This window comes from Corapipo altera, unplaced genomic scaffold (genome assembly GCF_003945725.1).
Source record: "Corapipo altera isolate COAL_440 unplaced genomic scaffold, ASM394572v1 23, whole genome shotgun sequence".
NCBI classification, from domain to species: domain Eukaryota; kingdom Metazoa; phylum Chordata; class Aves; order Passeriformes; family Pipridae; genus Corapipo; species Corapipo altera.
Window position 1 is genome coordinate 5,433,337 of NW_020884878.1, and position 71,197 is coordinate 5,504,533.

The 71,197-nt window shown below is 46.0% G+C and overlaps 1 protein-coding gene across 4 annotated transcripts; it reads right to left on the reverse strand.

Moving 5' to 3' along the window:
- Positions 1–531: 531 nt before the first annotated feature.
- EXOC3L4 (exocyst complex component 3 like 4) lies at positions 532–24,608 on the reverse strand. 4 transcript variants are annotated; one of them, XM_027638216.1, is made up of 12 exons: positions 24,201–24,608; positions 22,275–22,668; positions 18,213–18,864; positions 15,164–15,281; positions 14,016–14,141; positions 12,667–12,767; positions 10,597–10,695; positions 8,300–8,414; positions 6,030–6,152; positions 5,164–5,316; positions 3,428–3,549; positions 532–1,366 (listed from the first exon to the last, which is right to left on the reverse strand). In XM_027638216.1, the coding sequence occupies exons 2-12, from the start codon at positions 22,609–22,611 to the stop codon at positions 1,204–1,206; spliced, it is 2,109 nt and encodes a 702-aa protein (XP_027494017.1). In that variant the 5' UTR covers positions 22,612–22,668; positions 24,201–24,608; the 3' UTR covers positions 532–1,203. The 4 variants fall into 4 exon arrangements, with proteins under 4 accessions (XP_027494017.1, XP_027494020.1, XP_027494019.1 ...); XM_027638217.1 differs by having other exon boundaries at positions 1,322–1,366; positions 3,348–3,549; XM_027638219.1 differs by lacking the exon at positions 14,016–14,141.
- Positions 24,609–71,197: the final 46,589 nt, after the last annotated feature.

Here is a 71,197-nt window from a genome sequence, read left to right on the forward strand (position 1 = left end):
TGTCCACATTTATCAGATTAATTGATAGATCATAAACACATCTCTGTAAAGTCTCAGATTTATTGGTGTGGAGGGCAACCTAAGGATAAATTGAATTAAATAAAATCAGATTTGTACATCTCTAGGCTGCTGGATGTCTCTTTTAGTCTCCCCTGCAGATGCTGGATGTGATGCTTTGGATCCCTCGTGGTGTTAAACCAATGGTGTTCCATGCCCATCAATGGGGTGATGCTGGGTTACACCAGATGAGGATCAGATCTGTAGCACTATGTCTGTCCACCTCACATTTGGTTTCATACTGCAGTCAGATTGTACCAGATTTATTAAAATACGTTTAAACATACAAGAAAATGGACTAGAGGCATGATGACCCTTTTCCTCAGGTCAAGGAGAACTTGGAGCTTCACTCCACATGGCACATCTGATCCAGACATGCCTGTCCACACAGAGAGGCTATGATGGCATGAACAGATCGTCGGTCCAACAGGAGTTTCCCAAGCCCATGAGTGAGAAAAATCTGCTGAAATGCCTGAATGAGAAAAATCTGCTGAAATGCCTGAAGGGCCTCCAGGGCCATTCAGGAGGGCAGAGTAGTTCATGTGCTACATGTCCCACCCGTGGGCTTTGGTTACCCAAAGTTTTCCTCCTCAGGCAGGTAGTGATTTTTGGCATCAGGTCACAACGTCACCACCTTGCATCATGCTAGCTTAGCCAGCTGGTTCACAGTGGAGGAAATAAGACTTGAGTGCAACCACATCCCTGCCCAAACTGTACCCCTCGATTGCTCATGGGTGCTAATTACAAAGGAGGCTCTTGCTCTGCTGATGTATAATTATGCAAAACACAGTCCGAGCCTTAATATAGCTCTGAGTGAACTGCTTTTGGTTGTCTATGAAGAGAAATTTAATTTTGGACCAAACAACAGAGCAGCCTCCCAGCAATAGGATCTGTATGGAACACGAGGCAGACACAGTGTCTGAACTGGAGCTGCTTCCCAGGGGCTCTTGCAGGAGGTTGGTGTCTCAGTGCCTCTGTTGCCTTTGGGTTCTGAACTCAGGGTAGCAAGTTCAGAAAACTGCTTCTTTCTCCATGGCAATAAAATATTTGGGTTTGCAGAGGAGCAAGGGAGGGTAGCAGATTTTGGATCATGTGTAGAGGCAGCGTAGGAGGCGGGAGGATGCTGACTGCTGTTCTGGTTCTGTTTTAGAAGCAGCATATGACCATCGGAACATCAATTTCAGCAAAGAGCGTGTTGCCCTCTCCTCCACTGGAGCTTTCCAGCACATGGCAGACTTGACGAAGAATTGCCGCTCTCCTGTTGCGCCCCAGCCCCCGGCGCGCGAGGATGGCCAGGATGTGGTCCTTCCTGAAAAACCAAACATGACCTCGCTCAGACCTGGCAGGCAAAAGCAGCCCAAAAGGTAACAACCAACAACCATGCAGGAGATGGAACAAGGACATAGCAAAGTGCCAGGGACCGTCCCCTCACCACGCTGGAGGAGCCACCAGGAGTTGGGTCTCCAGCCTCTGGAGGTATCAAGCCAGAGAACATCAGCTCCTGCCACACTGTGCTGATGGGACGCCCTCCTGCTGGCTGGTGCTTCAGGGAATTTCCTCCTCTGTCTCCACACACACGTGATGCCTATTTCAAGTTTTCCTGAGAGGCTGCAGACCTTTTGTTTAATGGTTATTTTGAATTGAGTAATGGAAGTGCTAATATTTAGGAAGTTGACAGGCACCAATTAGATTAGAGCTGGGAAGCCAACTTGGAAACATACCCTGTTCCAGTAATCTCAGTATATACAAACTCCTCAACGTCTCTGAGAGCTCAGGGGAAGAATTAAGAGACCTGAACAGGAAGCAATGCAGGTCCAGCAGGTTCCACCCCGTTTTCCAAACTTGATTGTTAAAAATAGTATTACTCAATAATGGAAAGTCAATAATTAGATAAATCAAGAGGACGAGCCTTAAAACCTGGCTTGGGTCTGAGCCTAATGATGAAAAAGTACCACAAATTACAGCCTTGTAAATGGCTTTTCTGAGTGGAAAATTGTTTTCAAATAACCATCATTGATGACTAGGCATAATTTACCTCCCCCATCCTTCCCAGAACAGGCACTGCCTCCTTCGTCAGCTTAATCTGGCCACTGAGATTAAACCTTTTTTTTTTTTTTTAAGTAGGTGTGTTCACCTAGGAAATTACTCAGGAACAATTTTTTCATGTCCATGTCTTGAATTTCCCCACACAGATAAGCCTGAAGCATATCTGACCCAGTAAAGTTAAATCTAGTTACGAAAAATTTTGAGCTGCAGCTATGGGGAAAGGAAAACAGATTTAATGTGATTTTTTTTTCTCAGTATTTGAGGGTCCACTTCAGTGTTCTGAGCAATTAGTTAAATTTATGGTTTGTTTTGACTGTATAAATGTCATCCATCAGAAACTGTGTAACCCTGTACAAAAACCTTTGGGTTTTTTTCCTGAAATTACTCTGATGAAATGGAGTTTTCTGCAGTCTGTACTACTGATATTCATTCTCAGTTGTTGGTAGAAGAGCTGTAAAAGAGGAGGTAACTTCTGATTGCAACTGTTTAGCCATGCACAGAGCCAGTCACTTTGTTTACTTTCGCAGTAGTTTTAAATTTTTCAGATGCAGCTTTGGAACAGCAAACGGAAAGTATAAAAGAAAGAATATGTAATGTATTCCAAAATTTAATGGTTGTGTTGAGGTCATTTCAGAAACCACAGCTGATCTCCATCAATGGCTGCCTCACTTTGAGGTCTGAGCCTTGGAAGAGGAGACAAAGTATTTGCTTCAAATCTGGAGCCTACAAATCGGCAAACTGGGCTGATACTGGTGATGCACTGAAATCAAACCAGAGCTTTACTGTGAAACAAGGTTCATTTGGAGCAAAAAAATAGAATTCAGTGATAGGATGCATGGGAATGGTTGAAAGCTGTGTCAGGGGAGTTCTAGACTTGACATTAGGAAGCATTTCTTTACTAAGAGGAATGTCCAACAATGGAACAGGCTTCCTAGAGAAGTGTTTGATGTCCCAAGCCTGTCAGTGTTTAAGAGGCATTTGGGCAATGCCCTTAATAGCTTGCATTAACTTTTGGTCAGTCTCAAAGTGGTCAGGCAGCTGGACTAGATGACTGTAGTAGGTCCCTTCCTAATAGACTGAAATAGTCTGTTCTATTCTATTCCATTCCATTCTAAAATGAAAAGGCCTTGAAGTTAATTTGTGTGCATCGTAAGATCTAGCAGACAGGGGGAAAAAAAGAGGAAGTATACAGACATAAAGAGAGAAAAAGAAGATGGGATTCCCACTGTTGCTGGCACCCTGACCTCTAAAATATGGCTACCAACAACAAGATGAAGAGCTCGGGATGGAGCCCAACAGTTCTGGCATCTGTTGTTTTGTGTACCTGATATCTGGATAATTCTGACACAGCTTCTTGACATACACCTTGATCTTGTCCTTTTTCTTCTCTTTAATGATCTTGGCAATGTAGTGTATGGCGGGAACAAGCCAGTGGGAGTCAGAGCCCTGTGGATGAAGAGGCGCATAGGGATGTCAAGGGGGAGAGCAGCACCTGCTAAATGCCTTTTCCCCTACAATGCAGAGCTGGGTGTGAGGCAGGACTGCTGCAGGCAGGACAGGCTGCCTCCAGCAGGCAACAAGGTGCCAACAAGGAGTTCCCCTGACACTGGACTCTGCCCTTCCTGGTGCTCATGAGCATCCCAGGAGTCAGACCCTGGTCAGGCACTGTGGCTGTGGTCTAGCACACAGGCATATGCCAGACTTTACCTCCTGCTGCCTAATAATTTCATGTGCCTTATTTTTGAGAGGGGATTTAGTGCCCTGGATGCCTGCCTTTCTGCAAAATCCAATTAATTCAACTTTGGCTTCCCTGAAAATCACAGACTGATGTTGCTGTGAGAGACTGAAATGTTAAAGTTAATGACTCAAATAATCAGCCATTTTCAAAAGTGGCAGGGTACTGCTTTGCCGAGGCCAGGTTTGCACCCAGTTTTTGGGTGTGTGGTGGGAAAACCTCTGATCTGTGTAAGAACAGCCCAGGTGCAGAGCGCGTGAGCACCCACCACTGGAGGGTGACGGTGACAAACTAACCTTCTTTTAAGCAACAAGGTGGTTTTTGAACCAGATAAGGAAAAAGCCAACAGGAAGCAGATCCTGCGAGGTGGAATAATGTTTTTTTTATCATGCCAATTTCCTTCTTTACACAGCTGGTTCATGTATAAAACTCCCCCTTCATGGGGAGGTATTGGGACGTTCACATGTATCTCTTCTGATAAGGCATAACTGGCTTGACTACACAGCTGTGAGAAAGAGCAGTCGTGTTTTAGAAGGGGTCATGAACCATCAAAGACCCCGAAGCTCCTCCAGACTCATTTCTGGGTTCTTCCAATAGAAGACTGCATATTATCCACAGCGTTATATCAGACAGTGAGAAACTCCTGCCCCCTGCAATCCCCTGCTGGGAGGTACCTGGGCATTCCCACCTGAATCCATTAAACCCATTGCAGCCTTCTCCCACCTCAAATGGATCAAGACTGTGACCATCACTTCGACCAACAGGCATCTAAACTGTGACAATCAAGCCTCGTCACTGGATCCATGGGTGGTGATATCTTTCCTCTCCACTATCTACTCTAATGCTTTCTTTCTCTTTCTTCCTTTCCTTTATATATTTTCTTAAGCGATATTTTTATACCTTTATCTTGTTATATTACTATAGACAATAACCAAAATGGCTACATCCCTCATTTCCATTGCAATCAAATTGTTCTAAAATAAACCTGCCATATATGTATATATATTTATAAACACTGGTGATTCAGTGTTGTTTCACTCTAATCTACCCCAAGGGATCTGTTAACAAGAACCTCAGTTACATCACCTTCATGGATGGGTTGTAACATTGGCCTAGCCACAAAACACGCAAAGCTGCCACTGCAGAGAGGCTGGTGGGCTGGAAGCCCACACCATTAACCTGCAGTAACAACCTCACTTGCTCTCTTTTAAGGACTTCTATACTTCTTGAGGCTTGGCCTCCTCAGAAGCCTGCTGCCTTTGTCTCTGGGAAGCCAAGTGGAAATATTGTACCTCTGGGAATGGGCCAGGAGAGAACTCACATACCTGATCAATGAGAGTATTATGAAAGATTCTGGCTTCCTGGTCCATCTTTTTGCTCACTTCTTGCCGTGTCTCCCTGTTCATTCTCCATCTGTGTTTGATGACCTGTGTGATATATTCCTTTACCACATATTTATGAACTTCACGTAGAAGCTCCTGGATAAAAAAAACAAACATCATGGTTTTTCTGTGGTTCCCATACAAGGCCAAGGCAGTGAAAGAGTGCAGGGAAAGTTCTTAGGTCTTTAGCAGCACCTGAGGACATAGAGGAGGGACGTGAAGGCAACACACCATCAGCACATGCTGCCCAGGTCGGCCCTTATGAAAGGAATCAGTGGCTGCTTACCGTCCCTTGCTCTGGCACAGAGCAGTGGCTGCACCCAAGGGAATGCCACGGAAATACTCCTCATCCTGAAACAGCCCACAATTTTGTGTTGGTAGTTTGGGTTCTCAGTAGCAAAGGGGGATATTTTGGATTGTTTTAAAAGCCAGTTTTAATGGTGCTTGCAGATTTTAAATATAGAGCAGCTGTCACCTATCTCTTTATTTCACAACTGCGTAGATGTGAAAGGAGCACGTAAGCCTGCAACTCATGGAATTGCAATGTTCAGAGGCAGTTATCATCAAAGCTTTCTGTTCCTCTTTAAACAAAATCAGTTTTTGTATTTGAACTACAGGAAGGAAAGTTGTTCTTTAATTCACATGTGGAAGTACGGTAATATCTGAACTCCTTTGCATCTGCAGTTCCCACAGTTATAAAGAGCAACCACCACTGCAGAGGAGTCTGCAGGTCTGACCACAGCCTGAAAATGACATTGTGACCCCCCTCCCCAGCATCGCTGTGCCCAGGTGTGGGATCAGTGGCCTACCTGACCCGTGGGCTTCCTCATGTGCTGCAGGTGCTCGGAGAACTGTGAGACTGCTGACGCCAGTGAGTCCGGCCTTCCTGTATCCAAAATCCAGTCCTTGGTCAGGATTTTCTTAAGGAATGGCTGAAAAAAGACCAGCTCACTGATGGGACTGGTAACATTCAGACTAGCTGATGCCCTAGCCGAAGGCACTCAGCTGTACACTTACTGGCTTGAGACAAAAATCACAGAGCACTGATGGCACACTCCCTTTGTGTGAAGGCACACCCAGAGCACAGAGCAGGGTGAGTTTCTCTCTCCACCCCAGCGAATTCAGAAGCCTGTCTCCCCTTTCTGGGTAGGCATGCCAGTGCAGAGAGGAGAAGCATCACTCCCTGAGCAAATGTTTTGGCATTAAAGGCTTACTTGAGATACCTCATTTCTTTTCTCTGTGCCACCTTCTGATCCACCAGCTCTATTTCTTTGGGTAGATGAATTTGTATCCCTACTGCATAGGTGAAGAAATAGATGTGAATGTTAATCACAGAAAACTCAGGTATGACTAGAACAAGCTGTGGTGTGCAGTTGTGTATGTTAGTGTTACTTGGTTTTGCACCAGCTGTGGAAATGACAGGTCACTTGGGAGTGAATCTGTTGGAAATTAGCCCAGTAATCCATCACCCCTACAGCCTTGTCCACAAGGAAATCAAGTTCCTTATGTTCACAGCCCTTCCAGGAGGCTATCTGTACTCCTGCAGACCTACATGAAGTCTCACTGGGTTTTCCTTCTGCTCATTGGTCTAATGTGATGGGAGGGGAATAGCAGCTGGGAGCATCTCCAGCTTGATACCTCGTGATCAGTGATGACATGGGAGTTATGGCACTGTCTCACATCAGTCCTGGGTTCAAGGTACTCTGACCAAGTGTTCTCAGTGGGTTATTGTCCTTGCTGGGTCCCTAGACTTAATGTGACTTCACACAGAAACACAGCAATATCTGCTAAAGACTTCAGGAAGAAACTCCCCTGAGGGCCAAATGCAAAATATCCCTTCTCTGGCACATCCCCTTTGTACTTTTCTCCTCTTAGCTCTCGGGATCTCTGGCTTTAGACTCCTGGCAATCTCCTTCCCAATTATTTCCCCCTCCTTGTGCTCTCCTGCTATGCTCCCAGCATGCTGAATCATAGAATCATAGAATCAGCCGGGTTGGAAAAGACCTACAAGAGCATCAAGTCCAACTCTTGATCCAACACTGCCGTGGCTACCAGACCATGGCACAAAGTGCCAAAAGAGCTGTTTAGAAATGCTTTGCCTCAGCCTCTCTCAGTTCTCACATTTCGGGTCTCTTGCTCAATGCCTTGGCTTGACTCCTTTCCTTGCCTGTCACTTAGGCTCCAAGACAAGATCTACAGTCACTGGAAAGTCCCCTTGGCCAGGCAGGCTTGGCTTAGGTTGCATCAGTTCCCATGACTGCCTTGGTTTTTGAAAGTTATGTTTGGGGATTTAGAAAGAGAATGAGGTTGAGTGAAAAAGGATGTGACCAAAGGCTTGATTTGCCTCATCTCTTGTATTATACCAGATAGAGCTAGTGGACCCCAGCTGGCTGAGACCAGAAAGTCCCACCTACAGCACCTGGGCAGCACAAACTTCATTGTAGCACATTGCATTGCATTGCATTGCATTTTAGGCCTCAACACAAGTTAAGCTGATATCAGAGCTTTATCAGCTGATACCAGAGCTTTAGCATCCTCATGCTGGAAAAATCAACCTTTCTTCACCATGGGAACAGCCTGGAAAAATCACCTCTACCAGAATTAATTCTGTCCTATCTGAAGAGGCTGCTTACAGACCATGGTGGCAGATCAATGAATCAGTAAGAATAAATCAAAGTCCTGAGAAATCCAAACTTTTTAGTAGAAGAAAAAATGTCTCATTGGTGGTGTTCAGCTGACTTCCTCTGTGCCTCATTATGGGTAAGGTTTTTCCCTACTGCTTTGCCTGAGATACTGGAAGCCACTAAATATCCTTTTCTTTTGATCATTGTAAACAGCTTGACAAAGGTATCCTTGCTCAAAGCAAAAAACTCCCAGGATGCCGGAAGTGTTGCTTTGAATTAAGGAGGATTTCTACAGGAGTGTTAGGCTTGATGCATTTTGGAGGGACCATAATGTCATGCGCTGCAAAATGAGATCTAGTTGGTGAGACAAGGGAAGGACAATGGCTCTCAGCTTCTGCAGTGGTCCTGCACATACCCCTTACACTGAGGAAATAACACGGCCGAGGTCCTCTTACCTGTGCTTTTGTTTTTAATTTCGTTAGAAAAATATTTGTGAAGTTACTTGTCAGAGCTGCCAAAATCTTCTGCAGTTCCACAGTGTTGACTTTAAACTGTGTTTCTAACCCTGACCTAGAGAGAGAGAGAGAGAGAGAGAGATTGAGAGAGAGAGAGGGAGAACACCAGTGAGTTGATGTTAAAATGTAAACTATTACAGTGTCCTAAGCATTTTATCTGGATTGGCATGTTGGATATTATATTTAAATAAACTTTTGTTTGTAGTACTTCCTCTTGGAAACACTTCATGGGTCAAAGTAATGGCTCCTTTTGCACAATCCTGTGCACTGAAAATGAGTCACAGCTGTGACTGTGCTTAAAAACCCCACAGATTTCCTCATCAGGTGGGATGGTGCAGCCATGTGGAGCAGTTGCATAGGCTGGTTGCTCTTTCACTTGAGCAACACCTCTGCTAGAAGGTCTGCAAGTACCTGGGAGAGCACTGAGGGGCCGTAGGTGAAGAAAGAAGTAAATAATGAAGACAGAGAAGGGAAAGTTGCTGATCCTGTGTCCCCCAGAGCCCATCTGAGTCACTCCACGCAATGTCTATCATCAGCAGCTAGGATGGGGACTATGGGTATGGAAACCTGTGGAATTTCCAAAGGACAGTGCATACTTCTGCAAGGTTTCACCCCATGAGGAAGAAAACCCAACTTCTGAGAGGTTAAGGGAATCCCCTGTGTGTGTGTGAGCTTTGGGGGCATTGTGAGCTCCTGTCTTTCTTCTCACTTTCCATTCCCATCCCACTGTAACACCCTTTGGGGGTGTGGGGGGTGGGGGAACTGAGGAAGCAAGGCAACACCAGTAGTGCCCGAGCTTCCATGGATGTGCCATATCCGCTGCTGTGACCACGGAGAGCGGTAGGTTCCTGCCTCTGCCCAGACTTTATACGTCTGAGGTTGCCCAGGCAGGACTATAGAGCAGTCAACAGCATCCCTGTCATGCCAGGCTGGAGCTCAGGGCTGCAACTCCCGTTGAATTCTGGGTCCAGCATGTAAAAAATCATGCCGTTAGGTCACCTAGCTCTGCCCAGCACTCATCACCCCAGGCTGATGAATAGACAGCTTGACTCAGGAATAAACCCAGCAGAGCCAATCCGCCACCCAAACGCTGCCGGCTCCCCGCCTGGAGCTGTCGTCTCCTTTCACCCCCTCGCCAGTCTCCAGCAGGGAAGGGAAGAGCAATTTTCCGCAGGGTCAGGAGGAGGCAGTGAAAGCCAGCTCCTCGGCGAGGTTAGCATTGCTGGAGAGACCGTGCCATCTAGAGACTTCCCTACGGTAGTGCTCATTGCGGCTGGAGCCGTCGGCTCCTGCGAGACACCGAACGCGAAATCCTCTCCATCCCCTCAGTAATATTTGGCATATAGCATCCTCACAGGAGGCAGTGCCAGGCAGCAGTGCAGCAACATGAGCTGGAGATCACAACCCAAGCTTTTTGGTGACCAGAGCCCACACATTATTCCTGTGCTGTTTTGCTGGGTTGGCCTCTGAAGCACCATATCTGCATGGCAGAGATGACTCCAGATGCTGAAGAGCCCCTGGGCCTTGGTGGGTAATGTCCCTGCATGGCTGCAGACCATCCCCCTGGGGCAAGTGTATGAACAGCACCAGTATTCCGTGGAACTGGCACTGGGAGGGGCTGTGGCAGCTGTGTGAGAGGCTGCAGAGTGGGATGTGCAAAGTCATCATGTGCCACAGCACTGGGCTGAGGGACCAGACCCTGGGACATGTGCTCACTGGCACCATCCTACTTATGGGGAGAGGGATAGTCAGATCTCTGACAGTCAGCACTGATGATACCTGTTCATCAGAGGCACTTTTTGACACATGGCTTGAAATAGCTAATTCATGCAAAGCCCTGGAATTTCCAGCTGCCAGATGCAATGGCAGGGGTTTATTTTCAGGTTCAGTGCTTTCATAGAGTTTCCTCCAGCCCAGTGCCAAAGGCAGGCTTGAGACTGTGTTTCTGGGTTTATACTGCTAACCTCCAGAAGAAAACGTGGAAAACCCCCTCCTCTGAGACTGAAAATGAGTTTAAAACTTCCATGCAAGCACTGCATCTGTTCATGTTTCTGTCTCTTCATGCTTGTGACTTTTATCTGCATCCCTTGGTGAAAATCCTCCTGTGAGGTTAGAAGGGCAGGAGACTGAGCACCCAGCGGGGCACCCCAAGGAGACCTTGATCTTTCCTTTACAGATGCTGTTACCCTCCCAGACCCCAAAAATATGGCATCTCAGCTCAGGGGGAGCGGGCTTACATTAGGTCGTGGAAGCTGTTGATGTAGGCAACAACACAGGGTGCAAAGATGGGGCTGTCCTGGGCAGTGCTCCAGGCCTTCTCAAACTCCTTCTCAAACCTGTAAGAAAAGACACTCAGGTAACACTTAATGGTGGGGGGACTGAGGATAGCTTATCTTCTGTGTATGTGGTGATGTCAGGAGACACCCATGGCTGGCCCAACCTGTCCCCTCTGTATGCAGACGTGTTTTTTCCAGCTGTCACAACATGTGTGTGCATTGGAGGAAAATAGATGGCAGATAATTACAGGTTTAGGATGCGCTCGCCTGAGCAGGCATGGAGCACTTTTGGAGAGATGCCAGGGATGTGGGCAGGCCAACTCTTACTTTTCCTCATGCTGAGGATTTAATTGCAGCTGTGGTACTCAGGCTTGTAAGTCTGGACCTTCATCTTACTGGCTTTTGGGACAATATATTGTGTGCCTTCTTAAGCACAACACAGGCGAAGGATTTACCTGAGGGCTGATTTTAAAACAGAAGGTGAATAGGAACAGGGCAGCACATCCGACTTTTCTTCCCCCTAACCTCAGTGTCAAGTAGGGTTTTTTTTGTGTAGCACAGGTTCTATGGGTTTCACAGGTGTTTTACAGACAAGTCTGTGCTGATGACAGGAAGCTGTGTGCTCAGGAAGGCTTTGTTTGATGGTCCCATTCTTTGTCAGGGTAAAGGGATCTGCTTAGGCTGGCCTCAGGCACTTATATCTCAGGTTTGTTTCCATAAAAGCTTAAATTTCAGTGGTCCTTTAATCTGAGAGCTGTTGTTGCCCTGGTTTGGATTGTACAGCATTTAAAAAAAAGAATAAAAAACCCAATAAAAAATAAAAGGAAAAAATAAAAGAAAAAATAATTAAAAAAGAGAACAAAGAAAGGGGAAAAGAAGAACAAAGAAAAAAGAAATAAAAGAGAAAAATAAGAAAAATGAGGGAAAGAAAAGGCCAGAACATCACTGCCTTGTTTCTCCTCAAAAACTTAGGCAGACTTCAAAGCCAAATAGCTGGTTTGAACTACCCTGCTCACTCAGGGCATGGGAGAGAAACATAGATCACTGGGCTACTAGAGATGAGGGTTTAGAAGGGAAAGTGCTGTTTTTAGTGCAGTTTGGACTCCTGCCATGCCCCAGGTTCATGATGGGAGAAAGCAGTGCTCAGGCTCCCCACCCATGCTCCTGCATTAGCAAACTCCACACTTGGTGCCTGCCGGAGGTGGGAAACTTCAAAGGTTAATGCAAAATTATTTTTAGCCTTGCTCATAGTTGATTCATGTCAAACAGCCTTTCTCCTCTGCAGATTGCAGCTCCAGCAAACATCCATGGACATCCCAAATACAGCCCTGACAGAGGGATCAGACAATGTGTCACTGTGCTGGGACCCTCTGCAAGCCTAAAACCTTCCCTGGAGCATTTCCAAAGCATGTTGCAGCGGGTAAGATCTGAGGCCATAACGTGGAGACTACCAAACAAAAAAACATTATTTCAGCAATCTCCCTTGGGAACTGGGTGAATTTCAAAGAGACTCAGAAGGCAACCCAGCTGTATGTTTTGCCCAGGTGTAGCAGAGAGGGTCTCACCATCCATTTTTATGCCCAAAGATATGGGAGGTCAGAGAAAACCCTCTCAGCAGGACTCACCCTAGGACACCCAGATGATGTTTTGGGCAAGCAGGCTTTGGGTCTGAGGGGTCCATAATTGCTGCTTGCTCATGGCTGAAGCTGTGAGTGACCAGCATCCAATGCACAAAGGTCCTGGATGGATGTGATCACAGTGGTACCATCCCTTCCCAGACAGCAGCTCCTTCCTGGAGCTCTGGCATTAGATTCTGGGACTTGCAAGAGTCCTCTCTGGGTGTGTTTATGACCCCCTCCAGGCAGTTCTGCAGCTTGCTTGTTATTCGGCTCACTGTAATCTTTAATTCTCCCAAGAGCAGACCTATACCTGCTTGATGCCAGCATGTGGTCCAGTGCACAGACCTTTTCCCTGTGTTTTTACCAGTGTGAGACTCATTTGAAAAGAAAGTATTGTCAGGAGTGGTAAGACCTTGGTATGAATTCAAGCAGCTCTGTCATGCACAGCTCAAGCATTTTTGTTTCCAGGCTTCTGCTAATAGTTCCAGATAACTTCATGTGCTCCCCGATGATCTAGAAAAGGGCACAAAAAAGCTCCAGTGAATGGGACAGATATGGGAGAAGCATCCTTCCCAAGGATCTCATGCAGCTTTGGTTAGTAAGGATGGTTCGCCTAGCAAAGGGGCAAACAGCCAACTTGTTGCCAGGAGATTTTCATTATTCTCTGGCAGTTTTAAAAATTATAATGCAGAATGGGCCAAGAAGCACTGATTGATTTGTGATATAGTCATTCATCCCTAATGGCTTCATGTCCTTTTGCTGTCTGAGTGTGAGTTAGAGGCGGTGTTGGCCAGAGCTCCGACCTCACCCAGTGTCATCCTCTTCTTTTGGAGGGTTTGTGGGAGGGATCAGTCAGCAACCCAAAGCCCAAGGGAAGCTGAGCGGTTCCCATGCATGACCCCACGAAAAGGATGACTATAAGCCCCATCCCTGGAGGCCCACACAAGTCCCATTCTCAGGAGTGACAACAGGGTAGCACAGAGGGTCAGGCACCACCCTGAAACCTTGTTTGCACTGGGACTCCTCCTGGATTCCCATTCCCACAGTCCTGGCTGCACCTCCAGAGTGAAGCATGCTGCAGTCCCATTCTGGTGCTTCCCAAGGCCTCCTATCCATCTGCTAATCCAATTCAGACCTCCCTTCCCCATGATCACATAATGTGTAATATTTCTCTAAGGAAAAATAGTCATGGTAGCAGGCAAAACTCTTTGATTTTCTTTTTTTCTCCCTCTCTTTTTTGTTAGTATTATTTAATTGAAGTGACTCAACCAATTGAGTGAGGAGAATGAATCCAAACCCCTCCTGGATTTATTACTCTGTAGCCCCTAAACCTAGTAGGAGCTTTTGTTTTTTGTACTGTTTAAATTGGAGTGGCTGTTACTGCCTACAGCCTTTCCACAGCTTCCACAGCCCCGGGACAAAGTTGTTCTTTAAGCCAAGAGGTTTTTTTCTAACAAACCTTTTCTTTCCATCTTTTTTTCTCTTTCTCTTTCTTCTTTCTAATCAAAGAGGCTTAGGGACTTTAAAATCAGTTGCCTATTATGTTGCTGACACAATTGACAGCAGGTTTAATTTGCAGCTAGAAGGCAAGCGGGAGAGCCAGAAGTTGTAATAAATGTCATTTTCTGCTCTAATGTATTCTGCCAGTGCATGACTTACATAAATTAAGGCAGGAGGCGGTACCTCCACCCCAGAAGGTAGCGATCCAGTTTCCCTGGAGCCACAGAGCCCCCCCCAACATCACCCCAGCTAATTAAATACCGTTTGAATATCAAAGGAGAGAGAGGCGTGGTAGAGGTTTTCCTTCGCTTCTGAATGAACTTCCTTCTCCCACTTCTCTGTGACCTCTAGTCTCAGGATGTTTCCAAAATAACTTTTGATATTCTCCTAAATGTTAAACGTAGGAAGGAAACATGCAGCTCAGGATAAGGAAGCAAACATGAATACAGAGGCTCACTGCATTTTGCTCCATTGTCATGTGTGTAAGGTTCACGTGCACAGCATGGAAAGGTAAGCAGAGTCACAGGTGTTGCTCCAGTCCTGTCAGTCTAAACAGGATCTCAGGAGAAATCAGGAGCTGTGCTGTGTGTGGGCAAGGTACTCTCATATCAAAGGAGAGTCATTCTCCTGGCAGGAAATAGTATGTCAGCTGTTTGCTTGATTACAAAGTCCTCCAGCACATGGAATGCACCAGGTCAGGATTAAAGATCAAATCAGTCCTCTCCAGAGGTACAGCCATTCAAGTAAGCAGCAGCACTGTTCAGTCCTGGCTGATAAATCAATCTTGTTGCCGGTGAAACAGTGATCTTTCACTAGCATGGTGGAGCAATACTGATTTCATTCAGCTGGACACCTTGAGCTCACCTTGATCAGTGCCCTGTTTCAGAAATGGTTTGCAAGAAAATGACTGAGCCCAGCAAAAAGCCAGGAAAGCTTGTAGTCTTACAAAGGGTGCCAGCAAGGACTGCAGAAAAACAACTGCAGAAGGAGCTTCCTCAGAGGACATGAACCATGGGGGTGTCTTCTGGTGGGGATGCCAAAAGTTGTCTGCCTGTAGCAAACCTCAGATGTGTTGGAGGAGATCCCACACAGTGACAGTAGCAGCTAAAATGCCTTTACACCTGGCTTTGGAGTGCATTCAATCTGATAAAGCCCAGCTACAACCTTTCATTAAGCTTCTGCCACACTGTGTGGGTCTGGTACAGTCCCTTTGGCTCAGCTTGGGTCCCTGAGTTGGTGTTCAAGACCTTCTTGTTTTTTATTAAAGGCCATTCTGTGTGGTGCTGGCAGGACTCAGCAGCTGGTGGGGCTAGAAACCACAACACGGTCATCCAAGACCTGTACCAGGGAGGCTGGGGCTCCTGTACCTTCCCTGAGGGGGCATGTGGGGAATAGGTCAAAGCTCTTACCTTTGCAGAAGCAATGTAGTTGTTTTTCAGTTTATCCCAGTCAGCTGGTGTTAACAGTGGGGACAGGTTTTCTGTCTTAACCTCTGGTTTCAGATCAGGGTGACCCAGAAAGAGTTCACTGGAAAGATTCAAATGAACAAATTATATTGCCTCAGAGTGTGAATAAACTGATGGAATATTCATGCCGCATGAACTACGTAATTATTAAGCCATGAGAAATATACTTAAAGCTTAAATTGTGATGCCTGTTTTCAAGATTTAACAAGAAAATCTTTCCTTGCTATTCACAATCCTAATTATTCAAACCCAAAATGATGTAAGGTTCCAGCCCACCTCAGAAATCATGAGACTTCTGAGTTGTTTGGACACGAAAAGTGCTGTGAGAATTTACTTTTTAAAATAAACAACCTGAAGCTGATTCATTCGACTATGAGCCTGCAAAATACCTTTCAGGGTAATTCCTGTAGTAGCTTGTTGCTTTGTCACTAGCCTATCCCCCTGGCTCCTCTCCCGTGTCACATCACGGCTCATTATCAGCCTGCTATTCCTCTCAGTGCATTATCCGGAGCAAGGGAAGGTGGAAGGCGGCAGAGCAGGACCTGTTCCATGCAGGGCAGCCCCTGGAAGGCACTCTCATGCCTGGGATACGAGCCATGTTCCCCTGCAGATGGAAGTGGTGGGTGGATGTGCAGCTACAGAGTCTGACTCCGAAGTGTGCTCAGCTGACACACGACTTTACCATTACCACTCACTTTCCTCTGGACTGACATGTACTCAGACCAGCTGATTAGCCTGGAAGCAGGGAAAGGGAGGGAGTGCCTGTGTTTCTCTCTCTAGGGCAAGAAACGTCATTAGCCTGTACAATTGAATGTGCTGCTCTTGCAATCTGCCACGGACCGTGGAGGCATTGCATCTTGCAGGGTGATGAAGGTGGAAAATGGAAAGAAGAAAATATTTATGCACTTGATGAAGGTAGGGCCTAAGTTTCAAGCAGTCACCTGATTACCAGGGAACACAGCTGTGATGTCCTACACACAGCCTGCTCATTTGCTCAGCCAAAAAGGGTTCCCATTGCCAAACCAGCACTGTGCCCACAGTCAGGTTCAGATCCAAGTGAGGATTGTACTGTACAAGGTCAGCCTGGTGCAGAGTGACTGCTCAGCAGAAAATAAGCTCAGCTCACTGATAGTTTCCTGGAGTCAATGGTTCCACAGTCACGGTTTAGATTTCCCAGAGAGGTACATCTGCACATGTGGAGCATTGCACAGCCCACTGCTACCAGAGTCTGTTGCTCATTCAAAAGGACATCACAGATCTAAATACAGACTCTCCACCACAACTGAAAGGACTGTCTCAAGTGTATACTTGAGGAGCTTAGTCCCCACTCTTTTTTTTTTTTTTTCATTAATTTGAATTGTAACACCAATAATGAGTTTCAGTCAGATAATTTCTTCTTTTTTGGAATGGGTTCCAAGGAGCAATGAAATTAAATGAAATTAAATTAAATTAAAACAGCCCAAACCATCAAGGTGATTGCAAACAGTGCCCCAAACAGCTGTAACCTCTTAATAATCTTTTTCACAGCTTAGTTAGAGAAATATGGGGGAGGCATTTTTCTTTCATGCAGAACCCGGATGCTGAAGTTTGTTTCTTTCCTCTCTCTCCTGCAATGCTGGGGTGCAGTACAGTTCCCAGGGGCTGAGGACATGCAGGAATTTCCCACCAGATGAGATCAGTAGGGCCTGATGATGCTGAGGGGGTTACACATCATCATGGTCACCATACTGTAAATAGAGTTTTAGGAGTAACTGGACAAGTTCACGGAAGAAATATGTTGAGGGTTGCTCAAAACAAAGACTACCGGCAGTGCAAGTGTTTCTTACCCAAAAGCTACTTCAGACTAGGGGTGCTCTGGGAAACCATGTACTGCTGCTTGCCCTGCTCCACCACTGCCTCCCTCCCTGATCATTTTTGCCCAGTGTTTGACTTAATGCTGATACTCCTGTCTTCACTCCCTCTTTGTTGTTTTTTGAGGTTTATTTTGATGGCTGTCAATTGTTTTGCATTTGTCCCTTCCTTGGGCATCTGGTTCAAGCCATTCTTGGAGTACAGCTACTGGGACAGACAGAATTTTGCTTTGACATGACTGTTCTCACATGCTTATTTCCAGACCTGTCTCCTGTGAATGTTGCTTCTCATCTTCCCACCTCGCTGTGTATCTCTGTTGAGTTTTAGTCTGGGAGCTCTTTGGGGCTGGGGTGATGGGCTGTGGTCTAGGGCAGGAAATAACTGAGGACACTGACACTTGATGCATGGACCTTCTGTGAGTGCCTATCTAAGATGTCTTCATTGGCTGTACAAGCAACACACTTTTTATGGCTTTTACAAAAAATTCCTGCCTGTACCCCCATATACCCAGGGTTCCCTGAGAATAGTGTTTACTATGTCCCTACTGCTCCTAGAATATTTTAGTCACTCCTGAATTGCAAGGAGCCTGAAGGGGTTCTAGAAACCTCTCATTCAACTAGCATACATCTGAGACAGAGCCTTTGTTTTTAAGTGGATAAAAATTCCACTTGATGATGTCTTGGCACCTCCTCAAGAGAACTCTGACCCCATGCATGGGGGTTAATGTGGCCCATTGCCAAATGCATCACAGCTTTAATTAAACAGGAAAAAGACCTCCCCCACAGGTCCCTCCCTGTGCCTGGAAAAGTCACTGAGCAGCTGCTGGATCTTGCAAAATATCTGCAGAAAGGAGCAGGTTTATCTGCGCTGCGAGGAGGAGCTTCCTGCCCTGTGGGAACAGCAAGTGGGACAGGGAGGGGAAAAAGGGGGTGAGGTAGATCTTTAAAAACCAGTAAGTGCTTTATCCACAAAACTTTGTCCCCACCTATTAACAGACTTGCTGTCTGGCTCTACCGCAGAAGTCACTGTGTCTCTCCTGATCACTTGGAAAACTAAGAACAGCTCAGTGCTTTTGGAGTACCCCACCGCCCTGCCGCTCTCCAGAGGAGACAGAGGAAATGTGACAAGCACAGCACCTTACCTGTGGTAGGTGTTGGCCACCCACTTGAGCAAGATGTAGAGCTCATTGAAATCCAGCAGTCTCTGGCAGAGGTGTTGCAAATGTGAGGCAATGGCCTTATGAAAAGCCTCCACATATGTGTCACACACCTGGTACTCCTCGGGATAGCACTTTTTTACTGATAACTTGATTTTCAGTAAATCTTCCCTCAGGAGTTTCTGGAGGAAATTTAAGTGGAGATCAAGCCAAGAACTATCTTCTTCCTTTGATACCATGGGTGCCTTCAGGACTCTTTTTTTAGCACTCTCGTTGATTGCTTCCCTCCACATGTCCCTCCACTTTCTGGGCCTGCCAAGCAAGTCTGACCCAGGATGAACAACTTTGTCTGTGTTGCAATGAGCTGCTTCTTCATGGGCAATTAAAGTCACCATGGAAGTCAGCATGGTTTCCTCTATAGTGGAAGCTTCTAGCGTTCCCTCCACTGTGGACTGGATAGCATTTGCGATGGAGTTATAAAGGAAATTCACATCCTTGGATTTCCGTAAAAGCTCCTGTGGGTTATCTTTGTATTTCCCAGCATTCCGTTCAGAGATAGTCTCATCTTCCAATAACTTGATACTTGCAAATGCTTCCAGGAGTTGTCTTTTCTGAATAAGTTCATTGATTTCCATTACTGCAGAAAGAGAGGGGAAGGGGTTGGGACAAAGCAGGTGTTAAGTTCTTGACAGGTAGGTAACAGGACAAAATGCCCCACAGGGAGGCTTGCAGGGAGCTGCTCTGAGTAACCAGGTCCCAGCAGTGCCCCTGAGACTGACCCCCTCGACCTCTCCAGCTCCTGTTTGACACAGGAGAGGAAAACAGTGAGAATGCAATCACTGCAAATCGAGTACATCTCTAAGGTGCCGGTTACAGAGGTAGGAAATATCCAAAAAGCTGATGATAGCCCTGCAGGAAAACCTCAAGCAATGGCTAATGAGGCTGCAGAGGGGGATACTGGGGGCTCAGGTAGCATAAAACCACCTCTGTCTGCCTCTCTCCTTGTGTGGAGATGAAGTGTGACTGGTATCAGGAAGAGTTCAGAATATACCATACCAGCAGGATTTCCTTTAGCATATCTATCCTTGTTTCCTGTATACCAGTGTGCTCAGCACTGCTCCTGACACATTTTTTGGAACATTTCTTGTTTAAATGTAACCTTGGGCAAACCCCAGGCTTCTCTCCTTTTTTGATTTTGTGCATTATCAAGGTTTCCTAAAATATATCCAACTAGTGTCACAGCTAAACTAGCTTCTGCATTTTTGAGGCTGAACAAAACGCAGAGATGGTTTCTGGTGATTCCATAATGAGATGTCTCTTCTTGAGATGTAGGGACTGAGACAGCAAGCCAGAGACTGGCCCATCTGGGACTGGCCACCCTTTGCAGCCTGTGTCAGTCACGGAAACTGGCTTCTTGACACAGGTAATATGCCTCTTACCCGGTCCAGACATTTAGGTGTTCTGTGAATGCCTGTGGTCTTCAGCCTCCTCTCAGTCAAAAAGAGGGACTTCTGGAGGACCAGAAGACACCCCTTCTTAGCTCTGCAGTTATTGCAACCTGTAATAATCTTTTGGCTGGGGAGTGAGGAGATTCTCTGGGATGGTGGTCCTGGTGTCCCGGAATAAAGACCGAAACACCAAGTATGCCATGTATGTGAAATTCACCCTCCTGGGGTGGTTCAGGGTTGGATGACTTGGCTGTTCACCTCCTGTATATAAACTTACAGTCAGATGCCAAGTACTGCCTTGCACCAGTCACATTTGTTTCCCAGGCGGCAAGCACTGAGTGGTTTGGGGAGGTGTGTGCACTGGAGGGGCATCCAAACCTGTAGGTTTGGGGTGCTCCTGGTGCTCAGGTCTCACATGGGTTTTCCCCACTTCCTTTGCTTTTGGCACCCACTGCCAGTACTGGCTGGTGTTGGTTGAGGCTGGGCAAAAGTCACCAAATACTGATATCCCCAAAGTGAGGGGTGGGGGTAGCAGTAGCTGAGGTCTACTGAGTTTCACATTTACTTTACAAAGCCTTGCTCATGCAAGAACCACTGCCTATTTGCCAGTAAGACAGGAAGTATTTGCCATGTGTTGAGGAGATCCAGATGCACTGTTAGCTTTTGAGAGACCTTGGGAAGCTCTCACCATCTCCAGCACTGTAACAGATGCTCTGAACAGGAGATCCCACTGTGATACTGGGCAAATATTAAAGAGAAGGGAAAGGGTCCTATTTAGGCATGTGTGGCCACTACTTCTGGGACATACACATATTAAATGATAAGGAAAAATTGGAGAGTACTCAAAGAAGATATGAAGGACTGGTTCATAGCCTGTAATTTGTGCCCTTAGGCTTGTCTGCACACGGGTTTTATACTGTATGTACTAAATTGTCTGTGTACCATAAGAGTATCTGTATAAATACAGAAATATGCCACATATCCCAACTATTGATACATCATAGAACACATAAATCTTTGAGTGCCTATATGGTGCTACAGTTGCTTCTACACCAGGAAGGGAGGGAGATTGTACCAATTAACTTAGTCTCTTCTAGATAAATTAATAAAAAACCTGTTTTTATACAAATGATTGCAGTGAGAGACTAGAGGAATACATTCTCTTCTGTTTATCAAAGTGAGAAAACAGTATTTAATCACCATCTAGGATAATTATTCAGGGAGGTGATGTTGGGTGCTAAATGGATCTTTAATTCAGCAATACAAGATCAGCCAGCTGGTGGTTGAAGGAAGACAATTGAAAGGCAATTAACTATTATGCAGATAATGGTGCACATGGTGGAGTCTCCATCACTTGCCATACTTATCTCAGGATGGGATGTGTTTCTGACAGACCTACTCTAGTCCAGGCCAAATACAAGTTATTGAGCAGAGAATGGGCATTATTTATGCAATTATTCAGCTTGTTTATTGCAGAAGATGAAAAATCTTATGATAACATTTCCTGTTGCTCCTCATCTATGACCCTTTGAGATCAGACTAACAAAGTTCATGAGACAGGCTCAGATCCAATTTACCGACCTCACAATGTATCAGTGCAAAGCAGTAAGTAACCACAGTGAGGCAGAGCACATTACAGCAGTGAGACAATGCCAGCCCATCTATCTGATCCCTGTGGCACCCTATGCAGAAGATCAAGAATTTCTTTCTAGAAATTTAGCCCAAGGAAAGGTCAAGTCATGTCAACCCACCTCAGTCTATCACCAGGTGGATGCATTTTAGTACCTCTGTCTTGAAAAGATGGAGTGAAGTGGTGCTCAAATCACGATCAAAGTCATTGCAGTCTGCCCACACTTGGGGAAAGGTGAGAGCTATGCTAAAGGTAGTTATTATAATTAGACCAAGACCTATCTACATAATGCTGACAAAACACATGAGAGTAACCAGCCAGAGGAAGACAAACAACAAATACTTGCAGCACTGCTGTTGTGAGAAGGACAGGTGGAAAGTCAGTGTAAGAGAGCAAAGTATCTGTGAAAGTGTCTTTGCAAGGCAGTCTCTAAGATTAGGAACCAAAGTGGAAATGCCAAGCCAGATCACAGCCAAACTATCTTTATTCCCCATCAAGGCCTTGCACCAACCTACAGAGCACAGTCAGGGGACCATCACTCTGAGAGCTGAAGAGCAGAAATTGTCCAGAAGGGCAATGCAGGCAATAGTGTCGAAATAGTCCACACTGCACTTCTAGGTATTGTCAGACCAGCAGTTCCCAAACTATGGTCAGCAGATTGGTGACTGATATGTATGAAGGGTGATATGTCCACTGACAGGTTGATGGATAGGTTGCTGATATGCACTGAAATAATGCAGTGGTGGCTACAGAGCAGCATGTTCAGTGACAGCAGGTGACCTGCCCAGCCTGGGCCAGGTAACACCCAACGAGACCGTGCAAGGGATGCAGTTGTCTCTCCCTTGTGATGGGACACCTTGTTCTTTAGCACCTCTGTTGGGCCCAACACTTGCACACTGTAAATTAATGTAACCTTCAAGGTTACATTAATCCTGCCAAGCAAATAACACTGGTGGTTTTGCTTCTTACCTGAAAGTAGTTTTCCTTGAACGGGCTCCGCTTCTTTACTTTCACCAATCTTCTCTACACCATCGCATATCGTGGTTTTGTTCTTCTCATAGCTCCTAAATGATCGCAAAAGTCTTTTTCCTTTCCAAGTGCCAGTATCTTCCTTTCCACTCTCTTTGTTTGGACTTTGTTTCGATTTCCGGGTGCTTAACCTTCTAATACTTCTTTCAAAGAACCCACTGTCCCTGCTGAGTGAAGTTGGGCTGCTCAGTTCAGAAGTAATCTCCATCTTTTCCTCCCCGGCACTGCTCGTTGGAGAGGCTGGTTCTGAGGTCACGGTCCTTGGGTTTAACTCCATATTTCTATTTTTCTTGTCTTTCAAAAACAGGTTTACCAAACAGGTTGATGGTAATCACTGAAATGCATAAGACAGTAGAATTAGAGGTGTTCTTAACAGGATATTACTCTGTCTCCAAAGTCAGTCCTGGAGTGAAAATCTGACCCATTCTTTTCCTGTGCATAATACAAAGATAGGGAAAGATGTTGTAGCCTGCAGCTGCTGAAACAATTTCTCTACCCACAGACACCAGATGCTGGCCTGCACCTGGTGCTCTGGGAAGCTCCACTTAACTACCTAAATCAGGAAAGTGGCAGCTATTTCTCCTGCACCAAGGAATCATTAACCATCAGAGATGCTGAAGTCTGTGCAAAAATACCATTTCACTTGGTAGCAAGGTATGGTTTTACTTTCCATTCTTCTAGGTAGATTTCCAGCCATGCAGGAGTGATGATCCCCCTTAGTTTCACTGGGGTGTTACCACTTTCTGATCTGAATATGGCAACTTTGGGTTATGTTGTTACTTCTGCCCTGCATCTGCTGGGGGTGGCCCAGGGGTGAGTGGTCTCCAGTGGGTATCCGAGCTCTGCTCTAGCCCCTTCCATTAAAACCACAATTATCTCTGCACTCTGAGTCATCGTGGTTACAGTGCAGGAGGCTGTACAATGCAGAAGGGGTTCACATTCTGCCTCAGAGCACTGCATCCCAGCATGCCAAGAATGGGCATCTCCAAGGTCAAACAAAGCTCTGTGTGAGCTGCAGGGGATGCTGCAGGGGATGCTGCAGGAGATTTCAGATTTCAGCAGGAGTGCTTCTGTCAGTGCTACTGGGCTGCAATTACATCCTCTGCACTTAGCTCCTGTCCTGCTGCAGACAGACTAACTCCCCTCTACCCACCCTGAGGGCTGGCCCAGATGCTTGTGAAGGGGGAAGAGAGAGAGATTTTGCCTTCCTTCCCTTGCAAAGAGCTCTCATCAGGTCACCAGTTAACACAGCCCACTCATGGAGACGTTGTTCTTTGCAGTGCTGAGGGTGGAAAACGCCATGTTTCCCTGGCACAGGCTCAGGGCAGCTCAGTGAACAGTTCAAATCATTAGAAACAGCTATTACTTGAGGTGACCCAGGAACTGCCTGTCTCAGATCTGTCCAGCCCAGAGACTGAAATACGACTGCAGTGAATGGACATGTTGGGACTCTGGAAATGGATTTCACCTTTCCTCAATCAGAGTTTCGCTCCCTTGTGCACGGTTATTTCACAAGTTCTGAACTGCAGGGACTGCACCTTCCCATGGGTTTGCTGAGCTGCTCTCACAGAGGGATCAAACCCCGCATCACATGCTCTCACAGAAATATCTAACCATTCATTGCCTCGCTCAGGATCTCACCCCATCACAGCCCATACAGAGGGTGGGAGGGAGAGGAGGGCACCCCACTGTCCAGGGATTTCAGTAGGAAGGAGGCTGACACCTAGCTTAAATTCTGCATGGGGACTCTATGGACAGAGCAGAGCAGCAAGGATCAGAGGGGCGAGCTGAGCAGTAAAGGGAGCCAGGGAAGAAGGAACAAGAAACAGGCAAGAAAAGGGATGGAATATATACCCAAGTACTGACCAAATTGATCCCATCCACGGTGAGCTGGGATGGTGCAGGAATGATCCACAGGAATGGCACAGGAATGAAACTGAGAGCAGCTCCCTGCTACAGGAAATCCAGGGGAGATGCAGGGGCAGGTGGGCAGCTCTGCAGGGCAGAGGACCAGGGCAGCTCACCCACATCATCTGACTGGGACACCATTCCTCACGCACATGCTGGTTGAGGGGCTCCCTCTGAGAATGGTGCTGCTCTTCGTCCTCCTTTTCCGTCTGAAAAGGGCTGTAAAAGGTGGACAAAAAGGCCTGTCTGCACCTGCCCAACACCTCCAGCACCTTCCCCTGTTTGTTAGCCGGGAGAGACTATGGCACTGTTTCACTTTCACTATGTCTGAGAGTTTAAAAGAAGGAAGGAGTTGGGGAAAAAATGCTGCACAACCTCCATTCAAGGTTAATTATTACCCTGTGGATGGAGGTTTGAACCAGACGTTCAAATGGGGTGAGCTGCTGCACTGAGCTGGCCTGGGACAATGGTGGGCAGTAGGATTTTGGCATGTGGTCCTGCCCTGGTGGAGTGTCTGGTTGTGGGGGGTTCAAAAGCAACCCCAGAGCTGCTGTGGGAGTGGCTTCATTTCACCACCTTCTGTCCTGTTTCTGCGGATCATGAGTGGCTTGGTCCCAGTAATGATTGCCAGGCATGGGTGAGGGACAGGGGTCACTGTGTCCCCTGGTTAAATATTTATATATTCACATCCTCACTTTGCTCAAAGGGCACTTATTTCCATGGGGTTGCTGGTCCTGTATCCCTCCATTCCTGGAGCATTTGGGAACCTTGAAAGGAACTCAAAGCAAAGGAGCACAAAAAAAGTGAGGCCTTGAAGGTTTAAACAACATTAAACACATTCACTTGTTTTTTCACTAAGTGGTGTAAAGTGATTTAACTCCAGGGAAGTTGCAGTTCCCAGACAGAGGTGAGTTAGGCTGCCAGGCTGGACACACCAGGCAGTTCCAAGTGGCCAAGGTCCTGATGTAAAGCAAGAGGGATAGACCAAGAGTTGTTACCATGCCACGGGCAGTGTGCACTTCTTTGCTTTAGGAGCCTGCCAGCATGTCACCTGTCAGTGTGACAAGGGAAATAAAGGGGTTAGCAAGGGATTGATGCAATAAAGTCCAGTGACATTTGGACTTCATACTGTGCAAAGGAAAACAGAGGAAGAAAAGAGAGTTGAACAGTCTCCTCTACCTCTGGGAGAGACTGCGTGTCCAGGAGATGGAAAGTGTGTGGGATGGGAATAACTGTGATCAATTAAACAGGGAAGAGTGGCAGCACGTACTGGTGTGAAATTGCCCAGATGGCAAGATGGGACTGGGCAGAATACTGTTTGTGGCAGGAGGAGTCTTGACTGAAGCTTCCCTCAGCTTGGCAGCCCAGTGCTGAGCTTTCTGTCCTTGGGCTCTTCAAAGTCATGTTTAAGACAGAGACTACCCTGCTGTACTGGGGAAAACCCTAATCAATAACTGTTCTGCCATCTGCCAGGTTGACAACAAGGACAAAGGAAGGAGTTATTTACTCAGGCACATGCTGAGGTGTGGAAAACCCCTTTGGACCCAAAGTCTGACTAAACCTCTTTCCATCTCAGCTGGTAATTTTCTCCTCCATCAAACATTTACAGAGGGTTGGTTTGTACAGACAAGCTCACTATGACTGGGGTGCAGCCAGAGCAGACAGCAGGTCCAACATGGATGAAGTCTGATCTGGATCTCCCTGGAAGTTGTAAGCTACCTCAGAACACAGCTAGCACCAGGGCTTACTGGAATGTTAATCAAGACAACCCTGGGGGAGCTCTGAATCCCACAATTGAAGTCACCTCTCTCCTTGCAACCCTTTCTAGTGCTCTCTCCCAGCATTGGCTCCCAAGGAGAACCCCTGCTCCTCCTAATGCCATCAGGGCAATGCTGTTTCCAGGAGTCTGTCCCTGGGAGGTCATGGGAATTTAAAAATTTATTATGTTGTGCAGTTGTTTACCATTTTTCTTCACTTTTTCTAGAAGGTCATAACACTCAAGCTAGTTTTGAAGGTTAATTTTCTTTAAAAAGGAAAACTAAGGGTCTCCGTGCTCCAGCAGGAGGTTTCAAAGAGAAACAAACACACTGATTGTGGTGAAGTTCAATAAAATGGTGAAGCTGAGGTATGTTGTAACACATCTATCTCTTCCTATTCTCCATAGCCTCTGGATAAAACATCTTCAAGAAGTCCTGGTCCCTCACTCATCATTATTAACAGCCCCACAGCATCAGATGTGTGTTTTCTCACCAGAGTTGGTGAGTGTTCAGGGAACTTTGCACTAAAAAGCACATGTTCCTTAGTGTCATGGGCACCACATAGACACCACTCTGTCCCCAGCCAGCCGTGGGGCACACAAGCCAGCCTCACCAGGCTTCACAGGCCCACGATGCTCCTCCATCCCTTCCAACCACCAGGAAGGCCCATCCCTCTGGTGCTAAATTCACAGCTATGCTCTTAATTGGAAGTGGATGAGTGACCTGGAGAGAAAAGCCTACACTTTCAGGAGGTGACCTCCCAAGTTTTTCCCCAGGCATGCTTTGGATTATCACCTGCTCAGCCTATGCTAATCAACCTGCTGACGCAGTGACAGCCACGCAGTGGCACCACACGGTTGTTCACGCGGTGTTCCACAGAGTTCTTCAGCCCTACCACCAACGGGAGCACATGTTCCTGAAAAGATCTGGCCATGTGGGAGAAACGTTATGAAACTACCTTCCACCCAGCAGCACCAGCCTAATTCCCTTTTGGGTCTCTGGGCACGGTGGTGAGAACAGGTTAATCACCATCTGGGGGGTTGAATATTGACGCACTTACTCTGAGCTAGCAGCAGGCTGCTGGACCTGGCTAAGCTTGGACCGTCCTACCAGAACAACTCAACAAGGAAGAAGGAAACAGAGAAGAAGGCAAAACCAGGTTGAGAAATCACAAGTAAGAGATAACCTGGCAAATCCAGGTGAAAGCACCAGTGCCTCAGAACTGAGTTCAAGGATCTTGTGGCAAGTGGCTGCTCCAGTCACTCTGAGATGCAAAACCAACTGCTCCTCACCTGGTTCCCCTCACCTCTCCCTTCTAGGGGGCCTACAGGAAAGCCACGGAGGATCTTTTTACACAGGAACAAAGTGATAGGACATTGGGGGGATGGCTTTAAACAGAGAGGGTAGGTTTAGATTAGATATCAGGGAGAAATTCTTTACCTTCGGGCACTGAAACAGGTTGTCCAGGGAAGCTGTGGATGCCCTGTCCTTGGAAGTGTTCAAGGCCAGATTGGATAGGACTTTGAGCAACCTGGTCTAGTGGAAGGTGTCCCTGTCCCTGACTGGGAGGTTGGAATTAGGTGATCTTTAAAGTCCCTTCCAACCCAAACCATTGCATGACTGTATGATTGTTCCAGCACAGCTTGTATCATAACTCAGGAGTGTAGATGGGGTGAAATGTTAACAACAATGCAACTGATGCTTCCCAAATCAGTTTTCCCATTGGTATTTACTATAAGAGAGAGGTCTGTTTGGCCAGTGCCAGAAGTCTGGTCATCTCACTGCAACCTGCTCAGCTGAAAGCAAGGATTGACTGAAGCTGCAGGAGTCTCCCACATGTTGGTGTTTCCCATGAAAGCAGGATTAACATAATTCTTTTCACCCTTGATGAGCTTTGAATCTTGCCCCATGCACAAGCATACTTCTCCACACGGCTTTTGCAAAGAGTTTTGTCAAGTTGTAGGCACATTAAAAGTGACTATAAATAGGGTTGGAGAGAAGTGTGGTGAAGGGGGTACAGAAAATGTCACAGTCGTGTGGAGGGTCAGATCAACTTTTCAGAGATCTAGAAAATAAGAACTGTGAAGAGGAAATGAACGTGTTTTGGCTGTTTAAGTTAAGAGAGGCCAAACAACAGGTGTCGGCTATGGAAAGGACTGATGAAAAAAGGATGGGAATAACTTACCCTCCTTCTGCGATGGGGAGAGGACAGTGATCCTCTGCCTGTTGAAGCTGCATTATCGGAGATCTTCAGGATGGATTTCGACAAGTGTCTGTGAGCAGTGGTTTAGGTGCAGTTCCTGTCCTGTTTGCCTTATGCATGGGGAGTTACTCCTCCAGCTTCAAAGAGAATGCATGAGTTGCCCTACTCCCTTCTTCTCTCCTTCCCTCCCTCTGGGGCTCAGGAGTCTCTACCCATCAGGTATTTGTACTCACAGATGTCCTCGAGCCCTGCGTTTACATGTCTTGTCCTTGGTTTGGCTTAATTTGTGCATAATGGACACAAATTAGGCAGGACAACCTTGGGAACACATTGCTGTGCCCTCTGCCTCAGTTTCCCCACCTGTGAAATACATGTATTCAGTTTACGCTCCTTGGGTGAGGAGGAGGTGTGTTGCTTGATCTCTTGCTATGAAAATATTTTAAAGGGTTTTGGATTTCCTCAGAAAAGGTGTGAAGGATGTGCAGAGCCCAAATCTGCAAGGATGTTGCTGACTATCAGCTCCCTAATGCCATGCACCCACTAACATTTGTGGGGCTTTCAGACAGCTGCTTTGCCTCCTGACCCTGACCCTTCTGAATATTTGGTTTGAGGTTTGTTTGCTCCCTCTTCCCTTCTCTGTGTTTATTACTCATATTTATTATCTTCTTATTTCTTTTCCTGTGATACCACCCATGGAACACAGTGAAAGGCTCCAGAGGTGCAGTGCTACTTGGTGGGGTGAGGTGTCAGGGAAAGTGGTATTGGGGGTCCCACAATTCACTCCACAGCCTCAAGGTTTTCATCAGCTCCAAGAGCCAGGAGAAAAACACATTGCTGAGCCTTCAGGGGAATACTGCTCTGATGCACATCCAGAAAACCACACTGGATGCACTCTCACAGCCTTGGCAACCCAACTGGCACAGCTTTGATGGGGCATGCTGTGACCTACTCCCTTTCTGCAGGTTTCCTTTGCTCAGTGGTGGGGCTGAAATCTCAACCCGTGTAGGTGGAGGAGACCCCAGAGCTGCAGTGATTTATTGCAACAGAGAGACTGGCTTGCTATTTTTAAGCGGTGATGGATGAGGCAAAGGATGTTGGGGGCTGCACGTGCCTGTGCAGCCATTGCCTCCTGGGGGGGTGGTTTGCAGAGAAATGAGATATATTGCTTCACCTGCAATATTTTTCTTTCTCCTTTTAGGTTGTGGGAGGGTTGAGCCTTAAGCTGAAAATTACATTTGCAGACAAGAAGCAGGTTGTGGTTTGGAAATTGGCCTTTGCAGAAGGGATGCTGGCCTCAAGGTTGAGTGGGAGAATTTGGAAGATGCATTTCTGCAAGACACAGGAGTATTACCTGGAAGAAGAAGGTGCTCCAGACCCAGGATGGTATCCTACACTGTTTCTGTGTAGCCATGGAAGGAGAGCACTGGAACTGGTATATATATTACGCCAGGGAAGAAAATCACGAGTGCTCATTCCGTTGCAGAAAGGTGGGCCAGGATGATTTTCCATGAGAGCTGCCACTGCTGCAGAAGCCCACCCTGGGTGCTTCAGAAGGATAAGCATCAAAGTTTTCCTTCCTCTCCTCCCAGAAAAGGTCTGAAACAGGCCTGTTCAAGCAGGATCTCTCACACTGGTTTTCTTCTTTTGAAGTGAAAACGTTTAACACTTTCAGCAAGCCATCAGCCCTGTGTGCTGTGCCAGAAACTGAGCCAAAGCATGCTGGAACTCATGTGAGGCCAACAGGGATGGTGTGACTTTGAGACAGGCTTCCCCATTCTCCTGGTTCTCAGTTCAACAGCCCCACAAGCATGTTTTCCAACATGCACAGACCGGCCCCCCCAGCCCCAGAGCTGTGTGGTGCATCCAGGGTCAGGGAGCAGCGCCTGTGTGCTCCCGCATCCTGACAGGAGTTCTGCTCCTGGGGACACTCAGCTGGTGCATCAGGGACACGCTGTGGTGCCGCCTGCTGAGCGTTTCCTTCTGCTTGTTTGTCATCAGTGGTGAGCTGATGAGTAGACGGGTGGCAATTGCTAAGAACTAGCTGTGCAGGTTCTGTGCTCTGTAGCCCATCAGTTTGCAGCAAATATCAGCGAGGCCAGGGTGGAGTCCATCACCCCAGTCCTCTGAGCAGCCTCGAGATTGAAGTGTCAGAGCTCATTGACTTCAAGAGGAAGCCGCTGTCCTACTGAGCAGGGTGCCCTCATCTCTCATCACAGGAGCTGCCAAACTAGAACTCAAAGAGCAGAAGCACTTTGTGCATGACAGTGACAACAGTTTATCTACGTGATTTTGCTTCTACTCTTACTTCACCCTACGCTCTGCCAAAACACCAGCCTGATGCCATGGCTTTTCACTGTGGTGCAACTCCACTGGCTTCAGTGGGATAGAGCCTGAGGTCTATCAGTGCAGGGGGATAACCAGCCCCATCACCTGCAGATGGGGAATAACAGTGAGAGCTTCCCCTTGGAGGTGGCTGAGAGCTGAATGTTCCCTCATGACCAGCAGACTTTGAGTGGGGATTAAGCACTGCTGAGCAATTCAAGCAAAGTTAGACTACTCTGTCATTTAAATTAGGTGACTAAGAGCAACCACTTCTGGAGCCATGGAACCTGCCTGCTGTGCCTGTCTCCACAGCTAGATGTCTGTGTTGAAAATGTGTCACTGGGGCCAAGGACTGAGCTGAGAGCTCAGCACTGCCTCTGCTGCAGATGATGGGGAGGCTGCAAACAGCGGGAACTTGAGCTTTTCCTTTGTAAGGCTTTGCTTTACTGCATCAAAATTTCCACTCTACAGTGCTCAAAAATTTTACCGTGTTAATATTTGTTTGCCACATTGCTGCTGAACATTCTAAAGCACAAGGACCTTGAGAAAAATTAGTGGGGCCTTGTAAGAAACCCCTTTGGCTTCTTCCTGGCTCAACTTTCTCTGGCTTAATCTCAGGCTTGGTTTGATGGAGGGGGGAAAGGTGCAAGCTGGTTCTTATCTGTATAACACTGTGGGTCCATGGCTTTCTTCCAATGTTGAAGCATGCATGTATCACACCTTTGCATTTCTCACACCCAGCATGAGCTGTGGTGCCCATAGCAATGCCCCAGGGAAGGGGAAAGTGACTTTTATTGAACATCTTCCTGGAGGAAGCCTGAATGTCTGACCTCTGGAAAGCTGGATTTTCCTTACCTTTGGTGGATGGGAAAAACTGAGAACTAGTGCTTTATTTAAATATATATTTCCGTACCATTTTCTTTAAATGAGTGTTTCTGAAGTTTCATTGAAGTTGTTGTCACTGGAATCATTATATTTCTATAGAGATTATAATGACTCCTTTTGAAGAGCTAGTCTCAGTCAGTCAGTGCTTAATTCACATATCAATGACTCCATAAACCTTAAACCCATAAATCTGTTGAAATTGCTCAAATCCTTTGTGCCAGCCAATGCCTGCAGGGGCTCATCATCGTGGAGATGATTCCCTTGAGGAGCCACTGCTGTGAGGGTCAGTGATGGCAGAGGGACCTCGTCCGTGTGAGGCAGCTGAAGGTTTTACAACCGAGACACTCTCAGGGTGAACATTAGAGCCCAGTCACCCTCTTTGGTTGATTTGCTCCAGGCTATTTCATGTGCAGTCCATCGGTCTGACCCTCAGAGTCTTTCCCATCATGTGCAGCAAGTCGTGCATCATTTCCGCGTGGTGATGGTGGGGTGGTTGGACCCAGCCGGTATAGAAATCATGGTGTCATTTTGTTCAGAGGGAACTGGTTAAACCATAGCTGGTTATTAGGCTGACGAAGGCAGTAGTTCCTAACCAGTTATTAGAATGTTTGCAAACCCTTACTCCTGCTGCTGCAAAACACTGGGCACTTCTGGCTGACTGGAGTCTGTCTAATGTCATGATTGCAAACCAGTATTAGGAGTTTGTCCTTTATTTTAATAAATGCATAATCCCTACGGAAAACTGGTGACCAGTAGAAAATGGTGCCGGAATCGCCTGGAGCAATGGGAGCATGGGCAGCTGCCAAGGAGGTTGGTGGGAAAGGCTCTTGCTCATACCCCGGTTGAACGTCACTCTGGCAGTCAAGTGGCACAGGTGTATAATTTGAGTATCCCCAAAGCACTCTAGCCCTGAGAGGTGTCTATCAATTCTATTTGTCCTTTCAAATGGACCAGTTCACTGGTAATGTTTTTCTTTCTCAGTCCGAGGGGGTTTATATAGCCATGTTTTGAAACCTTTTAGTGCGAGGGGCTATAATGGAGCCCTAATTGCAGTGGCATTATAGGTGCTGCTGTAAAAACACCACCTTCTTTCTTATAGAGTCTAATTTGATTTAAAGCTGTGACAGGAACACAATGGATTGCTTGTAAGCTCTGGCAGGCTGTGCCCCTCCTCCCTGTGGCTCCTGCAGAAACGGGTGCAAGAGCAGCGTATGGCAGCACATGTGTCCATGTGTCCAAGATCAGTGCCAGCCAGCTGCCATGTCTCCATCAAGTTCTAATTACAGGGGCACAGGTGAAGCCCACTTCTGTAGGGGCCACCCCTGTGGGGATTGGCTTGTTTGGGGCCATGGGCCACCCTACTGCAAAGGCTGGCTGCTTGTGGGGAGCACGGCCGCTTGCATTGCCCTTCCTGGTTACGCTCCATAGCCACCTTTCGCCCACAGGCTCCCACGCATCTCTTCCCACTGGGAGGCAGCAGCCCTGTTCCTCTGGCATCACTGCATCGGGAAACACTCTGCAAACCACTCAGCCGTCCCTTGCCTCTGCATTCCCGGCCATACCTTCCCTTCCTCCAGAAGCCAGGACTGCCACTGGCACAGGGAGCGGGTGCGGTGCAGCAGCAGCGCTTCTCCCACCGATGGGCACTGCAGGTGTTTCAGGCTGCCACACAAAACCAGGCTGGGGCGCACACCCCAGTGGGTGATGTTTGCATGTGCCATGTGGCCCTTTAAGAAAGCCTATATATCACATTTCCCCAGGGGAAAAAACAAGGAGGCAAGTGGAGCAGATGTAATTCTGCAGTGCTGATCTGACTCTGTGAGTCTGTTAGCGGGAAGCTGGGATTTATCAGGGTGAAACAAGGAGAAGCTGCCTGGGGATGTGCTCTCCTCTGCCATGGAGTTTGTGATGCTGGGGGGGGCAGAGCTTCTGCTGGGGTGTGTGGGTGTCCCAGCTCCCAGGGTGCTCTTGCAAAAGCCTCGCTGTGCCAGAGCCAGAACCACAAAGTAAACGATCTACTTAATTGCCTCTATCTGCTCCAGCATCAAAATTCAGTAAGGCAGCATTAGACCAGGGGAGATAAAACTGACTTTATTCCAACTTGGGAAACAAAGGCTTCAGATTTACCCAGTGTTTACCTACTTCCACGTGCCATTATTTCACCAAGTTGCATTCTGTGGTTGTAACCTCTCTGCATGTGCTTGCATAGAAAGATGGTTTTGTTCACATATGTGAGTGTATGTAGGGGACAGCAAAGGACTCCAGGACATTGCATCTCCCTTCATTCCAACTCTTGCAGTGAACATTTCACCATCCTATAGAGTTTTTCTCTTCTTCCTTCCTTCTGCAATGCTCTAGTACTGGCAGGGTGAGGATTAAAGCCCCAAATAATTTTTTATTCTACTCTCTGAATCATATTGGTGAGAAATTTTCTACTCCTGGGTCTGAAAGTCAGTCTGGCTCTGCCCAGCAATTCTTGCAGGAATGGAATTAAATCATGGTACAGACTTAAGACTCAGCTTTTCTCTCTACCCCATACACTTTCAGGGGTACAAGAGGAAAGGGTGGAGATAGCAGAGAACCACTTTTTCAGGGACCTGACAGCCAGACCCTACTGCTGTCCTGGTCCTCACATGACTGCTAAGAGCAGAGCCCAGCAGCCTGTCTTGGACCACTTTGTCCCTCTCTCTGCCAACGTAGGGACAAAGCTCAGGGCAGCACAGCTATGACTCCTTCACTGAACCCACAGAAAATTCCTCTGGGTGATGTCTGTGGGGCTCATGCAACATCAAATGCGCCGTGGCGCAGCTGAGATTGAGCAACTGGCGTCGTCTGCACCACCTCCTAGTTGGGCAAACCCTACCAACCTCACTTCTCTTTCACCAACAGATGTGGTTTAATTTGACCTAATGCTACTGACACCGTTGTGAGGACACGACATGCCCTACAAGCCACAGCATAGCCTTGGTATGCAGAAAACTCCAGTTCACATCCCTCCTAGAACTGAGCCAAACTCGTCTCTGTAGAGCTGAGGATGTGCTGGAAAGTCTGGGGTTAGCTGGAAAGCTGGAAGATGGATGGAGCTCTCAGAGTTGTGTCAATGCAGCTCTTTTCAGCTGTGCCACCACAGACCTGGGCTCTCCAGGGAACACTGTTCCCAGTGCTGGGGCACTGTGTCCTGGAGCCAGCCCCACAGTTTTCAGCAGTGCCTGTGTCCCTGCCAAGTGTGTCGCTGTGGCCACAGCACCCGCACCACCCCAGGGATGGGCTCCCCACCGTGGAGTCTGAGAACTCTGTAGCCTCTCAATGCCATCAATGCTGGATGGGCTTCCCACTGCTGCTACAGGAAAGAACTAATAATAAAAAAAAAAAAACAATTTTGAAGTCATCAGATGGGAGCAGCTGAGATTTCTGCCTGTTTCTATGGAGCCCCACGTGAGGCCTCGGCTCCCAGTGCTGTCAGCACTATCCCTTCCCAAAGGGAGACTTTTTCCCTTCTCCCTGCAGGGAAGCAGCAGCTCCTTCCTCAGCACCCAGCTGCTTCAAACCCCCATCCAATGTGCCAAGAAGAGCTGCAGAACTCTGCCTTGGCCATGCAGATGGATATCTTGGAGCTGGGCAGTCCCAGAAGGAGCTGCAGCACTGATGGCAGGCTGGTGCCATGCTGTGGGGCATCCCTCTTTCCTGATTATCCAGGCCAGCAACCACACTGAGCAATTTGATGGGGGAAAGGGAGAAATCAATTTGTTATTCAACTAAATTTTAAATTTTTCAAATTTTTTTTAAAGCGTTTTACATGAAACCTGGCCTGATCTCTCCTGCCTCTCTCCCCTTTTTGCTTTCAGCTCTCTATGTTTAGAACTGGATGGCAGGAAATAGCAGGAGGCACCTGGTATCCTCTTTGATGTCCCCTGTCATGCAAGCACACCTTGGCAGCCACACCCTCACCTAGATATCACAAGACCACATAGACAGAGGTGGCTGCCTGGCCTTGCACCACAGAGTGCTTTGTTGGCTCTGAAAGGGATACTGGCACCTTCCTTCTGAGGCAGTGCCTGGCAGGCATGCTGAAACCACAAAGGTCTGCTCTGAACCCAGCTTCAGCCCTCTTTTATGCAACAATTTGGATTTTAGGCCATTTCTAGCAATTTCCCAGAAGAGCAAACATAGATGTGCTTAGGTTAACTGAACTCCAAGGCTATTCCTCCAATTTTCCACATTCTTTGTTTCCTAATCAGCCATTTGAGACACCTTTTCTTGAAAAGGGAGAATGAGGATTAGAGAAGATGACACTAAGGTGTATAAATCCTTCCTCTCTATGATTGCAAAATAACAATGGGATCGATAAATCACATTTTAAATCCTAACACAAATATCTTCCCCAGCCTGCTAAAAAATCAAAGGATAAACAATGAAGCCAAATTTGTACTGTTTCTGTGGCTATTGCACATTTTGTGTCATGCATTTTAATTGCCTCTCTGGCTTCATCTGCTAGAATGACGTTTAAAAATATTTGTCCTCATGGTGATTATCTTTGTACCACATTGCAGAGGAATGTAAGTCATCTCCTCTTCTTTGACCTATTAAACACTTCACTCTAACATATTGTTGACTTTTATCAGATTGAAAGAATATAGCCTTTTTGATTTTCCCTATTAAGCTCCTCTGTTTCTTCCCTATTAAGCTTTTGTTGTTTTTTTTCAACATTGTATTCTGAAAAGTAATTCACACTCCACTCAAGCTGCGATTGTGGGCTCTGAGTTACTCAGTGCAAGTGCAGTTGGGTTTGAGATTTACTACACACTGCATCACATTGTACAACCCACGGTGCTATGGCACTGCACCAAGATGAAAATACACCCCCCCACAAGCCATGACTCAGGTCATTATGTGCAAACCAGTAATTGCACTGGTGAAATTTATTGAATCCCAGCCTCCAATCTCTCCATCCCTTCAGCAGCACTGATACATGGGTATAGTCATCATTCCTGTGGTCAGCCTGTCCAAAGTCTAGGGATTGCTTCTGCTTCAGCTTGATACTTCCATAGTATTTCTTATATCTGGGAGGAGTAGGTGGTGTGAAGTCAGTGTGGATTTACCTCATGTCCAGCAGCTTTGGTGGGAGCACAGCTGGCAACCACTGGGCACTTTTGGGAAGTCCTGTTATGCATCACTGAGTCAGGCTTTCATGTTTTGTGGAGTCCAGTGCCAACAGAAGTCAAATAGATGTGTGAAAACTGACCACAAAAAGCCAGGTATCGGAATACATCATGTAAAGTTAGAACTGCAGTAATTATTCATATTTACCTTGTCTGTGAACAACCAAGGAGCACCTCTGGATGGCCCATGCGCCTGATAGCGTTTGAATACAATGGTCAATAGCCAAGAGTGTTCAATAAGATAAAAATCAGAACTTGGCCTTGGATGTTGACCAAGACAAATTAATGCATCCTGTTTGGTGCTGGTCACAAGCCAGCTGCTGAGTCATAACCCATATCACATCCTTGAACTTAACTGACCAGGACTGTGAACAGATAAGCAGCATAAAGCCATGTAAGGCAAGTTGTGAAAAAACCGTTACTTGGGATAAAGGTCTGTGCCCCATTTCTTTGGTTCACATATAGGTCTAAAAGAAAATAGGGTGTGAAACTAGTGAAGGTCTCTGTGCTTTTACTTCTTAGGAGGTAGAGCTGACTCTCAAGATGGTGAAGGTAAACCCTGGGTTCAAGTGTCTTCATACAACAGAGGATATAATGTCTGGACTAAGATCTGAATGTGGTGATTGATGTCCCCCTCCCCACATCTGCTGCAGGATTAGCAAGCACCCAGACCCCTCAGCCTGCCGTGGGATCTCTGCCCTCCCCACCTCTGCCCAGCAGCTGCACAGCCTCTGCCAGGAATCCTCTCCCCATCAGTGCTGCGTGTCTTCCAAACACACGGAAATGTTGACACAACCAGCCGCCAGTGTATGGGCACAAGTGGCTCCCACATGGATCCAGCTGAGCACAGCGCCAAGGACTCATGGCTGTGCCAGCAGGCAGTGCCAGCAGAGACTGTATTTAACTTTTTTTTTTGTAGACACTCAAGAGCCTTGTTGTTCCTCAACACCACATCCTACGCAGGTTCCCAAAGAGGTGTAGGAAGTTGGCAGTCACATCCTGCCCCCAGCCTCTTCCCTCCAAACCCTTTCTTTTCATACATCCTCCATCACTGGATTTTCCTTGGGAGGGGCTACAGCACCTGTGCTTCTTGAAGCTGGGTGGGTTTTAGTCTCAAGGCAGAAAGCAAAGTGCACTAAATTTAGGAAGACTCGGCTCTGCCTCCAGCATGATTTAGCACACCAGCTCTAGCTGGCAAAGGCTTTCTTGCATTCGTGCTGAACTAGTGCATATCTGAAATTGTTTCTGGTATGGGCAGCTAATTCCCTGCCTCCCAGCATCACACTGGTGGCACCCACATCTGCTCCCCTGGAGGGTCCATGCTCTGCAAGAGGGCCCTAGAAGTGATGGAGAACAGAAGAGGCAGCACTGAGTAGGGGAACAGGAAGGAATATAGTATGTTTTGTGAAGTAAAACAAGTAAAGACAACAGGGAAAAAAAATGGAAGTATCTGTCAGAAATAAAACTCCTTCCATCAGAGGAAAGAAGACAGATGGGAAGGCAGGGGAGAAACAGTGAACAAAGAAAGAAACGCAGAGAAGTCAAGGAGAGGTTGGGGGAAGGCTGTGCAATCATTTGGCACCAGCTCCTTGCATTAGTTCCCTGAAAATTGTGTGAAGCGGGGGCAGAGAACTGTGGATTACTGGAGTGTAGCACCACAATATCGTGGGCTGGCCACTAAATTACCATTCAGAGAGTCTCTTGGCTTAGCCTCGCTGCTGCCATGAGAAGGAGCAGGATGTAAGCTGAAAAACAGATCTATGGAGAAGAGGGTTGAGACTAGAAATTCCATTATATTCTTGGCACTTTGACATTTTTCCTCCCCTTTTGTGAAATCTCAAGGGAGCACTGCCTACTCTTGCAATAATAATAATTAAAAAAAAAGGTAGCATATGAGTTGGCATGGTAACTTCATCTGCTAAGTAACTAACATGTAGGATTTTCTTCTTGATCTAGAATAATAATGTCAACAACCCCCAGGAAGATGCTTTCTTGTGACTGACTGTCTATTGTCAAATGGATTTTGTGCTTCACTCATGCTCAGTGGCCTTGGTGAGACTCACTGTGGTGCAGGGACAGACCTGTGCTACTCTGAGACCAGGACACATATTGCTGCCTTCCTTTATTACACGCCAGCATTACTCGGCTATGTCCAGGAGCTGGTTTGCGTCTAATCACTGTTATTCTTTGACTTTTCTGAAAGGTCTTTATAGCTGAGAAGGTCTGAGAACTGAGCAAATGTTTCAAATGTGCCCATGATGGCAGTATCAGGCTGCTGCCCAGCACAGCCAGTAGCCCCAGTAATTCCTGTTCCTGAACCCTTCTCTGCCCATGGGAACTGTCCAGGAGTCTCCACTGCTCCTGCTGAGCCTCCCTGGACAGAACAGACCTCCTCAGACCAATGCTGGCCAAGTGATGCTCCCGGTCATGCCTTCAAATGGGGTATGTGCACTGCTACCTTGGAGTGCCCAGGTGGGCAGAGCTCAGTGGTGAGGAAACAGGGGCAACACAGGGGACAGAAGAAGTGGAAACTACTTCTTGTTACCATTTTCAAAATATGGAGAAAAAATACGAAGAAAAAAAAAAGCAGCCTGATACTTTATTTTGCCCATGTTTGTGGATGAGGATTAGCTGTACACTTGGACTCCACACACCTGTACTCCTTTGCTTCTTCACCCAGAACTGCTTCTTCAAGAGAAAGAAGTACAGAATGCACAGTGCAAACAAACAGGGGTGCCTGTGAGGAGGGAAATCAGTAAGCTCCCAGCCCAAAATGGAATTGCTCCCTTCCTATCTGTATTTTTGTCCCTGCAGATGGGTTTCCTTCTAGGACTGGTGAGCAGACTGTAACCATCCTGGCCCAGGAGCTGGTGAGCTGCAGCTGTCCTCATCAGGGCCCTGGGGAGAAAGAGAAGGGCCAGGACATCATCCACAGAAATCTTTGCTTCCTGTGGCATGGCTGCTCCCGAGAGCTGGCTTCTTTTCTCACTTCTTGTTTTATATTCCTGCATCCCTCAGCTCTTCCTTTTCATGGGTCCCACGTAGTTTATTTTTGTCCCAATGTACAGACACTGTCATACTGGTGTAAAGATGACTTGGATCGGTGTAGCTTATTTTAAAAGACCGCAAATTTGGCAATACCAGTTCTGGCCATAGGTTCATCTAGCCCAGCACCCTGTCTCTGAAGGCCATCATAAATGGATATGCAGAGAAAAATAAGAAGAAAACAGATACATCAGATACTCCTCCAGCCTCCAACCATTTTCGGCTCAGGGGCTTCCTGGTGGTTTGCAGCGTGCTTGCAACAACACTCCGTAGGTTCCTTTTCCAGGAACTTCTCCAGCTTCCTCTTGAGTGCCTGCAGACTTTTAGCATCCAAAGCACCATCAGCAAGGGGTCCCATATGGCCACCTGCTCTCTGAAGAACCAATCGCTTTTGCTTGTTTGGAAGCTGGGCTTCACTTTGAAGCAGGCTTCACTATCTGCCCCTAATTCCTCTACTGGAAGAGAAAGACAATATTTCCTTCAATGTACAGGAGAAAACTGTTTCAAAAAACACCTTTTAATTACTGTGTGGCCTGAACAGTGAGCTATACTGCCTTAGAGACACTGATTTTAATTCAGCGCAGCTAAGCACACAGCAGCCCTGTGTGCTTTCCAGAGCCTCTGCAGCCTCCATCCTTGCTCAGTAAATTAACACAGCTGCAAAAAAACCAAGCTGCAGGGTATCCAAATCCTTTCTGGGCCAGAGTTTGTCCAGTTCTTCCAACATATCAGGTGCTATAATAAAAGACACATCTTCCTGCACTCCTTACCTCACTTGCAGCCTTGGCCTGCCACTGTCTTAGCACAGCTGCATCTGTGCTGGCTTTGCAATCCCAAAGAGAGCACAGTGAATGCAGAGATACCTGATTGAGTTTTAAATGAGTGAACTCTGTTTCTGTTAGTGTTAGCCAGCAGCTAATCCCACAGGGCTGCAATAGCCTTGGCCCACCGTGTTTCTGCCTGATGCAGCATCCAGTGGACCTGCGTCAGGGAGATGCTTCCTCTATCCTGTCCTGGGGGATCCCACTGATGCCCAGATCTGCTCTGCCCTTTGGGGGCTGGGCCAGCTCCAGTGGGTCCTGGTCCACATGCCAGCACTGAGGGTATGCTGGGAGGTAATTCAGCCTCAACCTCCTGTTATGGAGGGTGGCTTCGTCCATGAGGATGTGTGGTGTTTTCCAAACATGGACCCTTGCCTCCCTGCAGGCATTTTTTAAAGGCAAGACATGTCTGGTTTTAAAGATTTTTGTATCACACAAAGCTATTTAAAACAGCTGGGTGATAACCTACTCAAAGGAAGATTTACAAATGTTTGCATTCACTTCCCAGTGGTACAATAAAAATGTATTGTACTTTAGGTAACTGCTTTGCCTAGTGGAGCCCCAATAAAATCAATGATCCTTTTGTTGTTGTTGGTTTTTGTTGTTGTTGTTGGTTTGTGGTTGTTTTTTTTTTTTTGCTTTAAGTGAGCAACAAGCTCTAAGGACCTTTATTTCCTTCACTGATCAGTGACTTAGAAATATTCTTAGTGCAATTTCTTCCCTATAGAGCTCCCTTTACCTTTTTTGTCTGTGCTGGAGAAACAGGCTACCTGAAGCCAAAAGTAGCTACTGCACAAACATTTTTTTTGCTTTTTATAATCTCTGAGGAAAGTCTGAGGCATGCAGGGTTTTCTGAGAGTTGTTTCAGAGTTTCCAGAAGAGCTTTGTAAATGCTGGGTGATGAGGCTCCATTTGCATCTTGCATGGTTTGCAGATCCTCTGGTATCTGACTCCTCACCAGAGGTGTCTGTGGTGGCCCTGTGTTGTGGTCCCCCACCACCACCCTGCCGGGGAGCAGTCACACATGCCGAGCAGGAGCAAGGGTCCAGCAGCATCTGTGTGGGAAGTGGTGAGCAGAAGTGGGGAACAGCCTTGGAGCGCTGCTGGCAGACTGGGGGATGGCATGGATTTGGTAACACGGAGAAAAATGTGGGCTTGAAATGGAGAGGTGGAGAGCGTGCTTTGTGTTTCTTTTGAGAGGATCACACAGTATGCAAGGAAAACAATCATGACTTGTGTATGTCACGGTGCCTCCTCACGCCACTCATCCCACTCATCAGTGCTCCCGGCTTTGGTGCTGGGGCTCGGTGTGTCACTGCAGCACTCAGAGGCACCATGTACCCTCCACGTGGTGACTCAGAGGGATGGTGGGGGAGGCAAACAAAAGGAAGCTTGACTTTCTCTATTCAGTGATTATTTTTTTTTCCCTCCACAGGGCAGGAAAGAGGCCACGGGCAAACAGGCTGTGCCCAAAGCCCCACCACTGCTGAGGGGAGGGTGAGGGAGGTGTCAGACCTTGTGGAAGGAGATGGGCTGCTGATGGGGTGCACTGGCAGGGACTTCTGCTGCACAGGTAACTTGTGAAACAGCCCTGCCGAGGAACTTCACAGCTCATTCTGTCTGAGCAAGAAAACATTCCTTTCTTTACATGGGGCATCTATAAAAAACTGCAGTGTAAACGGCAGTGGGCAGTAAAGGCCCCTGCTGAAGAGGAGTCATTATAGCCACATTATTTTTGGAAGGTGAGAAGTGATACAGAGCAGGTGAAATCCCTTCACAACCTTTTGTGTGCGTGTCTGTGTGTGTGTGTATGTGACTAAGAGCTCCTTACGGTTATTTTTTTATTTTATGTTAATGATAAATAAATGCTGCTGATCAGCTGATAATTTCCAGCTGAAGTATGTGAGCCTGCAAAACTCCTTAACTACAGTTGATGGTGGTGGCACCGCTGTTTTTTTCCGCAGCTGTGTGTAGTGTTACTGAAACAAAGTAACCAAGAGGCATCTCTGATGCCTCAATTTTGTGCTTTGTGATAGAGTGAGATGAGCTGTAATGCTGCTTGTTCCCTTGTGGATGGTGTTCCTCTGACCTTACAAAGACCTGGGTGATTTTCCTCTGACCCTTTGGAAGGGCAGGAGGAGCTGGAGGGAAGGAGAATTGAAGCTAAATGCTGATGTGTGAGTGCACAAAGATGCTAGAAGCTCTGGTGTGAAAAGACAGAGGGAGCAGAGGGTCTTGGGGTGAGAACATTCTTCTAACCTGAGCTGGGATTAGGGTCTGCAGGTTGTTGTGCTGGTGCAGTGCCAGCAGAACCCTCACTGGCATGGGAAAATTCTTCCCTGTGGTAACCTGAAGTTGTTAGGCAAGACCACTGGAAGGCTGTTTGATTTTTTAATCTGCTGTTTTTCCGAGAACCAATGCCATTTGCACCCCTTGGGATCGGCGCTACAGGAACTGCAGAGCCTTCAGCACTGGAGTACCTCCCCTAATTGTGGGGTTGCTGTAGATGTGCTTGTATGGAGAGATGGGTGCTGTGCAGAGCCCCTTTGCTGCCTCTCTTGTGGGTCTACAGGGTCCTTCATGTCAGACGAGGTAAGGGGGCACCAAGCTTCCACAACTGGGCTTTGAGATCTGCCTTCAGGCAACTATTTTCCTCTCTGCCAGCTACCTGTAGAAGCAACAGGAAGGCCATGACCACAGCTGCTCTGCACAGTGACTCTGCACTGCTTCTAGGAAGAAGCTGCACATCAAGTGCTCTAGGTACTTATTTTAAAAATGGAAGATCTAATCCTTCAGTGAAAAAAAAAATCAAAACCAAAACAAACCAACAAAATAATAAGACAAAAACTTACCTTTTGTGCTGGAGCCATTTTGATTTATGTGCTGTTCAGGCCCAGTGGCCCTGGCTGTTTCTGCATCAGTTCTGGGACCATTTGCTTTGTGCCAGGGCTGTGAGGATGCTGAAATGTCACTTTGTGGACATTTTAGTGCCTGTGTATCCCCATGAAAATTAATTTACTCTAGAATTTTGCTTACTGCTGTCTACATACTTACTTTGGAGTTTATTTCAGGGTAACTTCTTCTCTTTCTCAAGCCAAATGTTTTGCCGGAGATGCTCAGAATGTTCTGTGAATGAGCCCAAGGAACAGATTTCCTGGCTGATGGAAAACTGGCAAGGCTCCTCCAAAGTCAGGCAACATTGGGAGACAATAATTTTGGATTGCTATTAAAAAGCTTATGAATCTGTAAACTATTGTGTGAAGTTGTCTAGCAATATTATTTTGTGAAGTTACATAAGCTTGCAATAGAAACTCATCTCCCTTCGCTTTCCTAAGGGTAATGCTATACCATGAGACTCAAGGTAAAATAACTCAATACTCCTATTCAAAGGAAAAAGGTGGGTTTTTTAAGATTATATTTAACACTTTATATATATATGGATAAAATTACGCCCCCTAGTCAGCCATATAAACAGCTGAGACCCTTTTTATTATGCTATCATTTGACACTGAGTGTCATGAGATGGGACAGAGGACTGGGGCATCTCAAAGCACAAAAGCTATAATAAGAAGGCCTTAGCAAGCCAGGAAGATCAGGCAGCATATAAGGGCTTTGCTCATACTAGAGGGATTGTGGTACTTGAGATCAGTTTGGTTCTGATGCTCCTGATGAGCTCCAATCCAACCTCTGCTCATCCTGACACATATATCACTGCCAGGTGCAGGATGCAGAGTTTGTCCCTGCCAGACAGCCCTACAGTGGACAAATGCTTTTTGTTTTCTCAAATTGTTCCCATGTGAAATCACCAATGTAGGGTTTTTCTTTATTGCAGGGATGACACTGGACTGGTTTTCGTTTGGGGTTTTGCCTATAACAGGGTTTGTTCAGACACCCTGTTGCCCAAGTTTTGTAGGACATACCCAAGAAAATCCTTCTCTCCTGTGCTACTCGTACAGCTGTGTGTGGACTTCTGTATTATAAGATCTCAGCAGTTTTCATTGTGCCTGATCATTTTATTCTGAACACCTGCTGCAGGCATTCATGATAAAAGCTATTTCACTGCTATTGGCTGGATTTACCTTTCCTCTAACATTCTGACCTGTGTTCAGGGCAGTACTGATAAAGAGCTGTAGCTTGGTGCTGAAAAAAAAAAGTGCTATCCATTGTGGATGAAGTCACCAGATTCAGGAAAACTGCTGCCTAGCTAAATAAACGCAACAGAAATTCTAAAGAATCCTGTTTCTAGGAGATGCTATGAGGACAAACTCACTTTTTCCCCTCTGATTTTAAGATTTTTTCATTGTGAGATGGTTCAAACCAGGCTGTTGGTATACTGTTACATCCTGTTTATCACTCAGGGCATAAATGCTGTTAGATAAGCCCAGATCACCAACCATGCTGTCCAAACCTGGAACTGTAGTTTCTGTGAGAAAGGTCAATTCCTTGCAAGAAGGGAGTATTTGTTCCAGCTCAGGGAAGGAGACACATTTGATCTTGTTGCTCAGTGGTAGCACTGAGCATTTCTTGGTGTCTGGATGGTTCCTCTAGATTTAGGTAACTAAATATTTCTAGCATATCAAAATCTTCAGGGGAAATGTAAGAGAGGTCTATGAAATCACAGGAGGCGAGGGAAGAGTTGAATGTGTGATGATCATATCCTTTCTTTTGTCAGAATGAGAACTGAAGATCATCAAGTATAATTAGCAGGAGGTTGGCTCAAAATGTAGAAGAGGTTAATCATTTACACACCACACAGTTGATCTGTGAATTGCGTTGCCAGGGGATGTAGATGACAGAATTTTACAAGGATTCACAAAGTGAGTAGGTAGTCAAGGAAAATTAAAATCCACTGAAGGCAATTAAATACATTGATTTCTGGCTCAATAAAACCCTAAGTCATAGGTGCTTGGGATGGGAAATGAGAGTAGTACACCTAGGGAGGAAAAAAATAAATCGCTGTGTGCACGCTCCATACCTGTGTTCCTTCCCTAAACATCTCTTGTTGGCTGCTGTTGGAGCCAAGTTGTTGGGCTAGATGGACATTCCATGTGACACAGTGTGACTGTTCTGGTATTGGAGAATATCTGTCATGTAAAGTCTCTGTCTGCCCTGTCACAGACTTTCTAAAAGCCAATATAAAATGGACACATGATAGCTGCTATTCTTCCATTTGTTTAAAAGACGTGGAAAATATGGTCAATGCAAGAATAGAACAAAAGTTGCATTCAAAGCCTGCTCCTGACAGTGTCAGTTTTGCTTCACGCTGGTATGCCAAAAGAACAAGCTGGTCTTTTTGTCTCAGTGTCACTCAGGGGCAGGGCAGTGTCCCATCTTCCTCCAGCCAATGTGTCTCAGAGGTTCACCAATTTCTCATTCTTCAGTTTGATGCAACCTGCTCCTGGTTGTTTGTGCTCACTCAAGCAGAGCAGGTCACTGTTCTCTCCATCTTGCCTATGACTCAAGCTGAATTTCCAGCTGGTGTCTCTGTAGGTATACAGTGGAAACTCATCTGTAATCAGTCTGTTTCTCTGGGTTTGCTCTCCATGATACTGACTTCTGGTCAGACAGTTTGTTTAGGACCAGTCAGTAGAGGACCACTAACTGGTTCAAGGATCATAAACAGCCATCAGCAGGCTCTTCCCTCCACCTAAGAAATACCTTGTGACAGGCTGAGTTGTCAGCTTTGTCCTCCATCCAGAATCTCCAATCCTCATCTCCATTTCTAGACCTGAGAAATCAGTTTTGCCTGGCCTATACTTGTATCTCCTAGACCCCTGTCACTGTCAAAAATCCCCCTGGTCCTGTGCACTGGGAGTACGAAGAGGGTGAGGCATCTTGCACTGCAGCGAATTAAACTGTAAGTCCCATGTGCTCCCTTCTCATGCTTACAGTAAGAGGAAGAAGTAGCAAAGAATGTGCAAAGTTAAGGAGAAACGGGCACTCAGTCAACTTCTTTGTTGTGTGAGGATGGTACAAAAATTGTTTTGTTTCTAGTTTTCACACGAGCAATACAGGTCTTGTCTCTCCTGTTTGTTTTTTTTCTTCACTGGAGAACTAATAGTATTATGACAGTGCAAGTAAAAGCTGATGAATTTTGAGTAGAATTGCTTTTCCTACAAAATGTTTTAGGCCGTCTGTATTTAGCTAACATTTATCTAACTTCACTCCTAACCAACAGTTGGAAGAAAAAAATCTTTGCAGTTTGACACCTCCTCCTCTCCCCATTTCACTAGAAACTGCAAAACCTCCCACTCCACTTCTATAGATCTTCCAAGGAGACCTCTGCCAAAACACAACTTGATGTTTGATTTTTTTTTTAAGTAAGAAAAAGCAGAAACAAAACATTCCATCTTCTCATACACAAAGAATCAGAACAGGGCACGAGTCCAATATGTTTCCCTTCCTATATTTCCTGAATGTATACTCTCACAGAGGCAACCAAGGTGCTCTGCTTCATGCTCTACCCATCAGCCTTGCTATGGCTCTCTGGCAGCAGTTGTATCAAGGATATCTACAGTGTGACCTGTTCTTCAGGATGGGCATCAAAGCAGGGACTTTCCCAGGCTCCTGAGTGTTTGGCACAAAGGCGATCTTGTCTTTGTCAGCTTGGGACAAACCCATCAGTGATGACACCAGCCTACAATGAAGACTTTAGTTCTTCCCTGTAGTCATTGTTTCTGCAGCCATTAACCATTTCTCATGCAATTTGTGGGAGTAGAGGGATTTTCTTTTTTTTTTTTCTTAAGTAGAGCAGGGACAGGCTTCCCAAGATCTTTTCCAGGAGGTGTCACACAGAAAGCATCTGCCTCAGTCTCCTGGTAGCATCAAGGAGATGCTGTACTGGAGTGAAATGGGCTGTGCCCAGGGCTTGGGGTCTGGCCTCCTCACTCCACTGTGGACAAAGTCTACATGAAGGAAATGAAAGAGGCTCTCAATCCTGGCTCACAGCCAGCCTGTGGGCGAGGTCTCAGCTGGGACAATTGAACAAGCCCTGTGTAACTAGACCCTGGCTGGCAAGGGACAATGCCTGTGCCAGGGCCACTGGGCAGTCTGCAGGGCACCAGCCTGCACATGCCGGGCCAGAGCCAGTGGCAGGAAACTGGAATAATAGTCTTTTTAAAAGAGCTTCTCTTTCCTGTCTAGAAACTCTTTTCTTTAAAATGTGCTGATCAGTTGGGACACTTTACTGCAGGCTCCTAACCCCTAACAACAGCCAAACTTTTTTTTTTCCTACCATGCATGAGAAGCTAAATCCTGTTCCCATTGATGTGTAGGCAATGTCAGTTCCAAGAAGACCTCTGAAAGTTCTTTTTTTTTATCCACAAGTTTCTTTACCTACAAGACCACAGCTTCCAGAAAGACTGTTACCTCTCTCCAGCTTTTATCAGCACAGGTGAGCAACAGCTCTGGTATCTCACTCATGCTGCACAACTGGCCCCTGCTCAGCCGAAGCTGCAGGTGCAGTTGTGGACAACTCAAAGCAGATTTGCTTGAGAGGCTCTTCCCTGCCTTCAGTCTCTAGACATCCTGAAGGATGTCATAGGATGCTTTCTTGCATGAGAAATCTCTGCTGCACACCTATGAATTGGCTTTCCAAACTCATTGTCTTCCTGCTGTTCCCTCATAGGGCAACTGCAACCATAGTTTGACTGATGGTCAAGAAATACCAGTACTTCCAGTTAACTCTTAACAAAGTGGTGTGAATTCATCAAATTCCCACGAGACACTCATCAGGTGCTGCAAAGTAAAATGAAAGTTTCAGCATGTGGTAAGCAAGGGAATGTTGAGTCCTGGTGCATCTCTGAATTGAGCACATGTCCAATTAACTGTGCTTCTACTGCTGGAAAATGAAATGTCAGCATCTCCTGCTCTTCTGCTTTCTCCTGAAATACCCCTTGATCCCACTACGTGAAACCTGCTTCAAGCTTGACTTCTGCAACCTTTCCACAACAATAATGGAACCTGCCAAACATTCCACATCACCCAGACCTATCCCAGGACAACTTGGATGCCACTCTAATGCTTCCAGGCTAAATACACAAGTGTTTTCAGAAATATCATTACTTTAGGAAGCACGGGCAAAAAATCCCCCAGTCACTGATAGCTTACACCAGTGGCAGGACCCTTCTTCCCCCTCACAAAGGCTGTACAAAGAGCCCCTCTCCAGAAATGCTTTCTCTGAGTTTGCAGGTTGGAGGTGGTGGCTGCTGCCTTCCTGAATTGACTCTTCTCTGGAAATCATGCTGGTAACTTGCAGGTATAGATGCTGAATTTCCTGATCTATTCTGCCTGCTAGGGAACAGAGAGAGAGAAAGATTAGAGACTGAGCTCCAAATGTATGGCCTGGAATCATCTTGCCTAGTATTAGGCACCAAACTAGGGTCTCAAAACTAGGAGCAGGGTTCCTTGCATAGTTGGTTAAGAGAGAGAGGAGTCTCCCTGTGCTCAGCCCTGAGCAGGTATAAGGCAGGCATAACTCTGGCTGGAACACCCTACTCAGCACTATCCCAAAGCACTCGAAGCAGTTAAGGGAAGGTGGAATCGCTCCGCACATACACCTTTACAAGGATCAGGCTGCTCAGTGGAGGTGGTGACAGATGAGTGTGTGACTACATCCATCCACCGCCACTGCACTGCCCATGGTGTGCTGCAAATTGAACTGCCATTAACCTCTGCCCTGTTAACTGCTTCTCATCTGTCTTAATTACACATAGAAGAGATGATGGTGCCTAACGGAGGGGGAAGCGATGCACACGGTGGTTACGGAGCACAGAACTGATGTGCACTCCACCCACCATGAAACCAGAATGAAAAGATGATTCCCTTATGAAACAAAATCAAGCCCTTTAAAAACAGAGGGGACTGGAAAGCAACGAGAGTAACCAACTTGTCTGGTTTTGATGGGAGATTTTTTACTGGACTGAAGGTGAAACTTCGTCAAGAACTTTAATGGCCCCAACCAGCAGTAGAGCATTTGCTGGGAAAATGGTGTTCCATGACTGCATTAAGTGCCTAGTCAGTTTTTGGTTGTTTAGTTATTATTTTATTGGATAACTCAGATTATCCCCTCTCCCTGCTGTAGGGGGTGTACTGTGGAAACTATATGACATGGAGAAAGATGGAGGGAGGGAAAATTCTGTCTAACCATGTGGTTCTTCACCTGTTGACTTTCTCTTTTCAAGAAAAAAAAAGTCAGTTTCAAACAAAAAATACTGTTTAGTGCTTTTTACCAGAAATGCCAATATAAAGCTTTGTTCTTTTTTTAATCCTTTTTTTTTTTAAAACTGGAATTGTTGTGTTGAACTTGGCATGTTGTCATGTAGAGCAGCACAATATGTCAAACTTACAGTTCACTGAATTAAGTTTTTCTGACCTGCTCTGACTAAAGAGCCTTCATCCCAAAGGCAATGAGACAGGTGAGCAGCCCTGCCTCTGGGACAGCCAGGATGGGAGTGCAGCAAGGCACAGCACATCACTATGACAAGCTCAGGGTTCTCAGGGTGATGGGGGTAAGAGGGGGTGTCTCATGGGTTCATGTTCATCATCTTGAGGAGTGATCACCAAGGGAGGGTGAGCATGGAGCTGCCAAAGCTCTGTACCAAGGTTAATCAGGTACCAAATAAGACACTGATCAAATTCAGCACTAAGAGAGGTTAACCAATAGCTCCTCAGAAATAATTTGAAGTGTTTTTACTGTGTTGGGTTTCCCAAGTAACTGTGACAACCCAAAGAGAGAATAAACCAGTGTGTTGCTGCAGACAACCAAATCCAGGGGTGAAGCAAGTAGGGTGTTAGGCTGCCCAGGAGACAGGGAAAATGAGGCTGAAACACCACCAACTGCAGGACTATCTAATATCTGTGATCAAGCGTGTCTCTGATCTTTATTCACAGACTGGTAGGGGTGACAGATGTACTGAGCACCTCTTTCCCCTCTGAGAGCCTGGTATAGCCAGGTGCTGTCACTTGATGGCCAACATGGCCAGCAAGCATAGCCTTGCAAGTCAAGCCCAGAGCAGCGGGAGCCTTGTCCAGAGGAGCAGTGAGTGGTAGGATTTTTTGGGGATTGTAGTCACAAGGTTAGAGGGATTACTTGGCCATAGCCTCATGTGATTTGAGAAGGAAGGCGATATTTCTGCTGTCCATCAGGGATAGAGCTCATTGGAAACTCAGACCTGCTAACAGAGTACAGAGACAGCTGAGGCTGATACTCCTATGGCATCCTGACATCTATGCTGGCATCCCTTCCACCTCCTTCCTGATCCCCTTGGCAGTCTGATCAAATTCTTCTTATCTTAGACAAGTGAGGCAGCCCCACAGCACCAGGGGCCAGGGAGTGGGGAGGCTGTGGGGAGGCAGGGTGGCAGCAGCCTCAGCTATAAGCTACCATGGCAAATGGTACTTTTGGCAAATAGGAGGAAGAAAATTGCTCTTTTTGTTGTTACTGCCTTTTTTTTTTTTGGTTCTTCCACACTTGACAAAACAAGGCTTTGTGCTCAGTTGCCATAAATAAACAGAATTGCACCTGGAAACATCTTAATTAGAGTCTCAATTTTTCCGGTGGAGAAACAACCTTATGAAGTCCTGAGTATTAGCTAATAGTTCACTCCCAGAAAGTAAGACTATAATAACGCTATTAAATGTGTTGCTTTCAGTGTTTACCTACAACTAGGTGTGCAGCTCTGTGACCATGCTTCCTGCGGGAGCAGCTCAACCAGCCTCCTGGAGGTAAATGGGGTGATCCCAGGCTTTGCTTCAGACCAGATTTCTCTCCAGGTTTGGACACTTGTGAGTATCAGTGGAGGTGGATAATGTCTCTAGAGGTGAGGAAGGACTATGCTGGGAGGCTACCTTGTGTCCCTATCTCAGAAGGCAAGTGTGAAAAGAGGTCAGGACTGCAAAGCAGCTGGGCAGGCAATAGGTGTGTAAAGCCAAATGTACAGAGGAAGCAGGTCAGAGATAATTAACCTTATGTAATGAGGCTGAAAGTCAATACACATAAAACTGTTGAAGGGAAAGTCTTTCCCTGATCCGTTGGCTGTGGAAGTCGTTAGCTCAGTGCTGTGGTGGCAAGTCTGAGAGCTGAGTAGGTATGTGCAGCCACTCATCCCTGCTGCAGGGGTCAGATTCAGGCTAGATGAGGCAGGAATCCGTTTGAAAGCATTGTTTTATTTTCTTCTATATAACAGAAAAAGATAAATAACCAATATTGGATGCTAAAGGTTTCCACACAAGTCGCTCTCACTGATGCACAACTTTCGAGATTCAATTGCAGTTGCAAGAAGGTGGTTTCCTGGGATTTGTTGGTAAGGTTAGTAGTCAGTAGGGGTGTTTGAATACTAGACCTAAGAAGTGATGACGTGTGGCTGATTTAGGGCAGGATGGACAGCTGCTCCTCCTGGCATGTTGTTACATCGCCGGGTGCTCGGCCTTGTCTCCATCGTGCTGGCCTGGAGGAGTTTAAGGGTGATACTCCCTGCCATGCTGACATTTCAACTGGGTGCAAACAGCATGAAGTTGTCCTCTGTTTAATAGGGAAGGTCATGCCTGGACACTGTTTCAGGCTTTCTGCAATTCCCAGTTGCTTTAGCAAATGGAACAGCTTGGGAATGATGTTTCCATTGCAGCGTGGGCTGCTAAAATAGCTGTCTCCTGATGCCCAGTGGAGACAGGGCAGCAGGCTGGGGATTAATCCACAGTATTTGAGGGGGTTTATTTTTTTTAATTACCTTATTTTATATTTGATTTTATTTTAGTTTTTTTCCTGCAGTCCCCTGACATGGTGTACCTGGTTTTACAGGAATATGATGGGGCTTTTAAAATATTAATGGCAGAGGTGGAATGGAGCTGTATGACTGGATATGGCTCATGTGCAGACAAAGCTGGTTCAAAAAACTCCAGAGGTAAATCAAGCATGTGAAATTTGAGATTTTGTAAAAAATTTGGCTGAGTTTGCAAACAGTATAGCTAGCTCTAAAAAGACTTGAGGGGTTTTTGGTCGTCAAAATAGCACAACCAGATGGCAATAAGCTATTTTTGAACGTCGGTTACATAATTTTGCTAAATATTTTTCTTTCCCCTCCAATTCAAAATTATCTGTAACTCAGACTGTGCTGGTGCCGTGTATGGCAGTCTCCCGATAGAAAGGCATTCCTGATGTGCTCCCTGTGTTAGGGAGCAGCCAGGGCCAGTTTGCCTCAGAGAGGAGTGGAGCTGGGAGCGAAGCTGGCCCCAGGTGGGTTGTGCCTTCCCCAACAGCGTGGTCTTCTAAGGACCAAAGGGATGGACAGATGGTCATGGGGTCCATGGACAGTCCCAAACATAGTAGGTGATGAGTCATGTCCAGGCAGAGCATGGATGTGGGTCCCAGGTAAGGAAAGTTGGGGCTAGGAAAGAGTTTTGGTGTCTAGGGAGTAGGCGCATGGACCCTTCAAGATGTCTGAGGGGAACAGCAACACTTGGGAGAAGGTGGTGGATATGCAACTACAGAGGGCCCTGAGGGGTTCACAAATGTGACCAATGCAAAGGATCACTGCTTTGAGGGAAAGCATGAAGCTGTTTGTGCTCCTCACACCGTTCTCCTGCACCAGAATATGACGACTTTTGGAAGAAAAAGCATTTTGTTTCCCTAGTCTTAGGCACCCATTGCCATAACTTGAATGGTGAGAAGGGAAGAAATTGCTTCTTTCCAACTCTCAAGTGACAAGACTGCGAAGCCCCAACTGGAGCAAGCCTTGCCTGAAGGCGTAAGAGCCTGCTGATGAGGTAGAAATCTCACTTCGCTGAAAACAATGTAAACAGCTTTTATAGAGTTTTTTCCTCTTTGAGAGACCCCAAAGGTCTTTATGAAAGAGGTAAGTATATATTTTCTTGTTTCAGCCTGACAAGAACTGAGGAGTCAGTTCAAATGAGGAGGGGTTTTCTATTTTTCAGTTTGTTTTTTGCATGTAGTTGCAGTGGGTGCAGTTTGCTTCACTGCTTCCTTGATGCAGTTGACTACCAGCTTAATTTTTCCTATGCTGAAGGTTCTTGCAGACCTTCAGAGGAAGTGAAAATGCAGTTATTTTTTTAAATGAAATGATTGAAACAAATTTTAATAAATGTCAGTCAAGGGGTGCTTTCTAAATTTTGCTTTAGTAATGTAAAAAAAAAAAATAAGGTCCTCAGCATCCTATTACTTCATAAAAATAATCACAACTCATGATAACACAAATAAAATTTACAGCTGTTTTTCCCTCTTCCTAATAATATTTTCCTGTTGACTAGGCATATACATACATTTGCCGTGGGTTCCCAGTTCATCATAGAGAACACCAAATAACTCCTAGCACTAGACCAGCTGAAAAAAATACCAGTAGATGACTTTCTACCAGAAAAATGACTTTTTTTTCAGGAATACTTTTTTTTAATGACAGTATTTTGATAATCTAACTGAAATTACTGGAAAGAAATTGGTGAGGATGGAGAACGGTTCAGAAAGGCTTTGTTCTCTAATCTGGGTTTTATACCAAAACGGATGTGCTAAAACTCTGTCTTAGGTATTTGACTCAAATTTTGGATTGAAGTCTGGTCTATTCTTGAGATTTTTAAATAAAATATTTGCTACAAAGCAGAATTTTGGTTTTCGGCCCAGTACTGACAAGCTCTCTTCCTCAGGTGCCCCGATTCTGACTTCTTCACACCAGTACTTCTATATAATCACTCAGTGATGACTCCTGGGTCATGTCAGTACAAACCCCGTTGGTCTTTGGATTAGTGAGACAAGGGACTCCCTTTAAGTATGGGATCAATCTTGATTTCTCCCTCTGTCTAGACTCCCTAAGAGGTTGCCATTACCTTCTGTGTGCTTGTGAGTTTAGCCCTAGCTCTAGTGTTCCTGACCCTGATCTACATGATGATAAAATCTTGATAGGGCCAAGAGCCCCAAGACACCAGCCACTTGCCATGACAAGCTCAGGGAGGGAAGTCTCCTGCAGTTATTTGCAGCAGGGGAGAAGGCAGCCCTCTCTTTACGTCTTTTTGTTTTTCCTTTTTCTTCAAGTGACTCAAAATAAGTGCTTCCACACAAAATATTTCTGCAGTATCACTGGAGAGAAGGAGAAGGATGGGTGGCTCAAACCAGTCTACTTAGCCCAAAACAATAACAATCTTTTTCGCAGGTTGTTCTGATTCTGATTTCTTAAAATATTTTGATTTGGGATTAAAGCCAAAAAACCTCAGCTATTTGCACAGCCCTAATTTGCACTCTCTAGAGTGGGGTGTTGCCTCCGTCTACTGGAAAGAGAAATGATTCATCAAGCTGCAGAAGTCTCATTGCTCAAATCTCCTCATAACATGTCTCTGCTGTCATCTACAGTGTAATATTACCCCATGCCATGCATTGTGTGTGGATCTGCCAGTCTCTCAAGGTCTTCTGCCTTCTTCATATCTCGCGAGACTACTGACCCTCTACAGGTTGGGCTGTGTTTATATTTGCATCTTAAGCACTTCGTGAAAGCTGAGGGCATGGTAAGGTGACCATGCAGCTATGACAATCTTGGCTGGATGTTTAGGTCTGTCCTCTCTCCTCACCTCTTCCCATTGTCTTCTGTAGTTTCATGGCCCAGTTCAGCCCATGCTGCCAGTGGCTGTGCCAGCTGCTGGCATTTATCTCCTGGAAGCAAAAATACAGACCCTCTGGAGCTGACTTGGCTCAAAAAGGTCACCCAAAATCAGTGGCAGCCATATGTGCAGGAGGTTCTCTCTAGAAAGGAGATGATTATCGTTGGTCCTACTGCTGGCACACCACGGATGCAGGAGCAGCTGAAGCAGTGTGCTTCCCTGTTTTTCCAGCTCTCCTTGCTCATTTGAGTCATTTGGAAGGTGATAAGCAGGCATGCCCGCTTCTCACCCTTGCATTTCCTACAAGCCCTTTGTCCTTATGTCACACTTAGGCTGGACCTTCCTCCTCCTTCCTTTTATATGACAGGTAGCCCACAGCCACAAACCAAAATAGTAGGGCTTGTGATTGGCCAGGAAATTTAAAAAGGAAAAAATAATAGTAATAAAAAAAAAAGTCAGTAGTGCTGGATGGGAAAGCAGGGACAAAGACACAGGGATCTACAACAGCATGGGAGGACCACAGCATGACACACTGGTTCTAGGATGCTGATGTGATCAATCTTGCAGCCAAAGCAGTGGGGATTTGCACTGGAGAAAGGAGGTCCACTGCCTTGGGGTGTAGGAGGAGCTGTGTGAGTATCAGCACCTTCCCTGGGGCTGCTCACCCCACTACCCAATGACAATCAGTTGGGGAAAGTGAAAAATCTGGGTAAGAGCGCACCACAAGGGTAGGACTGGGACTGCAGAGAGGCTGAATTGGGAATGCAACTCCTCCAACAAAGGCACGCTCACAGTTTTGGGCCTGGTGGATGATTTCTCTAGATTTAGAATGGGGAGGCTCATCATTTTTTGGGGATTTTGTGTTTAAACCTGTAGGTGAGATGAGAAGACTGCTTATTTTCCAACTGTGGGAGGTGGGGTACCTTCTGTCTGGTGAGGATGAGTGTGTGTGGCAGCAGCAGTCAACATCTATCTCTGTCAGGTCAGCAGTAAAACAGCGAGAGACCAAGCTGTGTCATGAAGATAATGGCTGGAGAGGTGCTTAGACTGAACGTGGTCCACACTTTTTCCCCTCCCAAATACAGATGCAGTCAGTCCTTCGTGGAGAATGATGGCCAGAAAGCATCAGAGATTTGCAGCTCTGAGAAGCTACAGGGCAGAGACAAGGCCCATGACCAATATTAATGGTGACCCCAGGGAGTTGCTGGGTCATCAGTAGAGCAAGTGCTGATAATATTCTCATCTTTATGCTGATGTTTGCTCTTTCATTCCTCCATCAGCAACACCTCCCACACCACCTGAGCTCAGTGTCCTGGAGAAGGGAGTGCGTAAAGGTGAGGTCAAGGTAATTTCAAGAGGTGATAAAAGAAAAAGTGAGGGCAGGCTGGCAACCAGGAAAGGAAAATTGGCCCCATTGTTAAAAGAAGAAAAGAACATCAGAGAGCTGTTTAAAATGTCAAGAGTGGAGTATTGCTGTGTGCTCTTTGCTTATTGAGTAGAGTTGGAGGGACATTTGCTTTAAATATACCTTCCATACAAATATACAGAAACATGTTTTTTAGTGTACTTTAAACATAAGCTATAATAGTCTTTGGATAAAAAGGCAGTCATTATTTCTTCGAGCACACTCTCTACTGCCGAGCAAACGTTCCAATGTGGCAGGATGGTGGCTTTAAAAATAGCTGTTCGCTCCCGAGCCTCCTAGTGTGGCTGGGAGGTAAATTAAATGTTTGACTGTGAGCAGTCATTGATGTGGTCCAAGAGCTGCAGCCAGCAAGTCCTCGTTTCACTGAAGCCAGTGGAAATACAAGGCAGTGGGAAAAGCTTGCAGAAAGAGAAGGCTTGGGCGTCTTCAGGAAGCTCCAAGTCTTTTGGGAGATGTTTTTAGAAATCATTACTTGCTGAACTGCTAAAAATCACAGAAAACTGGGTGGAAAGGCACTGACAAGGTGTTATCTAGAGTGGCATACCTGTGACATTTGTCAAAGTACTTGTCCAATCTCTTCTTAAATATCCAGAGACACAGACCCACGTGCCTCTGCTCAGCAGCTCCAGCACCACCAACCCAAAGCTCTGCTGTGTTTTGTCTGAATCTCCCCCTGCTGTAACTTGAGCACATTATTTTTGTCCTACCCACAGCTGAAGTGGTGAAAAATGTATTTCTTCTTTTCTTTATGTCCTTTGAATTCTTCTTTGCTTCTCCAGGAAGAACAGACTGACTTATTCTGACCTTTCCAAGGTCAAGTTGTGGTCTTGGGTCCTTGCTCACCCCAACAGTTGTCTCCTCTGAACTCCCTCCAGCGAATTCAAGACCTTAAATTGCGTCCAAGCTGAACACAGTAGCTGAAGCTAAAATCTTGCTTGTGTTGTACAGACTTGAATTATTCCATGTGTCTTATCAGCAGCAATACTATTTCTATGTCACGTTACAGTATCTGACTTTTTTGCAACAGTAATGTTGATTTGCAGTCAAGTTGTGACCCACTAAAACCTTTAGCTCCTTTCCTACCCAGCTGATACCAAGGGAGCTTCTTATCTCCCATAAACAGGAATGCCTGTTCCTTCCTACAGTTGAAACTTCGAATTTGTCCTCGTTGAATTTCATCCTACCTTTTTTTCAGAATATTTCTCTAATTTTTGGGGGTTATTTTACATTCACTTGTGACTCAGCATGGAGCAACATGCCCCATGCTAGTGCTATTTGCAAATATAATAAGCAACTTTTCTATCCCATTATTAATGCTAGTGGTGAAGATACCGAAGGATAAAAGTCCCCGTCTTTTGGACTGTAAATACCTCCAGTCTCCCTCTGAGTGCCTGATCACAGAGTACAGTTGAGTACAGTCATTGAGTACTGTTGTACCCCATATTTACAGCTGTTTGGTTACTATGCACTGTTTCCTAATGTGGAGGGTGTCTCCTGGACCCCAGCACTGCCAAGCTGTCCAGAGAAGCTGTGAGCCCACCAGCACTGGCTGTGGGCATGGCAGCAGCCCAGCTCCCCACTGCACCCACACCTTGCCCTGGGCACAGCACTCCAGCATTAGTTTGTTCTTCATCCTGGATTAAATATATATATTTTCCAATGGAAATATACTTTACTGTGACACGAGGGAGGGAACTCACTGGAAGGTTAATTTTGGCAATTTCATGAGAGATTTCAGGAAATGTGCAAATATTGATTTTGTCTCCACTTGTCAATTTTCAAAGTAAAAAAAATCTTTTTTTTTTTATTATTTTTATTTTCCACTCCCTGCCCTCATCACCACCTCCCCTCAACTTTTCCTCCATCTGCTTGCCAGGGAAAGTACAATGTTCAGATATTCTTTCCAAATCTTCCTTTTTCCACTGTCTAACCTTTCAAAACTTCGATTTAGAGAAGTTAAAGAATGGAAAAAAACTATGAAAACAAAATTGCTGACTTTTCTAGGACATCTGTGGAGCCATTCTTGTGCAGGGGCGCAAGTAGGAGAGTCCTAATTAAGAAAAAACTAACATTAATGTCATTCAGTGGCCAAGAGCAAGCATCAGGGAAGAAGGGAAAGCAGTGCAAAAGTAAAACACATTAAAAGGCAGCAAAGGGGAGGACTCAGACTTGGCAATGCCTAAACACATTCACCATTTGAAAAGGGTTGATACTCTCCCCTCTCCACGAATTTCTTTGTCCTGAGCAGGTTCTTCTGACAGACTGTGTCTCCTCAGTCTGTTTCTGCTTCCCATGGGGTGCCTGACAGAGAGACAGGTCTCAGTCTCAGGCATGCTGTCCCTTTCTCTTCCATCTTACCAGGACTAGATACATCATTTTCATACCACAGCAGCAGTAAGCATTTTCAGTGACCATACCACAGTACGAAAGCCAATCCTTCCTGTTTTTTTTTTTAACATTTCATGCAAAGAGCCAAGAAAGAACTGATTACAAAGGTACAGGGGATAAACTCTTCCATAAATTTAAAAAACAGGAGTATTACTTTTGGAGAGGGCACAAAATGTGACTCAGAGTGGGACTGCTGACTGCAGTTCAGCTGGCCAATGTGTCATCCCCGAGAGCAGCAAGGCTGCTAATCTCATCCGCTAGATAATCCCACTCCCTGCTGAAGGCAGTAATTAAGGGCCGTGTTTTCAGCAGCCCTACAAAAATAGGCTTGTTTGACTGCAGGAATTGGACAAATTGCAGCATACATAGATAGCACCATGGCACAAATACTGATTTTCCACATGCACCCAGAGACACCAAGGGTTTATTCTGGGCAACCTGCTGGAAATGTGGCTGGAGCTGCCTGCATACCCGGCACTAAAGGCTGTAGCTGTACCTACAGCCCACACTCACACAATGAGCACTCACCACGCTTCCCTGGTTGCCAGGATAACTGTAGGGGGTAGCAGGATTTCAGGGCCCCTCTTGCCACCCTGAAACAGGAACAAATTCTTTTACAGTGAGTGTTGAAACTGGTTGTCCAGAAAAGCTGGAGATGCTCCATCCATGGAAGTGTTCAAGGCCAGGTTGAAGGGGGCTTGGAGCAATCTGGTCTAGTGAAGTGCCCCTGCCCATGGCAGGGAGTTGAAACTAGATGATCTTCAAGATCCTTTCCAACACAAACCATTCTATGATTCTTCATGTCCCCATGCTCTCCACCCTTCCACAGGCTCATGTAGAGGCTACTTATGGGCTATTTTATTCCTTTTCCTTTCTTGATTGTTTCTTAGAGGATATTTTAACATTTTCTGGTTAAAAATTTAGGATGAATGTGAACATAGAAGCTACATCTCAAGCTTCCCTGAAATCTGTGCTGGTTTGCATCAAGGTCTGCCTATGCTCTTAAGAAAAAAAGGAAACCAAGGATCCCCTTCTGTTTGATGGATGCAAATACCTTCCTTGTTCTGACAAACAGGAAGCAAAGAGGTAAATCCTCATGTGCAGAGGTGACAGTGGGAGAGGGAATGGAACATATCATGGATTTTATCCTGTTCATTGTCAGCTTCTTTGAAGACCCTATTTTGCTCGGATGGGAGTACAAAAACAGGATGGCTTTTCTCTTTGCACCCCACAAGTGCCAGTGTGCAGAACTGCGTGTTTGAGCTTGTGAACGGTGTTTTGCACAGAACCACCTCCTGTCCCAGCCCATGGCCTCAAATGTTGGTTCCCAAGTGAGCTCAGAGTTTTATCACAGACTCCTATGGGGTTTTGGGAAGGTACCTCAGTTACCTTTAATCTACCACTCTCTCACCACATAACAGAACAGCTCTCTTTGTTCCCTTTTCATTTATGTACTTGAATAACCTCTGACCATCAGTGGTATCATCACCAGTTGCATTTGCTGTCCAGCCTGCTGCTGAGGCAATAGAGCCTCCCACAGTGCCAAGACTCTTTCAGCATATCTCTGCTGGTATCATTGCAGCAATATTTGTCCATGACCAGATGAGTTTGAGTAGGGGACCAACAGAGTAGGCCATCATTCCCAAAATAATAAGCCTCAGCTGGTTTGAACTCTGTTGCATATTCTGCCACTTTATTTCCCTGCAGCCTTTCCTGACATGACCTGAAGCTGTACCTTCATCTCTAGTTTCACCATTGTATCTCCAGGACAGTATGTTCCCTTCAGTGGCCATTTTGCAGTCAGAACCTCCACAGAACCTCCATTTCTGCACACCCCACAAGCAGAAAATTTTAACTCTTTATTCATACATTTCTATCAAAAAATATCTTCAACACAAGGCAGCTGTTTCTTCCCACTCTCTCCTGAGCTCAGCCTTGACTGTGACTGAACATCAGAAAAGGTTGCTAAGGGAGGTTGTGGTGTCTCCAACCTTGAAGACGTTCAAAACCCGACTGGTCCTGAGCAACATGCTTTTGGTGCCCTGGCTCTGGCTATTGCCCTGCTGAAGGCATGCTGCCAGCTCTGTAGCTGTTCCTATGGCTTGTCAGGCAGTAGAGAATCACAAGCTCTGGGTTCTTCTGACACGTAACTACTTGAGTTTCCATCACGTTTGTTCAAACAAACTGATGGATTTTTTGATGACCGTTGATAAACTGCACTTATTTCAGAGTTGTTGGAAATGCCCTGGTGATTTTCTCTCTTCATGTTCCTGTTAGAAATGTTTTATTTTCCATTTCTAGGTAAGCAAGAAAAAACATGACTCCCCCAACTCTATTGTCAGAGTTGGTATAATCAAGTTAATTACTCACATTCTTTATGATACTCAGTAATTTCAGCCTAAAGACATGTCAAACTTGACAGCTCTGAATACACAGGTAGAACAGAAGGGCTAATCCACTCTCAGCTAGATCAAGGTGGAGGCATGGTGGCAAAAGTATTCTGCTTCATTTAACTATCTCAGTAACCATCTGTTTACCACCTGGAAAGCGCTTTGTAAGTGCTTCTTAAAGGTTTGTTAAAAGTTTTGGGCATCTTTCTCTTCTTTTTCTTTCTGAATGAAAACCTCATTCTCTCATCTCTCAGTCTGATAGAGCTAGAGACTCGGAATAGGTAATCATATACTAATTGTGCAAGACAACATTTACTGAATAACCTGAAGCAGAGAGGTAAGTGATTGCAGACATCTTTATCATCTGCTATTAATTGGCATACCTGTTGCACAGACCTGTTGGTACCACGGGATGCAACAGTGAAAGATGAAATCATGGTAATTGCAATTTCCCCGCAAGCTATCATTTAATTTACATTTTAATTAATTTATGTTGAAGCAATTAAAGGCATGAAGGAAAGAATATGCCAGTGTCAATTAAGGACTGTGAGTCAAAGAGGAGAGTTTGGTTCAAGACAAAATTCATATGAAAAATAATGCTTTGTAATTTATAGTTCCATCCATGTGACTTTTCTAAGTTGTTTGGAAATAAAAGAAGAATGTAGTTTTAGAGTCTTGGTCATTTTGAGAGATAAATAGTTTACTTCATTTTCAAATGGGGAAACTGAAGCTGAGAAAGTTTAAACATCAGTTCTTTGAGCTCAAGGAGAAAAACAGCAGCAGAGCTGTAAACCAGATCCTGAGCTGTTGAGCAATCCAGGTAAGTATCTTCCTTACAAGAGCATTCTTCCAAGTGGCACACAAAAGGAATTATGAAAGACGTGTATGTTTTTGTGAGTAGGGTGATGCCTTTGCTACACAGATCTCATAACCTGGCCTTTGGCTGCCCAACCTTTCGGTGTTCTCAGAAAATGGCTGTTACTGATGAAGGTTCTGATAAGTCTTGCCATTTTAATATTTGCTTTCTTAAAATCTCAGATCCTATATGCAGAAACTTCACTTCTTTTTAAATGAAATTAAAAAGAACTTAGATGTATCTTTGAATCACACCCGGTGTACCATACGTCGAGTTTTTCAAGCCCCTTCCTCAATTCTGAAGGACAGATTTTGGACTTTTGGTGCTGTTGATGTTGCCCATCAGATGGGAATGAGCCTGGAGGAGCTGAACTTCGAGCAGTTGTGGCCACACGAAGAGTGCATCATCTGGAAGATGGCAAGAAGTGGCTGCCCATTGAGCAGGAGGATAGCAATGCTTATTTCAGCTCTTTGGGCTATTTATTGGTTCACCTTTGAGTGCTAAAGAGGGGAAAGAAAGGAGGAGGTTTTGTTATCACGGGAAATGCAAAATTAGGTGTTTTCAATGCAGCAGCAAACACAGGTGAGGGGGCTTAACCAACAGCAGGTATCAGGCTAAATCTGTGTTGAGGTGCAGCAAAGATATGACAGGAGATTTATGGTCTTTTCAAAGGGAATTGTCTGTTCCCATGTTATATTCTTATAAAATCATGAGAGGCACTGACACCACTGAGAACTGGTCTGCTGGGGGGTTGCTGGGAGCCCTGTGAGCAACCAGACTGCAAGGACACTTGTGCCACGAGCGTGGACATGCTCAGGGCTTGCTTGGCCACCCTGTGTGTGTTTGCTTGGACACAATTCCAGTCCCTCGGGAAGGCAGGATGTCCATGCTCTCAAAAGGGGGCTTGCAGAGCTATTGGTGTGGGAGATAAATGACTTTTTCCTGGTTTTTCTCACTGCAGTGTACATGCAGGGTGCACGACTCCATCTCTCCCTGCTGCTCCTTGTCCTGGGCAGACTGCAGGTCACTTCACCAGAGGTAAGTCTCTGCCTTCTCCCAGAGCCTTAGGGATGCTCTCTCCCTGCCTGGCTACTGCCTGGATTGGACTGCTCTGGCTGCCGTGAACCTCCAGTTAATCAGCATTTTCACACTATTATAACCAGAGAGATGTGAGATTCCTGAACCAGTCCTGGGCGGGGAGAGTCTGTTCTTTACCTTCACAGCACGGTGAGACAGAAAGCTGCTAAAAACAGGCAACTCCCGGCTAGAGAGGGATGGGAATGGGTGTGAGCTTCCTGCGGGGTTTCAGGTTGCGTCCCACTGCTGGTGGCTGCGCTGGAAAACAGGGGCAGTGGTGGCTCCAGCAGGGACACGTACTGGCACCAGCTGCTGGGGGGACAACGAGGGCAACCGCAAGGAGCAGCCAGAGAGACGATTATCTTTGTCCTGGGGGGAGGAGATCGTGTGGAAAAAAAACATGAGAGATGGCATGAAAACCAACCAGGAGAGCAAAGTCTGTGGGCCAAATCTGCTGCAGCTGCCAATGTCATCAACGGCAGGGCTGGCGGCGGGGCGGGAGCCACCCTTTCCAAACACGGCAGAGGACATTGGATGCTCTCCCAGAAGCAATGCTGCAAACCCACCCAGAATGCTTACGACACAGGCAAAGAGAAATATTATTCTCCCATTTTAAAAATAAAAAGTCTGATAAGATATTAAGAAAATGGTGCCGGCTCAGCCCTGCTCCCGCTCCCGGGGCACCCAGCATGTTACCCCACTTTGGGGACAGAGACACAGATGTTGCCTGGGTGTGGCAGTGCAGGTGCCCAGGGAACGAAGAGATGCTTTCTGCCAGGGAGCTGCTGTGAGAATGAAGGTAGAGTGGGATGCATGAGGCCTCTTGGATCCTCCATCTGTAGAAGCAGAGCTGTGGCTTGGCCTCACAGCAGTAACCATCAGGCTCCAGCTGCCTGGTGAGCTTTGGCGTAGGATGGTGCAACTCCTCCTGCTAACGAAACACCCGTTTCTGATATCGCTCATGTCCTTATCCTGTTTCTGTGTAGATGGTCCCAGGCCACTGCTGGGAGGGAGGAAGCTGACCTCCCAAGTCAAGTTACGCTGGACACAGGGACTGAGGTCCCCTCCCATGACTCCCCAGTTCATCCCGAATCTTAAGCCACAAAAAGCCATGCCAGGCCCTGAGCTGCAGGAGATGTTCCCAGGCTTTCCTGCTCTGCCCCTGCTCTCATACCATCCTGCCCATCACCTTCCCTACTGCCTGTGAAGGGAACCCTGCAGTTTCCAAGCTCCAGATGCTACAAGCACTGACGTATTCAAATCTAACCCTGCAGATCATTAACATGGGAGAGCAGTTTAGTGAGAAGCAGGGAAAATTTTATTAACGTTCTTTTCATGTTGAAATTATACTTCTCCATAGGCTGAGTGATGAAAGAGAACAGCTGTGTCAATAGTCCATAATGGGATGGAAAAAGAGTTGTTTATAACCAAATTGGCTCTTAGAGAACGTTCACAGGCTTTGTTTGAAGATGCATGTGGCTCCAGCATTAAAGTATTGAGGGGTTTGGGGGTGGAGTTGTGCTCAGAGCATCCCCCAGACGCTGTAAGGCACAGGTAAAACTGAGCAGAAGGAGAGTCCTAAAAGGTGAGGCCAAAGTGTCAATGAAGATCAGAGCTCAGATGCCAATCAAGATTTCCCAGCTGGGACTTTTGGAATGCAAAAGGTGCTCATCTGTGCTGCTGATAAAGTGCTGCTTATGGAGGAAAAGGAGCAGATTGGGGCAGATATCACAGAAGGAAGAAAGAAAAATGTCCAGGGAAATCTCATGCAAGAGGTTTATCCTTGTGCTGGCCTGAAGGTTCTGGACCATATGTCCCAGAGTAGAGGTGAAGAGCAGTGGCTGCTTGGTCCTGCAGGGATGCAGACTGCAAAAGGGAGCTGAATTCACATTCCCTGCAACTGATTTGTGTAAATTGAGGAGGATTTTGAAAATAACTGAATTTTTTTCTTTCTGATTTTTCAGCTCCGTATTTACCCACTTGTCCCCTCAAATGCTTACCCTTGCAGTAGATATTCTTTCTTTATTTACTCCTCCTACAATTCCAGGGTAATAAGAATTGCTTATATCGGAGTTCAGGTTGTTTATTCACTGAAGCTGCACATTCTAGGTAAGTTGGCAGGTGACACAGAAAGTTTTATTCTGAAATTTAGCATGTCAAATTAAAAGGGTCATCTCTCTGTCACCTAAATGAATGTTTTTTCATGTAATGCCCAATGTGATTATGCCAGAGAAGGTAGAGAGAAAATATTTCTATGTTCTTTTCAGTTTTCTGGGAAATCCCTCAAGACCCCGATGTCATAAGTTTTGCATGCAGTTTTCTTTGTATCTTATGCAGATAGAGACTCTTTGTTTCCCTGAATTTTAAACATCTACTTAACAATGAGATTTTCTCTAAAAACATCTTGTTTTCTCCATTAACTAAAAAGAGAATAGCTTGTTGTTCACAAATCACTACAGTTAATGCCTAACACAAGGAAGGGGATGGACACCTTCCCTCTCTGGTCTCCTTTTACCTGCTTTCCAAGAGCTTTATCCGTTATCTCAACCATCAATTTTGTCAAAGGCGCCAAAGGGAGGTTGACTCTGCTTTGCTGTGTGTGAGAGATTTGGGGCTATCTCTCACTGTTGAGGACATCTCTCACCAAAATCACTGTTTGAATGTGCTTGGACCTTCAGTAGCCTATTTCTGTCCCTCCCTAGGCATTTGCTGAAGGCAAAGCTCACCCCAGTTTGTTACTTCCAGCTTTCCAGCCCGTCATTGCCTGAGCAGCAAATCCAGCAGCAGCCTCTTCCCAGCTGCTGGTGCACTGTGTGTCCGCAAGTGAGCACTGCTAGATACAGCACAGCCGGTGGCCAGGTCCCTGTGTGCTGCTAAGGCACCATGGGTCAGGGAGTGAGAAACAAGGTGCATCTGAAGGCTTTGTTTTGTGTGTCCTTTGTGGAGCAACTTGGAGGTCTTATTGTGGTAGTTAAGCTCCTCAGTGCTCCTTTAGGCAAATCCACACCACTCCTACACAGGCTGAGAGAAAGACAGGAGCCCTTCAGAACATAATGGCAGAAATTAAGAAGCTCGTCAAAGATGTCACTTGATTAGTGACTTCCTTCATGCCCTATCCTCTGCATTTGATGTGGGCAATCAGGAGGTGGTGTTGCCAAGGCTACAGGATCTTGTCAGTCTGCCTTCCAGGTCCTCTGTGGCTTCTTTCTTCCCCCTCTAATTGTGCCCAGACATTCTGTTTAAATACCATCTGCTTCAGCTGCAATTTGCACAAGTGTCCCAAGGGGCTTTGCTCTTGGTTCTCTGATAATCTGCCCTTTGTATGCTAACCCTCTACAAGATGGTCTTGTTAGAGGGAAAATACACTTGTCTTTGAAGAATGATAAAATAAGTATGTGAAGCAACAAAAGACAAGCAAGTCAAATCTGACATTGATGTTACCTGATCCAGATTCTGCTGCAAATAATTCCTGAAAACAACTTGTGATCAAGCAGTAAGGTGATAATTTGTCACAGCCTCTGAAAGGGTTAATAGAAGATCCAGTCTGTATTGAAGTACCTATCTGCTACCCACTCCTGCTCATGTTCTGCAAGTGAAATCCCTACTGGTGTCAGCAGGATTGTCAGATGGGGAGTAACAACTTTGCCACCGATGTGAATCAAAGGAGGTTTGAAACTGTCTGAGTTTCAACAGTTAGATGCTGATCTGCTTCTGCTTTCAGCCTCTCTTCCCACGAGTTCTGTCTCTTTTACATAAAAACAAATTTGAGGTAGGCTAGTGGGATTGGTGCTTGCACAGAACATGCTTTATACAACCAGTCTGATCCCAACACCATTAGAAAATTATTTAAAAGTAGTACTAGTCCCTTCCCAGCACGTTCACAGTAAGATATTTTTCACAATGTCTAACAAGTGCCTGAGCATTTCTCGGAGTATACAGGAAGAGTATATAATATCCAAATTACTATAATTTATTATTATTTTCAGGTTCCTTCTTTTTGCTGTTTCTCTTGTGCTCCTACAGCATGTTTAGGAATACTTTTGCTGACAGCATCCTCTTTGGAAAGGTACATCAACATTCTGCTATGGGCTACCTGTAATTCAAGCTGCTTGCCTGAAGCTTCCAATTATAATATCCTTTTTTCCTCTTTGTTTAATTTGCAGCCTTTTCCTGTTTGGGCTAAAATGTAACATTAAGAGAGACAGGTCAGAATATATTTACTGTATACCTAAAAATGTCAACATAAAGTAGCAGTTTCTGAGAATAAAGCATAAGAAAGGGTGGTGTTTTGCCCATTTTATGAAAGAATTGCAGGAGTGATTTGAAATTTGATGGGTGTTTTGTATCAAGACTGTCTTACTCTGTGAAAATTTCCCTAAATGGAGCTAAATGCGTGAACCTTCAAAATATTCACAGATTGCACAGGAAAGGCTTTCAGGAATTTCACAGGTGATTTCTTCAAGCCTCTCCCTTCCACAAGCTCTGTGCACTGCAGGGAAAGTTGCCCCAGAACTGTCAAAGCAACATTGCACACTCATCTCCCCACAGTCACTTCTGCACATCACCAGAGCTCTGGGTCCAGACTAGAGCTCCCCTCAAGATCCAGCATGAGCAGATGTTTTCTTCAAACATAGCCAGCAAAGACATTTTCTCTTCATGCTCTGCCTTATATCACTTTATATCCTGCAAACCAAGTGTTGTGCCTTTTGGTAAGTCAAGGAAGGGTGGTTAGGGAAAAGTTGGAGCTGCTTCTCACAAAGCTTCTCTTCTGAATATGACTCAGTCAGACTGGCAGGGTCTTCCCTGCCTCTTGGACTTCACCATGGGTGATTCCATGAGACAAGGCAGGAACAGACCCCCAGACAAGAAGCACATCTCCCCTTTTCTCTGGCTAATGCATGAACTTGCTCCTGATGACTCTGCAAATTCACTTGGCTCCCTGATTTATGAGGTGCCCTCATTCCTATGTGCCCTGGGATTTTTTTATCCTCTAAGCAGGTGGGAGAATGGTGAGAAGGAGTAACAATGGACAGAAGACCTGTGAGAAGAAGTAGAGTTGAGCAGGTGGCAACTCTCTCACAGCCATCTGCATGAGGAGAAGAGAACATGAGACCTGTAGAAATTTCTTGAGTCTTTGCTTTTTGGCATGGGACTGTAGATTCAGAGTGAGACAGATGATAAAATGGTCCCAGATCAAGGGAGGTTCGTAAACCACAGGGGAAACAGAAGAGTAAAGGGTTGGAGTAAAATAGTAGCAGAGTTCGGGGCTTCATCGGGCCTTTGACAAACACCTTTGACAAACACACTTCTCCTCTTCAGGGGTGTTAGGTGATTATTGGTGTGTTGGCCAGTAAAGTCCTGTGCAGGATGGAGAACTGCAAACCAGGGAGAAAAAGGGGGTGCACAGGGTAGAAAGCTGGACACCCTGCCTGAGCAGAACCAGGAATGGTCTCCTGACTTCCATCTGGCATCCAGGTCCAGGTCCAGGTCCAGGTCCAGGTCTGTGCTTGGGAAATGAAACAAGTCAAAAGACATTTAGGATTGTGACTGGCTCTGGGTCACCTAAAGCTGTCACAGAAGTGGGGCAGGTGGTGACATGCTTTTACAGACCTCTCCCTTCCTAGAGGACTGAACAGTCTTCCCAGATGGAGCTGACACCTCTCTCCCCTTCAGCACACAACCTAAGGTGACTGAAACAAATGGGACTGGACCTGAGTGACCCAAGTTTAGTAGAAGTCAAACACTGAAGAGATGAGTGCAGGGTAGTTTGCTTGCACACCCGGAGCAAAGGGATTTCTGGCGCTGGCGGATTCTGCTGGGTGTGCTGAAAGGTCAGCAATGGTTCAAGTCAACCAGCCAATAGCTATTTTTGGCTCCCATTTTGCAAACACCACATCAGAAACAAAGAGTTATTTTGGTCCGTCAGGATTGCTCTGATAACTTTGCTCAGTACAATGTTAAATAACCAAACCCCACAGGAATAACAGCACTGTTTTAAAATCCCATATTATCAGATATATAGAGGCACACAGGGCTGGGTGGGTGGGTGGAGGGGAGAGTTTAAATCTTTTAATGAGTACAAAGGAATATTTATATTATTTGTATCATCATAGTCCACATATTGCAAAGATTTGAAGTATTGTGTAGGTGTGCACAGAGGTTTGGATTTTTAAACAAGGGGGCACTTGTCCCAACAGGAGAAAATAGCAATATTGTCATCCACCACTTTTTAGCAATGCCAGTGCTCAATGTGGCTGGTATGACAAGGAGCAGCTGAGGCGCCTGTAGAGCCCCACTCCCACACACACTCTCACCATGGCTTCCTCCACATCTGTGTCGTGGAAACACCTCCTTTACCCATGAAAAGCCCAGTGGAAGCGGAGCATATTGATTTGTGAGTTGCTACAGCAACAACCACGGAGAGAAAATCCCACCTTTTTACTTTCTATGGTTTATGTCACACAAGACCCAAATAGAAGCGCAGTGTTGCCATTTGCTAAACACTGTATGGACTCAGGAAAGACAGCCCTTACCCAAAGACCTTGAAAATGTCCATGGAAAAGACAGATAAAGGGAAGATAAGGAGAATCTTACAATGTCCTATTTGTGGCTGGAGAGGTTAAGCACAGAGACCTCACAGACCATCTGCTCCACACCCATCAGATCCAGCGTGAATTTTTTTAAGTTGCTATTTAGGTGTCAAGGAAACACCTGTATTTTCAAGCATAATCTTTGTGGCAGGTGATCACCACATGGAAAAAGTCTATTCTAAAGTGCTCGGAGGGTAGGAGTGAGAAACTGACCTCTTCTAGGAACACAGAGTTGTTCATCTGAGAGCTGGACACTTTGGAGCCACGTTCCTCTGATTACCTGACAATGGTGTCAGGCACTCTGGTTTGGATGAGTCCCTAGGCCAAGATATTCTGAGCACCAGATCTAGGACAATGGTTTATCTTTTTGTTAACCTCACCTTTTGAACCCTCAGAGGGCTAAAGGGAGATCTCCCTTCTGTCTTGTCTTGTCTAATCAGCAGTGGATGGTTGTGGAGAAGAGGCAATCTCTTCTCAGGTGCGTGCAGTGAAAGGGCAGAAGGTACAATCACATATTGTGGAAAGGGATGGGACATAAGGAAAAAACTTTTCCAAGAGGGTGGTGAAGCAGAAGAGCAGGAGCCACATTCTCATGTGGCAATTCCATCCTTGAAGGTGTTCAAGATTCAGTGGGACACAGCCATAATCAGCCTGCCATGCAGCAGGCAGCCATTCTTTGAGCAGTGTTAGACCAAAAAAAGTCTGCAAATCCCTCTCAATATAAATTATTCTGCAGTTCTTCTGAGTTGAAAAAGGTCACTGGCATGCTCCCCATCCTGCCTGCTGCCATCACTTCCAGACCTGGGAGCTCAGCTCTCTGGTGCACACAGTGGGATGTGAGGAAGCCTCAGGAGTTTTCATGTCTGCCGGAGGGATTTGACCTTGTTTCCTGCATCAGAGGTGATTGCTCTCTAAAGCACTAGGGAGTTGTGAGGCTGAAGTTTATTTTCAATACCTTAAAAAGCAAAAAACCCACTACACTTTTCATGCAACATTAAAGAGCTGTTTATCCATGAAGAGAAAAGAAAGACCCTGTATGCTGCTGCTCAGGACAACCAGTTGGAAGGTAAATGTGAGTTAAAAAGTATTTTGGAGTGAAAATTTGTTAGAGCGAGGGTTGAAATCCTGGAGTCTCACTTTTCCTTCTCCCCAGATCTCCCCAGCTACCAGCCCCTGAGCTGTGTGCTTTCCAGCTGACCTGGTGAAGGGGTGGTCGAGATTCCTTTCCCTGCCGACAGGGCTGACTCCTGCCGTGGTGGGAGGAGGGGAAGGCTGGGATAGACCTAAGAAGGGTCCTGCCTGTAAGTGTTGAGCAGAAGCAAACACCCCTTGACACCGGCGTGTAAGTCACTGGGAGAGGTTGGACTAGAACTACCTCCTTCCTCAGGATTTCCTGTAGCATAACTTGAGCTTCTCAGTGTGTGTCAGGCTGGCTGTA

What these genes read in the sequence shown, in the direction of transcription:
- EXOC3L4 (XM_027638216.1), bottom strand. Translation starts at nt 22,611, where the DNA reads ATGGAGTTAAACCCAAGGACCGTGACCTCAGAACCAGCCTCTCCAACG. An exon ending in AATTAAAAACAAAAGCACAG is followed by an intron (nt 6,153 to 8,299) that starts GTAAGAGGACCT and finishes GTCTTTTTTCAG; the next exon opens with CCATTCCTTAAGAAAATCCT. An exon ending in CAGAATTATCCAGATATCAG is followed by an intron (nt 1,367 to 3,427) that starts GTACACAAAACA and finishes TTGGTTTTTCAG; the next exon opens with GAAGGACCACATCCTGGCCA.